Below are 72,089 nucleotides of genomic sequence, written 5' to 3' on the forward strand. Positions count from 1 at the left end.
GGTGGGTGGGGTAGGAAATGGCAGACCCTGTGGGATTTGGGAACCCAGGAGTTGAGGCGGGCAGCTGAGCTGAGGTCTCTGCTCTGCTCCCCGAGAACATTCCTTCTGGGATCCTGAGAACACGAGCGGTGCAGGCCCACTACCTTCACCTGTCCCCTGGACAATGGCTTAGCCTCCCCTCTGGCTTCTCTGCCCCCTCTCAGGCCCCACCACATCCATTCTCCCGTCTGCAACCAGAGTGACCATTCAATATGGTCAATCAAGCTGTGTCATGTCGTCCCTCTGCTTAAATCCTCCTAGGAGTTTCCCAGCCTACCAGTGATGAAGTCCAAATTCTATGTCCTGTTTACCCCACGATTCTGCAGGAGCCATGAGGCTTCCAAGTTCAGGGAGTGTAAGGACACCACATTTGCACAGGGGCTGTGCCACAGGCTGCACCTGCCAGTGACCGAACATGGTGGAGATACTGAGGCAGAATCACTTCTGAGAGCCATGGGGGTCCCCGAAAGCCCTGCTGAGTCTTCCTTAGACTGCACGCTTCTGTGTCTGGGACACTTTCACCCAACCTCCCCTCCCTCAAAGTTAGCCTTACCTAAACCCTCAGAAATTTTATCCAGGCTTCTCCGTAATTAAGGGAGGAGCTGGACTCGTTGCCTGCAATCCTAGGTAAGGGGCACAGAGGAAGCACCAGACACTTAAGTTACACTTTCTTGCACATGGGGTCCCCCACTGTCTCAGGGCAGGTTCCTAAGACTCCATGCAGATGTTTATGAAGGAAGCACCCTTAAGGGAAACCAGTTTGGGCAGGAGAGAAGCAGGACAAGGAAAGGGAAGGGTTAAAGAGGCATCCGTTTCAGCTGAGGTCTGCATGAGAACGGCTCCTCTGTGGTGCCCTGGAGATCTCACATGTATCCAAATAGGCCACGGAGGCAAAGGCTTGACCCACAGCCAATCTGAATGTGGTGGGTGAAATAATGCCCCGCACCCCTACATCTGTGTCTTAATCCATGGAATCTGTGAATATGTTACCTTACATGCAAAAAGGATGTGAGTAAATTAAAGATGTTGAGATGGGGAGATTTTCCTGGATTTCCCAGATGGGCCCAATGTAATCACAAGGGGCAGTGAGAGGGAGATGTGAGGACAGAAGCAGAGGTTGGAGGGATGCGCTTGCTGGGGCCACGAGCCAAGGAATGTAGGCGCCCTCTAGAAACTGGAAAAGGCAAGAAAAAGGATTCTCCCCTAGAGCCTTCAGAAGGAACCAGCCTTGCTGACACCTTGATTTTAGCCCAGGGAAGCCCATTTTGGACTTCTGACCTCCAGCACTGTAAGATAACTTTGTGTTAAGCCACTAATCTGTGATGGTTTGTTGGAGCAGCAACAGGAATTGAACACGCTGAGTGCTGGCGGAATGCTTCGTGGTCCTCCTGGATCAGAAGTGGGTGAGAGGCAGAGGCTGCAGAGTTCCAGGCCATCTCCCCATCGCCTCCCAGCCCCTGGAGAGCTGCCGTGGATCTGTTTGTCATCCCTTCTGGGTTCTGCTGGGTGATGAGGCTCCCTGTCCTGCCTCCACTCAGCCTCAGTCTAGAATTGGCATCTCAGCCAAGGGGCATCCCCCAGCTCACATGACAGTCACCCAGCTTCTCTTGTTTGGGTGCCCTCCTTTCTGATATGCCGAATGAGGACCCGGGGCACTGGTACCTTTGGCTTACTCTTCATCGTCTGTGTAAGTAATAAACAGTCTGAATCTGTTATAAAAGCCCCTGAATCAGGGCTTGGAGTTGCCCTGAATTATATGCACCTGAGCTTGACAAAGTCCCAGTGCCTAATCCTGCAGGGAGCCCTGGAGTGGGGATGACAGCAAAGGAGCTGGGCCTTTGTCCACATGACCACCAGTCGCGGCCATGGGCTGCCTGGGAGCCCCAGTGCCCAAGGGCAGGTCCCTGAAGGTCTCAGGGGTGAACCATTCACAGCAAAGCACACAGACCTTGGAAAAGGATCCCAGTGGACCTGGAAGTGGGAGAAGAGATGAGGGTGTACAGTTCATTACATTCACCAATAATTCATATAAGATGCTGCAGCATTCATTGCTGAGGCACTGGATTTTGACCCCACAGAGAGAAAATGAATATGGTAGCCAGCATACATAGCTGTAGGGACATTGCCTAGACCCCAGCTTCTAGGGCAGCCATCAAGGGTGCAATTTAACATTCCTGCCAATGTCCAGGCAGGCAGCAGTGGTTGTCCACAGACCAGGAAAAGGCAATTGTTTTCTTCATGAAAAAAGGCCCCAAGCCAGCACTTTTCATGCCAAACTACTGGTGGAAGCCAGCGGGCAGCCAGCCATGCCAGGGTTCTTGGAGCACAGAACCAACAAGGTGGCTCAGCCCCCACCTGGATGCCAGGATAGACTGGCTGGCGGAGGTCTCTAAGTACCACCATGGCCATTCAGTGACAGCACAAAAGGATGCCTTGGTCCTCTCCTCTGGGTGCCCCTTGACCTTTTCTTTGAGAACCCCGGCTCCCCACCCATCTGCCGCCCCCTACCTCTATCTCTGTCACAATGTCTTCATTCCTTGTATTTTCCTACTGGCTTTTCTCCTGCTCTTCTCCTGACTTAGGGATGCAGAAGGCCCACAGGCACTTGGAGCATTGCTCAGCCACACAGGCCCCTCAGGGACAAAGAGGAATTTCCCTCATGACCTGGAGGACAAGATGGAGGGAAGGAGGGAAATTTAATCACAAGGTGGCAAAACTTTTTCTATTAAGGACCTGAAAGAAAATATTTTAGACTTTACAGGCCATATGGTCTCTATTACAACAACCCAATTCCACCATCGTAGCATGAAAGCAGCCATAGACAATGCATAAATGAATGGGCCTTTGAATGGCAGTGTTCTAATAAAACTTTATTTACACAAACAGGCAGAGGGCCAGCTTTGACCTTTGGGTGTAGTTTGCAGACCCCTGGTTTACATGTTCCCAGAATCCAACAAGTTAGAATTAAAGGAACTTTAGAGATCATCCAGGCCAGGGAGGGCAGACAGGTTTCAAACCCATCTGCCAACTCTGAGTGCTCAGTGATGATTCCCTGATTTGCTGTGTTGAGGATTCTAAGGCCAACATCTAGCTTGGAGGGAAAGTGCCATAATAGTACCCTATGCCGTGGGCAGGGAGAGAGGAGTGGCAGCACCAGTGGCCCAGATTAGCTGCTTGATTAACCAAACACTTTCATTTCACATACAAACAGCCAGATCCCAGAGAGGTTAAGCGATTTGCCCAAGGCCACAGAACTGGCCAGGGAGTTGCTTGTCAACTGGCTTCTTCATGTTATTCTGCAGCAAAATGGAAAGTTGCATTTATTCCATTGCCTCATCACCACACATCTAAGCCAAATAATTTGCCATGGTCCCTGGAGAGCAAAGGGTCAGAAGCCAGGGCCCCAGCCCGTCCTTGATTTGTGAGAATTGATGTTTTGGGGGCTTTCACAACTATAAAAAAAAGTTGCATTTGTGATGTCTGAAAAATTAGGAGACTGGCTTCAGAGAGTACTGCCTGACAGATCCTGGTCATGGTCGGGCATGAAGTAGCCCCAGCATTAAGCTGTAGCTTCCCTTTTTCAGCAAGAAATGCTTTGCAAGCACCATGGTCACTATCTCATGAGCCCCATAAGGCTAATGCCAATCAAGCATCAAGCTCTGGTATTTCTCACCCATGTGTCTATTTCCTAAGATTCTCAACAGTCGTGATAATATCACAACTATCAGATAATAACTGCCATGGTCTTTATTAATCTTGATTAATAAGCAACTGTAGTAACAACTCTGAAAATAGGATGCAGGTTGAGGTTTTGGAAGAAACTTTTAAAACCCTGGACTCTGTAAACCAGGTCATTTTTAAAAATCAGACTTTCTACTGTTAGAGTACGTCTGGTAGCAGAGCTTTGAAATTGCTTGGGCGTCAGTTACTTGGCTCTTAAATGGAGTAATGCTTACCTCATGGGCTGTTGCAACGTTCAGTTAAATAACAGATGACAGTCAAAGCCCAAATGCCCAGGTCCACTCTGGAGGTCACTTACAGCTGCTGTTGGCAGTCCGGGCCATGCCAAGGGCTCTTTCCAGCACCTGCATCAATCTCTTCAGGTGTTCTCTATGCTCCTGCCCCAGTACCTCCCACCCCAGAGTGTTCAGCTCACTCAGCACAGGCTAGAGAAACCAAGGCAAGACTGCTCCCAGAGGCAGCCTCCAAGCAAGGAGGGCTGCTAGGAGGTGGTGAAAAGGACTCTTGTGTCCTTGCCTTTCTGTGTACAGTTTTGAGGGATAGTTTGGTTTGATAAAACTTTATACAGTGTCTTAGAAGGCCCACAGGGATACCTGAGCCCTATTTCCTTCTTTCACTAACGCACCCCTTTCTTGATTTTCTTTCCTTCCCTGCCTCACTTCTTCCCTCCCAGTGCATCCTGGGGTCATCTCTCAAATAAATGACCTAAGCTCAAGTCTTTGTGTCAGGGGCATCCTGAGATAAATTTAATTGTAATTTTTATTTTTTAGAGATGGGGCCTCACTATGTTGCCCTGTCTGGTCTTGAACTAGCATCCAGTCATCTTCTTGCATCAGCCTCTCAAGTTGCTGGGATCACAGGCATGTACCACTGCATCTAGGTCAGAGATACATTTAGATTTAGGAAAGGGAGTGGCTGGAAAGGAAGCAAGAACATGCGTGTGTCCCCCATCCCAACACCATGGAAGAGGATGAGAGGGTTAAAGCTGCCAGCAGCTATGGGGCATCCGACAATGCAATACAGGAACTATCCCTGTCAATGAACAGGAAGTTGACAGGGCTAATAGCAGCCAAGCAACTTTCTTTCCAGGCTGCTTTTCTATTCCTCTTCTGCTGGTTCCTCTGGGGAGCTCCCATTCATGACACAGTCCTGGTGGGTTTGAAAATCACAACACCCAACTCCACCACATCAAACACTCTGAGGTTGACATGGGAGAGACCATAAATGAAGCTTGTACACCTGGGTTATTCACTGGGAAGGTGGGGCTGCGAATGCCTGGCATTTTGTCTGCCACGTGAACAGAGCTTGCATGCAGAATGAAGGTAAATAGAGGTAAGATGAGATGAGAGAGAGAGCCCATATCATCCACTGAATCCAGCTATGACTTTGGAATCTGGTGGTTACTAGAGTCAACACAAACACATTCCCTTTATGTTTATTTGAGTTGCATTTCTGTCACTTGCAACCAAAAGGGTCCTGACCAAAAAAAGACATTTCAGTTGTGCCTACCTGGAATTATTTCTTTTCCTGAAAAAGCCACGCTGTTCGGCATAACTGCTTTCCTCCTGCACCAGCTCTCTAATGATGGGCAGGAAAGGAAAACAATGTCACTTAATTTCCAGGACTGCACAGAGCTAAGCAGCAGCTAGTAGAAGCAAAAATAGCTACAACTATTAATAAATTAGCCCAGACTTTATTAGTGACCTTTGAACAATTGCAGAAGAGCAGACAGAAGAGCTGAGAAGTCAACAATTAGTGTCAAGTGGCTTTCTAATGTGGAGTCAGAAGGTAAAAGAAGAGAATCTAGGAAAACCCAAAATAGATATTAGCCACAAGGGATAAGAATTTAATCAATTACTTAACATGGAGAGATTGAAGATTTACCCATCCAGGTTTCCATTCAGGGACCCATCCATCTGTTTCTTATTTAAAGGTCTTATCAAGCGTGTGTTTTAATTTGTGTTCCCTCAAAACAAACCCTGGTGCAAGGATTCAGTTATGAGAGTAGTGAGCTGCTCAGGCAGACTCTGCCTGGGACCTTCTCATCCATTCAGCCCGTAGAGCTGTTCCAGATGAAATTTACTTAACTACAAAGAACAGGACGCCCAAGTAACACTGGCTGAAAAAAAATGAAAACACAATTCTTTCATAAAATAAGAAGGCTGTGGGAGGAGATTTTGCAGTAGCAGCCCAATGACAAGGGAAAGGACCCTGGGTTTTTCCATCATTTCTCCACTGAAAACCTCAGTGTGTTGGTTTGTCAGCCTCTTGCTTATCACCTTCTGGTCACAAGATGGCTGCTGCAGCCCCCGACATCACAACCACATACAGTCAGGAAGCATAGTGGGGCAGGGGCATTATAGCAGACATTATTGGAGCTCATCCCCTATCCCTCCATTTTATTATTTCAGTAGGCTCCAGTCAATTCCAAACTGCCTTAACCTGAGGGCTTTTCCCTAAAACCTCAGAAAACTGCTCTGCCCATGGACATCAGGTCAGAAGTGCCCACCAAAATTCATATCCCTGCAGAGAAATTCCTAACCAATGATTGAGGGAGAGTAGCTATAAAAGTACCTTAGTTCAGTTCCCTCATTGCTCCAAGGGATAACCACAAGACATGTGACTTACGCCTTTTCCAAAAATGTCCCTGCATGATTAAGCTTAGTTCTCCACAGTAAAACCTGCTCTATAATGCACGCTTTGTTAAATATTTTTCCTTCCCTGTCTCACTTCCCTACTCCCTTGCTAGTGTTTTCCTGGGATTATGTTCCCAGAAAACTATTTACCCTATAATTCTTGTTTCAGGGAATGCTTTGGTGAGGGTTTAAGGGTGGGGACAAAGTAAGACAGCTCTTCTTTTTATCGAGGAGGGAAAATCTTGCCAGAAATTCCCCAGTAGACTTCCTCTTGACCATACCTGAGTTACTTGCCTCATCCCTGCCTCCAGCTGCCCTGGAGGAATTGAAACAGTGAGCATCTGCAAAGTGCAGCAGGGCAGTTACATCTTCGGAAGTTGAGCTCACTGCCCACTCCCCCACCCCCAAATCAGGGTTTAGTCAGCAAAGTGAGTGAAATGGGCAATGACTGTTGAGTGGGCAACTTATGGAATGCCAGGTGCTGTTCAATCATTTTAAATCAGTGACGAGATAATAAGGTAAAGGTCATTCTCGGCAAGTATGCAGTAGACAGGAAACCATGGAGAGTAGGAAGTGTGCTGAGCAACAGAATGAGGAGCCTCAATAAACTCTGCAGAGCAGTGGACTGAAGGATCCTGCTGCAGGCCAGTGGGAGTTAGTGTAACAGCCTGGAGCTAGGGCCCAAAAGGAAAACAAAAACAACAACACATGCATAAGATGGACAAGTGAAGGCTTATCAAGAACACACTGACGGGCTGGGCGCAGTGGCTAACGCCTGTAATCCCAGCACTTCGGGAAGCCAAGGCAGGCAGATTGCTTGAGGTCAAAAGTCTGAGACCAGCCTGGCCAACATGGTGAAACCCCGTCTCTACTGAAAATGCAAAAATTAGCCAAGCATGGTGGCAGGCACCTGTAATCCCAACTACTCATGAGCCAAGATGGTGCCACTGCACTCCAACTTGGGCGACAGAGCAAAACTCCTTCTCAAAACAAAACAACAACAACAAAAAACACTGACAAAGACATATGGGGTAGCTTCAAGTGTCAGCAATGTCGTGTGCCTGCTGACTTCCAGCAGCATCACAGGTGCTGTGTACTAAATATCTGTGTCCCTCCAAATTCATATGTTGATTCCTAATCCCCAATGCAATGATACTTGGAGGTAAGGCCTTTGGGAGGTCATTTGGGTTAGATTAAGTCATACCATTATAAAAAGAGGAAAAGACAAGAGATCTCTCTCTCCACCATGTGAGGACACAGCAAGAAGGTGAGGTCCCTCTGTAAACTAAGGGAGCCCTCAACCAAGTTGACTGGCAGCTTGGTCTTGGACTTCCCATCCTCCAGAACCACGAAAAATAAATGTCTGTGGTTTAAGCCACCTAGTCCATGGCACAGAGTCCCAAATGAACTAAGACAATAGGTTAATCCCATGAAGGCTAGTGTGAAGGTGGAGGAAGGTGAAAGTTCCCTTGTCCTTATCCTGAATTGATCACGGCTGGGGCCCATCCAACTGTGGATGCCACTTGAAACAAGCAGTAGCCAAACGAAGTGGGCTCAGAAGAAAGTAGCTGGGATGGAGGCAGACCTGGAAGCCACAAGATAAGAGAAGAGCATTTGATGCAGGGCTGAGGAAATGTGACGTGATAAAGATAAAACTGGAAGAGAACAGTGTAGCCATCCTCAAATATTTGCTGTTACCTGGAAGATACATAAATCTTTATACAACTCTAGAAATTCCCTAATAGTATGTCAGTCAGTGTCCAGTCATGGAAATAGGAACCTCTTAGATATCTCAAATAGAGGGAATTGAATGTAGGGAACTGGTTACAAAAGTATTGAGAGAGTTGGAAAGGTAAGGATACCCAAAGATTAATAACTTTGGGTAGGAAGTCACAGTCAACCTTGGGGCTAGAAGAGCAACAGGAAAAATAGAATACCCAGAGCCATCAGTCACTAGACTGCTGGAGCTGCCAGAGCACGACTCCAGGGACTTGTATTCATTGCTGCTTCTGCTGGAGGGTCAGTCTGAAACACAGAGAACAAGATTAGCTTCCCCTTCTTCTTCCTTCCAGTATCTCTCCAGTGCCTCCCATTGACTAAGCCTAAGCAGAAGCCAGCTGGCAATATAACCTGGGAAATGCAGGGTTCCAGCCCCTTTGGCAGAGAGCAGAGCACTGAGGACAGGAATGGAGCCAAAAGCCAATGAGTGAGTGGTTCATGGTACAGGGTGGCAGGTGTAGAGAGAGTATGTGGATGAATGTAAGGAAGGCCTATCAAACCACCAGACTGGACAAAGATGAGAAAGAGGAAACAGTTCCCCTCTTCTGAGCCATTTCAGCAGAAGTGTAACAGGGAAGTTCCAATGTATGATAGGTCACTAGACAAGATATTTTATAAGGTTCATTTAATGCCCGAGAGCCTTAGATGCCAATTATGTACTGTCCACATTCACATTTCTGCAACTGTCTTTCATTGCATGGTTTTATGCATTTCACAGGGGTGTTGATTATGTGGTCCCCATTAGACATGAATCTCCCTGGGAACTGGGCTCACAGCTAACTTCTCATCCTCTTGCCTCCCAACCACTTTGTGCGACTTCGTTAATGTTATCACCAGGCTGGTGGGCTTCTCTGTGTGGGAAATTATTTACAATTCCACTCTGCTCTTGAAATGTGCCCAGAGTTTTAAAGGAAAGGGCCCTTCCAGAAAATGGACAGACACAGAAAATAAACCCAGAAAAATAAAACCTCTTTCCCCAGCACAAAGGAAATTTAAGAGCTCATTAGCCTTAGGAATAAATGGTATTTTCTAATATGTGAAACCACCAGCAGGCAGAACATGAATATTCATAAGCATGCTCCTGGAATAAAGGTATTTGAAAACTTCCTTTAGGTACTGCCCATTTGGGGGAAAGGTATGTTAACTATTCGTAGTCTGATTGATTCAAAATGCTCTTAAAATGGGATTTCTGGCATTTTTGTTGGAACTTGTGTTCTGACACAAAATTGCTGGTGAAAGCAATGGGAAAAACTGGCCAAACTACCAACTACAGATCAAAAGCCTGGGATTAAGGAAACATCCAGGCAGTTTTATGAACTCTACCATCCCTACCCACATTTAATAACTCTTTTCACCTTGGCTTCCATATTGTTCTATTCCCCAACCACAGGAGCTACCTTGATGCAGAAAGTCCCATGGGACCAAACCAGCAAGGGGACAGGGTGGAGCAGAGCATACTGAATGTCTGATTAAGAACCTCCTGGGTCTCATGGACTAAGCCTTGGGTTCTTTCCCTTCCTGGGTCTGGGTCTGGGTCTTTTTTGCGGGGGGCAGGGGAGAGGGTGGTATTGGCGTAAGCCAATGGATCTAAACCTTGACTGCACAAAGGAATCACCTTTGGAGCTTTGAAATATCATAATAACCAGGCCACCCTCCAGATCATCAATCATCGCAGTCTCTGGGGATGCACCTGGCCTTTGTTTTATCACTCAGGTGAAATCACTCAGGGGATTTCAGTGTTCAGCCAAGATAGATGTGGTAGCCAGTCTCTAAGATGTTGCCATCAGTTCCCACCCTTCCCGACAGGCATGCTATTCCCCCATAAAGAAAGGGAGTGTGTTTTCTACCTTCTTGAATCTGGGCAGAAGTGACACGTGCCAGTTCTAGTCTAGCTTGTAAGAGAAGTGACGGTTTCTGCTCTCTTCCTTTTGAAAGATTTGCTCTTGGAACATTCCTGCTCAGACCCCAGCTGTTATGCAATGAGGCCAAAGCCATGTGCAGAGACCACATGAAGAGGGGTTGAGTGTATGGCTCAGCTACTCTCCCAGCATCAACTGCTGACCATGTTGGGAGGCCCTCCCTGGAGGTCCAGCCCAGTTGAGCCTTCAGATGACTGCAACCCCCATTGACAACCAACAGTAAATATATGAAAGACTCTAAGTGAAAACTGCCCTGCTGAGCCCAGTCAACCAGAAAGATGACAAATTATTGTTTTAAGCCAGTAGGCTTTGGGATTAGTGCCTTTTATACAGCATAGTTAACTGGAGCAGTTGGAAACCACTGGATCAAGGCTAACCATCCACAAGTAAACATTCTCCTAAGGTACTTACTGTCCATAAGGAATTAGGATACCATCTGCCTCAACAGGGCCAACTCCATCCACATACTTAGTCTTGCCCCACTCCTACCCTCCAGCTATGCTCTGTAAGAGCACAACAGCCTGCTTGGTGGGGACAGCAGTGGGTCAAAGGGCCCTTCTAGTCCAAACGGGTATTTATTATTAATTTTTTAATATCATGTTAAACTTCATAGAGTTGTTGGTCCTATTTGGTTATTTTGATAACACTGGAAGGAAAGATGATCAATAGTACATTTTGCAGAAAAGGAACCTGAAGCCTCAGAGAGATTATATGACTTTCCCTTGTTGATGTAGCCAGTAATAGAGAAATAGGAAAATACGTCCATGGGTCTTGAGTTTAATACAGGGTTCTTTCTGCTAAATTCTGTCCCCTCTGAGGGAACACACACACACACACACACACACACACACACACACACGCACTTAGAGGGTGTGGTAGAAACTACTGGTTGCCCCTTAATATTTATTTTCCCTTTGTGGCTTGAAAACAGAATGTTGACTTTACTCAGGGAAGCAATGTATCTAGCTAAAACCAAATTTCCCAATCTCTCTTGCAGCTAGTGTGGGCATGTGACTAGTGAGATGTAAGCCTTAGTGTTGTATGGGGTTTCCAGGAAGCCTGCTTTAGAGAAACCTGTCTCAATTGAGAAAAATACCCATTTTGCCTTACCTCCTTCTTCTAGCCTATATCTCATCGAATGGCTGGAGCTCCAGCAGCTATATTGGACCATGAGGTCAGTCTGAGGGTAGAAGCTACAAGCTGCAGACAATGGAGCAGAAAGACATAACAAGCTTGGGTCCTGCCCTGGATTGCCTATCTCCAAACTTCCTAACAAATTAGAGACAAATACTTGGGGATTTAAGCCACTATTTTTCAGGTCTCTATTTTAGCCAACTACAATTTTAAATTCATAAAGTGTACATAATTGATGATTCTGAAATTCCCATGGAAATTCTATTTGATGGTACAACTAACCCTTAGGACACCAGAAACCTATTTTCCATGACACAGCTTTAAACTTAGGCCTTGATTCCAGCTGCCATGCCTACCTCACAGGAGGAAATGGTCCATCTGGCATGTAGTGGATGTGCATCCACTATTTATTGGAGGGACAAAGACTTTTATTGTACCTAATTCTGATAACCACATCTCTGTTCCCTGGCATCCTTTTAAAGACTTCAGAAATACATCACAACTGTGACCTCAGTTGGCCTAGGGATAAGAGGAAGCCCAGAGAGATATTCCAGCCAGCAGCCCCAGCCCTCAGCCCCTAGTGACCTTATCTCCTCTTTCCTCTGGTGGCCTTGATTTACCTCTGCCCTGGATGTGATGTAAGATGAGATTTTAAAGATGCTTGTGTGATCTTCCCTCCTGTGATTTTCCACCAGATAGTTACTGCCCTTTGGCTTAGTTAGGCTCCAGAATGAGGTCATGTGGAACATCCTGAACCCAATCAGAAGTCTGGCCCAGACAAGCCCAGATAAGCCCATTCAAGATCAGCCAACGGCAGCCAGCCTTCAGTCTCATGGATGTGAAATAAAATCTTTGTTGATGTAAACACTGAGACTGTGGGCTTATTGGTTATGCAGCATTATCACAGAGGTAACTGACAGACCACCATTCATTGAGAAAACCACACTAGAAACTGGATGTCATCCTTTCCTCATCATGACTTTCCCTCATGGCTGACTTCCAACCCCCAAATCCTAAATATCCCTCAAAGCCGCTCCCCCTTCTCCAGCCCGAGTTCAGGCCTGCCTCGTCTCTCTGGATTAGAATGGCCTTCCTGCCTTTAGACTGGTACCCCCCAGTTCTACTTTCCCCACTGTAGCCAGGATGAGTTTTCTAAAGTATAAATCTGATCCTGAGCCTCCCTTACTTAAGACCATATTGTGGGTTTCAGTGAGGGGAACGTCCATGGGTCTTAAGAAGGGGCATGTCCACGGCTTCCATGGGCAGATGCCACTCTCCACCCTGAACATGACTTAGCTCCAGCATTCCCTGCACTGAGTTGATCACCTTTTCCCCCTTACATAACACAGAGCCAGGATGGGCTCTTGCTGGTGCTACCTGACCAAGTGCCCTGTTCTTACCCCTAGGCCGCCCCTTAGGGCACTATTTAAATAGCCTATGGTTCTGTTGGCGGGAATTAAATTAGGACAGTCATTACAGAGAACAGTATGAAGGTTGCTTAAAAAACCGAAAGATAGGCCGGGCGCGTTGACTTATGCCTGTAATCCCAGCACTTTGGGGGGCCGAGGCGGGCGGATGATGAGGTCAGCAGATCAAGACCATCCTGGCTAACACAGTGAAACCCCGTCTCTACTAAAAAATACAAAAAAAAAAAAAAAATTAGCCGGACGTGGTGGTGGGACGTGGTGGTAGTCCCAGCTACTCGGGAGGCTGAGGCAAGAGAATGGTGTGAACCCAGGAGGTGGAGCTTGCAGTGAGCCGAGTTGGTGCCACTGCACTCCAGCCTGGCCGAAAGAGCGTGACTCTGTCTCAAAAAAAAACAAAAACTGAAAGATAGAATTACCATATCCAGCAGTCCTACCACTGAGCATGTAGCCAAAGGAAATGAAGTCAGTGTGTCTGAGATGTCTGCACTCCCATGCTCATTGAGCACTATTCCCAATAGCCAATATATGGAACCAACCTGTGTCTATCGACAGAGGAAGAGATAAAGAAAAGGTGGTTATATGCACAATGGAGCACTATTAACCGTTTAAAAAGAATAAAATCCTGTCATTTGTGACAACATGGGTGAACCTGGAAGACAATGTGCTTGGTGAAATAAGCCAGGCACAGGGAGACAAACAGCATAAGATTTCACTCATCTGAGGATCTAAAAAGGTTGAATTTATAACAGTAGAGCATGGAATGGTGGTTACCAAGGGCTGGGGGCAAGCGGGGAGGGCGTTGACCAAATAATATGAATTTCTAGTTAGACTGAAGGAATAAGTTTTTTGTTGTTGTTGTTGTTTTTTTTTTTGAGACGGAGTCTTGCTCTGTCACCCAGACTGGAGTGCAGTGGCACCATCTCCGCTCACTGTAAGCTCCGCCTGCCGGGCTCACACCATTCTCCTGCCTCAGCCTCCCAAGTAGCTGGGACTACAGGTGCCCGCCACCATGCCGTCTAATTTTTTGTATTTTTAGTAGAGACGGGGTTCCACCGTGTTAGCCAGGATGGTCTCGATCTCCTGACCTCATGATCCACCCGCCTCAGCCTCCCAAAGTGCTGGAATTACAGGCGTGAGCTGCCGCGCCCGGCCAGGAATAAGTTTTTAAGAGCTATTGCACAGCATGATGACCACAGTTAATAATAAAGGATTGTGTATTTCAAAATTGCTAAAATAATAGATTTTAAATGTTTTCACTACAAAAAAAAGATAAATATGTGAGATGATAGATATGCTAATTAGCTTGATATAATCATTCCACAATGTATACACATATCAAAACATCACATCTTAACCCATAAATATATACAATTATTGTTTTTCGATTAAAGAAAAATTTTAAAAACAACACATGGCCAGGTGCAGTGGCTCACACCTATAATCCCAGCACTATGGGAGGCCAAAGCAGGGAGACTGCTCAAGGCCAGGAGTTCAAAACCTGCCTGGGCAACATAGCAAGACCCCATCTCAACAAAAAAAATTTAAAAATTAGCTGGGTGTGGTGAGGGGTGCCTGTTATCCCAGCTCCTTGAGAGACTGAAGCAGGAGGATCGCTTGAGCCCAGGAAGTTGAGGCCGCAGTGAGCTAAGATTGCCACTGCACTCCAGCCTGAGCGACAGAGCAAGACCCTGTCTCAAACAAACAAACAAATAGCACATATGTACACATAAAATTGCCTGTGGCTTGTCTGGCTCTCTCATAAACTGTGAGCTCTCTGAGGACAGGACCTGAACACATCTTCCCTGAATAAAGTGAGCACATTTCCAGCCCCAAAGCCTGAGCCGCTGTTCCACATCCCATTCAGGAAGAGGGGGTTGGCCTAGAAGTAGCAGATCTGACTCAAAAACTCAAGGCAGGAGGGGTAAGAATGCCAGAGAGAGAAGTAGCAGGGTAAGGAAGAGAAAGAAAGAAGAGGGGACGGAGCGAGGAGGAAAGGAATGAGAAATATAAAAATGGAGGAGTGAGGAAGGAATTCAGGAAAGACAAGGAATCGGCACAGGCAGAGACGCGGCTTTATCAGCTCTCTCCCTTCCAGCTCACTCCTCTCCACTCCCCCACAGAACTGCTCAGGCCATGTGTGCATTTGGCTCAGAACTCCAGTTCTGGTGCCAGAAGCATAAACCAGAGGGTGGGAGCTGCGTGGGGCCCAGACGAGGCGAGCCCTGTGGCCGGGCCCTCAGGACATGGGGCCAGGCTGCTCCTCCCAGCCGCCCCGGGGGGCAGGCCAAGAATTCTAGAAACCCTCTGCTGGGGAGAGCCCGAGGAGGCCCTGGCTGGGGTGACATCGGGAAAGCCCAGGGGGCCTGCTGCAGGCTGCAAGGAAGAAGGAGGCCGAGGTCATGGTGCAGAGGGCTGAGGAGGAAGTGAACCCCAGCTACAGGGTGCCCGGAAAGGGCTGGACCCACGGGGAATGTTGTGGCGGGGACCACATTTGGAGCAGCTCAGGACACAAGGGGTTTTGTCCCAAAGGAGACTCTGACAGAGCCGCGGGCCCGGTCCTGGGAAAGCCGCTTGAGGGCACACCTGGCTGCTGTGTCCCAGAGCTGCTGACGTCACAGTCACCTGGGGCGGGGAGGGGACTGGCGAGCTGTACTGTTTTTTTAAGTTTCCAGTGATTATAAAAAGCAGCAAATGTGGGAACCATTGAACTGGATCAAGGTCAGCAAAACTTTTCTGTAAAGAGCCAGATGGTAAATATTTCAGGCACTGCAGGCCAGGATGGTCGGTCCCTGTCTCGGCGACTTGATTCCGTCGTTGTACTGAGAAAGCAGCCACATATGTGCAAAGGAATGAGCATGGCTCTATCTCGAAGAAACTTTTCAAAATTGAATTTCATTAATTTTTGAAATTTGAATTTTTTAAATTTGAATTTCTTGGAATTTTCATGTCATGAAACATTGTTCTGATTTTTTCCCCCAACCATTTAAAACATAAAAACCATCCTTAGCTCACATCTAGTGGTAGGCAGGATTTGGCCCAAGGGCTGTAGTTTGGTGATCATGATCGGGCCAGTTCTGCCATAAAGAAATCAGTGTGGAAGCAGAGTGATTGCTTAGAAACTTTTAGAGCAATCTGACATTGCTCTGGCACCCAATCAAATGTCTGCTGGACTCAACATGACCCAGGTGGGGCAACAGTGAACCCACAAGGTCAGTGACACATAGCGTGCTGCTTCGTATGTGGTCAGTGATGGGTTGGAAATTTTAAAAAACAGGTCCTTTACCCCAGAAGGTTTGAAAAGTAGGGATCTCAAATCATTCCTTTGACCCCAGGGAGGGTTTGAATCTTCCCACCACGATCATACAATCACCCTAAAATATATAGTTATAACTACAGCAGGCAAACAAAAATATACATTTCTTGTGCATAGAAAAAAAGAATTGAAAAGGGCTATAGCAAACATTTAGTGAAGATTCTTTGAGTAGAATGTCAATGCATTTTTTTCTTTATATTCATCTGTGTTTTCCAAGTTTTCTTTAACGAATATGTGTGAATTTTATAATTAAGAGTTTTATGTGTTTTCTTAAAAATAAGTGGCTTTTAAGAAATTTTCTGGAGAATAATTTCTCCATTGGATCATCCTTCCCAGTGTCTCCCAAGCGTTCGGGAAGTGTTTTTTCATATTTAATCCACTTTTAGAGAAGCAGGGAAGAGAAAGAAGAAAATGGAAAACATATGTTGTCCTTCTGACTGCAGAGCCCCAGTTCTTGTCGTTCATTGTTATTTTTAACATAAGACTCATGGGCAGTAGTGGGGGTGGGGGATCAAGGCTGGAGATGTCATGAATGGTCATGAGTCCATCGTCACGGGATCGAAACGAGCAGAGCCTCCTACGCTGACCTCTCAACTCTGGTGTCCCAGCAACCAGAGCCAGTATATGTCCGGTTACTCAGGAACTGCGAGAAAAAGTGTGGGAGAAAGTTCACGGCAGCAGCACTTACTGCCAAGGAAAAAGCACAACTCTGAGTGCTGGGGATCACGGGCCTCAGTGGAACTGGGTTCGAATCCTGACTTGACCACTTTTTCACTGAGAAGCTCAGGCAGAGCACTGACATTTGCTGAGCCTCAGTTTCCTCCCCAAGATAAGGTTGGGGGGTGGGGGGTGGGTAAACTCACAACCCCCAAGCCGAGTGTCCCAGAGGCGAAGAAGACTGCTTGCATGAAAGCTCTTGACACTAGCAGACATTAAATCATGAGCTCTTCCTGGCTGCTCTGATGACCAGGGTCAAGGGCATCACCCCAGGCCAAGGGCAGGGCATAAACCTCTGCAACTTGGGCTCAATCCTAGAAAAGACTTCAGCTGGAGAAGAAACCATTGCTGCTTTCCTTCTGGACTCCAGCCGTGTGTGACACACACCAGGGGCACCCATGTAACTGTGCATATACCTACGTCCCAAACTCAGCCCCAACCAGAGGCAGCCCAAGTTCAGGGTGTCCTTTGCTCCTAAGCTGCACTGCCCACGTCAGTAGCCATATGTGGCTATGTGTAAAGATTTAAATTAATTTGATTGAAATGAAATTAAACGTTTAATTTATTGGTCACAGTACCCACATGTTGCGTGCTCAGCGACCACACGTGGCTGCTGTAGTGAACAGTGTAGATGTGCAAGAACGTTGCCATTGTTGCAGAAGGTTCTATCAGACGGCGCTGCTCAGTGGCTCAGTGCAGCTCCAGAAGACACCCCTAGAAAGTGCAGACTTCTGGTCATTTGCAAAAGTGTCCTCTCATTTCTGCAATAACAACTTCACTATATAGGGAAACAGAAACCTATAAAAATGTCATCTAGTGTCTGGAGTATTTGTGGGATGTGTCTATGAGAAAGCAGCTCCCTGGGTGGGTGAGGTCTGGGGGTCCCCCTGCAAGCCTCAGGCCCTGAAGCTGAAAGAAGCGTCTGCTCACTGGCTGACTGCTGTTAAAATACAGTCGATAAAGAGATGGTGCTTCTTGTTTCTTTAAACAAAAACTATTTTGAGGAATTCTTGTTTCAAAATGGCTTGGTGCTATTCACAGGAAGGAAAGAAAAAGGGCAGCCTTATGCAGTGAGGCTCTCTGGGAACCATAGCCAGGACAGCTCTGTGGGGGCCGAAACAAACTCAGGAGCCCCAGAACCTACAGAGTGGGGCTCCACATCCTCTACGCTCCAGCCCAGGCTCTTGGCGCCCAGAGGCCTGCTGTGGCTTGGCCGCGTGACAGGACAACCTGTCTCCACGGGGTGGATTTGCCTGGAATGTGGATGGGATGGGCTTGTGCTGAGTTATAATAAACCATCTCTCACTTCGCATCCAGCTCTGCTTGCCCAGCCTTCTCTAGAGAGCCTTTTGGAATCTTCTTTTCTGTTGCAGCCCTGGCTCCTGCCACATGCAACAGTTTGAACAATCTATTCCAGCCTTAGATAGGCTGTGTTCCTCCCCCAGGAGGTGTAGGGGCTGCTGGCAGTGCCTACCCGTGCCCTCAGGCCATGCCACTTCAGGGAGCATGAACTCACCTTGACTGCCAGCAACTGTGTCTCTTCTCCTGAGCTCACCTCACCCACATGCAGATGTGGCCGTCCAGGGGTGTCCAAATTGTGTGCAACAGTGGATGATATCACATGTTGCTACCCCCTCACCCCTTAGAGGAATAACTCAGGCATTGCCCCAGAGTCCGCAGCACTGGAGCCTTAGTTGCCCATGGTGGTCACATGATCAATCCCGGTCTTTATACCATTACTTCCTGGGATCACCTCCCAAATCAAATGTTTATCTTCAACATTCTTGTTGTAGGGCCTGCTTCTGGGAAAACCCCACCGACCACTAAAGCTCCAAGTAACCTTAGGTTTGGTTCTGGGAGAAGCTAAGACTGAAGTGCACAAGAAAGTTCTAGAATCAAGTGAGAAATGTGTGATTGAAATGGGAGGAGATGGCCTGTCTTTTGAAATCCACAGAGAAGAGGATCTGAGGGATTTCTCAGTGAAGGAGACCAGCTGCTTCTCTGTGGAGTTTGGAGCCGCTTATCCGGGGATCCCGAAGACTCAAGAGGATCCCCAAGTTTCAAATATGCTCTTCTAGACACTCAGACTGGTAACCATGTAGTGGAATCTGCCTATACTTCTTCCAAATAATAGTACTAGGGGGTTGAAAGGAACAAGAAAGGGGCACAAACTTCTCCCCTGTGAGGTCAGTTTCAAGCCCTCACCTAAGAGGGGCCTGGACTCCTAGCAGAGGCTCAGCCCACAGTGGTGCCAAGCCCAGGGGGGTGCCGAGCTGACAGGGGTGCCCAGCCGACAGGGGTGCCCAGCCCAGGGGAGTGCCCAGCCCTTGGGACCCAGGTCCAGTCATTGCTCCTCTGCCCCGTGTCAAGCAAGGGAGGCCCCTCAGGAGGCCTGGTGAGCACCCAGAACTCACTGGAAACCAGAAGTCTTGCGTGCAAACACAAGACACTGTGGTCCCAGGTGGGGATGGGGGAATGGGGATCACAGGGAGGGAACAGGCAGGCGCATCAAGTCTATCGCTAGTCCCTGTGCAGGAGGAGACAACAGGCTGCCATCACCCCATCTCTTCGCCACAGAGAGATGGTCCTCCTCTTTCTGCCTTCTTCCTCTTTTTGGCGAGGCTGACACCCTCCCTGGGCTCATTCAGAGCCCCCCCACCCCACATCCCTTCATCCCTACAGCATACCAGGAAGGCAACTCACAAAGAGGCCACAGCACCTGGGCACATCCACACCCCAGCCCCGTGCTCTCCTGAAACCAGGGAGCACAGCCGTCCTCTGGTGGAAAAGTGAGAACTTAAAAATGTCCTCATTGGCTGCATTTCAATGTCTCTGGAAAAGCATTCACAACCAACCCATGGTTGAGAGAAAGCTTTCATCCATAAATGCTAATAACAGCCTGAAGGCTGAATCCCAGGACGAAGGGTTTCCTCTCCTTGCAGAACCAAATTGTTATGTCTAATTCTCGGTTGACTTTTCCAGGCGGCTCCGTGGCTCCTTCAGTGTGGTGGCACTGGTGGCCCGTGGGAGGCAGCTGGCTGACAGCACGGACTGTCTTTGAGCTGGAAGAGTCAGGTGAGTTGCTTGGTGTCTGGGAAAGGGGCTAGGTCTGGTCAGAGAAGCAAGTCCTACCTGTGTTTACCTTCCTGGCCCCGGACCCTGCTCCCTCCTTTCCAGGGTCCACTGAGCACAGAGTAAATGGAGCCAGGTAGCTCGTTGCCCGGCTTATTGTGTTGTTTTGGCTTTTAACTTTTAATTTTAAATTAGTTTAATTTTAGATTTAGAGAAAAGCTGCAAAAAATAGTACAGAGAGTTCCCTTATATTCTTCAGCCTGCTTCCCCTAGCATCTGACATAACCGCAGCATAATTACAAGAAAATTATCACCAGTGAATTGAAGTTAATGTTAGTTAACTAAATAGCAGGCCTTACTTAAATTTTAACAATTTTTCTAAAAATGTCCTTTTTCTGTTGCAGAATTTTATTCATGATCCCATACTGCATTCGTTGTTATTTTTTCTTTGTCTCCCGTGGTCTGTGACAGTTCCTCAGTCTTTTCTTGTTTCTAATGACTTTGACACTTTTGAAGAGTACTGGTCAGTAATTTTGTAGAATATCCCTCAGTTTGGGTTTGTTCAATGTTTTCGCATGATTGGAGTGAGAGTATGCATTTTTGGCAAGAATACCATTAAAGTGATGTATGTCCTTATATCAAAGAGCTCACTATGTTAATATGTCTTGTTACTAATGATGTTAACCTGATCCTGTGGCTAACTTGGTATCTACCAGGTTTCTCCACTATAAATGGACTAATATAATATGTACTGTTTGGTGCCTTTTTTCTCAATAATAGTTTTTAGATTCATTCATCCATAATGTTGCGTGTGTTGTTTGTTCCTTTTTATTGCTGTAAAGTGTTCCATTGTGTGACTATACCAGCACCTCTCTCACCTCCAGGACAGGTGAGGAACATCAGCTATCTTTCTCTCCATTGCCTACAGCAGTATTTGCACTGGTACCACTGAGTACAATCATATGGTGCACAACTAGTGCAGCTAAACATGGCAAGCTGAAATCCAAGGACTGTCTGAATCACAATGCAAGTTCTCAGATTTCTTTACCCCCAGAAGATTGATTCTATTGCATGCCGTCATTTGGGAAACTCAGGGTAAAGTCCACACTCTAGCATGGCAGCATGGTAAAGTGGTTAATGAACATGAGCCCTGAAGTCTGGCTCTGGGTTCAAATCTTGCTCTTGCCACTCATGAGCTAGGTGACCTTGAGCAAGTTACTTCCTCTCTGTGACTGTTCCACCAGTAAAATAGGTTTAGTGATGATAGTACCTGTGCCATAGGCTACTCCAAGGATTTAATTTAATTTAATTTTAAAAAGCCTTGGCCAGGTGCAGTGGCTCATGTCTGTAATCCCAGCACTTTGGGAGGCTGAGGCAGGCGGATCACCCAAGGTCAAGAGTTTGAGACCAGCCTGGCCAACATGGTGAAACCCCATCTGTACTAAAAATACAAAAATAGCTGGACGTGGTGGCAGGCACCTGTAATCCTAGCTACTCAGGAGGCTGAGGCAGGAGAATCGCTTGAACCTGGGAGGTGGAGGTTGCAGTGAGCCGAGATTGCGCCATTGCACTCCAGCCTGGGCAACAGAGTGAGACTGCATCTCAAAAAAAAAAAAAAAAAAAAAAAAAAAAAAAAAAAAGAAAGCATTTAGCATGGTGTCTGGCATAGAATAAACACTCAACATGTTAATAGTGTTATTGTTAATAAACATCATTGTTGGCCAGGCACAGTGGCTCATGGCTATAATCCCAGCACTTTGGGAGGCCGAGGCAGGCGGATCACCTGAGGTCGGCAGTACGAGACCAACCTGACCAACATGGAGAAACCCCGTCTCTACTAAAAATACAAAATTAGCCAGGCGTGGTGGCGCATGCCTATAATCCCAGCTACTTGGGAGTCTGAGGCAGGAGAATCACTTGAACCTGGGAGGCGGAGGTTACAGTGAGCCGAGATTGCGCCATTGCACTCCAGCCTGGGCAACAAGAGTGAAACTCCATCTCAAAAATAAATAAATAAATAAATAAACATCATTGTTGATTTTTATGGATTATTTATTTCTTGTTATTAATATTATAATACTACTTATTAGCTTTGCAGCCTCCATCTCTGAGGGCATGGTTTGGATGAGCATGTATCCCTAAGAGCTGCCAGCAAACAGAAGAAGAGTTCCTGCACCTCTTGGTACCTGAATGGTCCAGGGTCACTAACAAATAATAATACTCACAGCATGGGGTGTTCGTCAGGATTCTACAGAGACATAGAACAATTTGTGTGTGTGTGTGTGTGTGTGTGTGTGTGTGTGTGTGTGCATGTGTGGAGAGAGGAGAGAGAGAGAGAGAGGGGCTTATTTTAAGGAATTGGCTCATGTGACTGTGGAGGCTGGCAGAACTCCCTCTTCCTGCAGGGAGTCAGTCTTTTTTCTTTGAAGGCCTTCAACTGATTGGATGAGGCCCACCCACATTATGGAGGGCAATCTGTTTTCATCAATGTCCATTGATATAACTGTTACTCTCACCTAAAAGAAATTACCTTCACAACATCTGGACTAGTGTTTGACCAAATATTTGGATGCCGTGGCCTAGCCAAGCTGACATATAACATTAACCATCACAGAGGGGTACAGTTTGTGGTCCCCCTTCACATACAGAGGTTGACAACTAGAAAGCCCTACAGCAGTCAGTGTAGATAAAAACGGGGGGGTGGGCTCACCAGGCGGACTTGCCTTGTGACGTAGGGGGACTTGGGCTGCCTGGCAGTCCCTGCATCGAGTCATGGTGGCCCATGCTTGGACCTAGGCCAAGACATATCAGGACTGCCAGACAGTATTATTTCAAATAATGTGAAAATCTGAATTTCTAGGTGAAAGTTTCTATGTCTTTAATACTGGCAACTAGTTACATGTTTTTAAATGTGTGCAGGACAAATGCATAAACCCAGAGGAAAGACGTGCCCTTGGGCAGCCCATTTGCAATCATGACCTACACGATCTTACTAAATCTGTCAGCTTCCTTGTTTTAGGTATTCACAGAGCTTCTAGTCATAAAAATTGTAGTTTTGTAGGGGCGTTAGTGAGTTCTTTGAAAGCAGGATTTCTCTGCAGATCCGGAGCAGTGCTTCCCACTCTTTAGCATGGTTCAGAATCCCGGGAGGGCTGTGAAACAGCCACCACACCTCACCCTCATTTCTGATTCAGTGGGTAGGGGGTGGGCAGAGAAAATCTGCTTTTCTAACAAGCTCCCAGGAGGTACTGATGTTGCTGGTCCAGGGACCAGGCTTTAAGAACTGCTGATCTAGAGGGGAAAAAAGAACATGGGTGGACAGCAAGGAGAAGACATGGTGACAAGACAGGGCAGATCCTGCAGGAGGAGGAGCCGGGAGTATTGCTTTGGATTCACCACTATCCTCGGTCCTGTCTGCCTCCTTTTCTGACATCCTGATCTTCACATCTCCACCAGGATAGTGAGCTCTGTGGTAGAGGCATCTTCTATAAGACTCTTTACCCATGAAGGACACTCTGAGGCCCGAGGGGCCTGAGAATGAGTCTTCTTATTTCATCTTTGTGAAAGATGATATGGATAATGGTGATGGTTGCACAACCATGTGAGTGTGCTTAATGCCACTGAATTCCACACTTAAAAATGGTTCAAGTGGGGCCAGGCACGGTGGCTCACACCTGTAATCCCACTTCGGGAAGCTGAGGCAGGTGGATTGCTTGAGCCCAGGAGTTTGAGACCAACTTGGGCAACATAACGAGACTCCATCTCTACAAAAAAAATACAAGAGTTAGCTGGGTGTGGTGGTGCACACCTGTGGTCCTGACTACTCAGGAGGCTGAGGTGTGTGGAGGCTGCAGTGAGCCATGATGGTGTCACTGCACTCCAGCCTGGGTGACAGAGAGAGACCCTGGCTCAAAACAAAACAAAAAGGTTAAAATGGTGAATTTTATGTTATGTGTATTTTACTACAATAAAATATATGTTCTATGCATAGAGATATGTATATTTGTAAGGCCTTGGAGTAGACCCAAATCAGCAGCATAGATGCTGAGGGACCGACAGGATTTGCGCTGGGAATGTGCCAGAAGGAAGAAACCCTTGAGCTCACCTAGCCATTCTGCAGATGAGCTGACTGAGGTCCAGGGCGGTCACCTTTGCTGTCAGGACTGGAACCTCAGGTGCATCCTCACTGAGCATCTGAGGACATTGCCAGGTACCTGTTCATAAGAACCCTCCAGAAAGGGCTGAATAGTGCTCCCTTCCCAAACACAAGGGATATGTTCATGTTCTAAAGCCCAGAACCTGTGAGTGTGACCTTATTTGCAAAACAAGGACTCTGCAGATATAATTCAGCGAAGGGTGCCAGGATGAGATCATCTTGGATTATCCAGGTGGGCCCTAAATCTAGCAATAAATGTCCTCATTAGAGATACGCAGAGGAGAGACTCATAAGTGAGACGGGAGAGGCCTTGGGAAGATGGAGGCAGAGAACAGACTGATGCAGCCACAAGCCAAGGAGCACCCAGGGCCACTGGAAGCCGGAAGAGAAAAGGGGAGATCCTTCCTGGAGCTTGTGGAGGGGCACAGCCTAGCTGACACCTTGACATTGGACTTCTGGCCCCCAGAGCCGTGAGAGGATGAATTTCTGTGTTGTTGGCCACACGGTTTGTGGTGGTTTGTCACAGCAGTACTGGAAAACAAATGACTTCCATAAATGGCTGAAAACTGAAGGGAGGAGAAGGGGACGGTGCTGATGGAGATGGCAAGTACTGTGGAAATAGATTCATCCTGTCTGGGCTTCTCAAACCAAAGCTGGCCTCTCCAACAATGGCAAGATAGTCACTGTATTCCCAGGGTGTCATCTTCACACTCCTCCAAACCCTCGCCCCCAAGTCACTTGACTCGACCTCCACATGGCTTGCTGGAAAGCCGGCTGGGAGCAGAACTCTTACCTCCAAGCAGCTGCCCCACATATACTACCCCAGGCCCCTAAGAGGCTGAAGCTGAAATCCCCAACCCCCCCTGGGCGGGTTCCGTGACACCCATAGGAAAAAGAGTGGAAAATCCTACAGAATTCCTGTACGATCACAGTGGGGTGAAGTCCTGCCTCCACTGGCCCACCCAACCCAAATGGAAGTCAAGTGATGGCAGTAAGGGACACCCTAGCTCCCCTGCAGGAAACAGGATTTGCCCTGCTGAAATGCGCGGCCCTGCCCTTCCCGGCTGGGGTCTAACAGAGGCTTCCCTCCAAGGCCGAGAGTCAGAAGTCCAGCGCTGCTCTCTGCCGCTCTTGGCTGCGGTGCCAGCAGGTCTCCCCAGCATCCTGCCAGTCTCTGCCCTCCTCCAGGCACGAACCAGGGTCTCCACAGCTAAGCCAAAGCGGGATTGGTCTTCTCCAGGCTAATCCAGCTGAACCGCCCCCTCTGAATTAGAAAGGGCCCCAGGCCCCACGTCTAATTGGACACTCACAATGACCAGAAAATCAGGAAGAATGAACCCCAAACTGCTCACAAATGCCCCATTCTCCACTCCCCAAGGAGGCCCTGTCCACAAACAAATGGGCAAGCAACAGGCCCTTTCCCCAACCTCCTGATGGGATGATGCCCTGGCGACGCCACACATTCCTTCTTGCCCAGACACGGTTACCTCATGCACCCAGCATTTCCTATGAAGAGGAAAAAGCTATCCCAAGCCCATCTCAGGAAACATGATCTCTGGCCAGAGAGGCAACAGTCTGAGAGGACCAGGCTCCCGCCATGTGGTCCCCAGAAGGCAAGGGAAACTCTGGGCTCTAAATCCACAGCCCCCACCTGAAAACAAAAATCAAAACCCTACTGATTTTGAAAATAATTTCCTATCCCCAGAGTTTCTGTCTCTCTTTGATTCTTTACACTTTAACCAAATATCTTTTGCATTTATTATTTGACTGGGAGACACATGCCTCCCAGGGAAGCACCCACCAATATCTGGCCCCCTGGCCTGTGCCCCAGCCAGTGACATCCACACCCTTTGCCAGCCAGCAAGGAGGCAACTAGATCCCCCAGGCGTGCACTTGAAGCTGCAGCCTGTGGTGTGAGATGTGGTTCTTGGATCAGAGAAAGCCACGGATGTGCCCAAGGCAGGTATCTCATCTCCACCTCCTGTCACTTGTCTCAGCCTGTCAGTGGCTCGTCATGAAGGAGGTCAGGAGGGGGCCCTGAAGGCATGCTCTCTCCCACTTGGATGGTCCCATGAGCAACTGGAGTCCCTAAATCCAGCATCCTAGCGGTCTCCAGGCTCTGCAGCCACTTGTCTTTGGTCCAAGTTAGAAATGAGTTTGAGATACTACAGCACTAGTAGCAGAACTCTTATTTTTTTTTTTTTTATTTTTTGTTTTGAGACAGGGTCTCACTCTGTAGTGGTGCAATCTTAGCTCACTGTAGCCTGGAACTCCTGGACTCAAGTGATCCTCCTGCTTCAGCCTCCCAAGTAGCTAGGACTACAGGTGTGCACCACCATACCTGGCTAATAGTGGACTTAAAAGCACTAGTATTTGCATCTCCTCTTAGCCCATCCACCCCACTATCTCTACTCTTCTCTGGTCATTAAGCTTGGAGGGATCCCGTGTGGTGGCCCTGGGCTCCGGCCCTGGCTCAGTCATGGCAGCTGTGCAGGCAGGCCTAGCTCATGGGTCCAAATGGCAGCCCATGTACCATATGTCTGAGTATTTAAACACTATAAATCAAGCAAACAAACTGTTCAGTAAAATATGTTCCATGCTCCTACTTTGACATATATGACCCATGAGGCTGGATTTGAGTTCAGGATTCTAGGGCTCTGCACAGTTCTACTCCAGAGTGTGGCAGTCTAAGAAGAGTTCACCCTGGCCATGGCCTGGCCTCTTGCCTGTCCCACAACAATTCTGTCTGGCATTGCAGGGGGTCTTGTGTGCATGCACACAGATACTCAGCCCGAAATCCAAGTCCCATACTCATGTCCATGAAGAGCTACCACTTGATAGCTCCTGCACCTACATGCTCTAGTGTCAGGTCACTTTTGGGGGGACACACCTAGAAACGAGACCAACATGGGTCCTGGGAGGAGGCTCCATACCATTTGGGCAGAAAATCCAGGGTCGGGCTGGGCATGGTGGCTCCTGACTATAATCCCAGAACTTTGTGAGGCCAAGGCAGGAGGACTACTTTAGCCCAGGAGTTCCAGACCAGCCTGGGCAACATAACGGGACATTATCTCTACAAAAATTTTTTCTTAAATTAGCTGGGCATGGCGACATGTGCCTGTGGTCCCAGCTACTCAGGAGGTTGAAGTGGGAGGATCACTTGAGCCCAGGAGGTCAAGGCTGAATTGAGCTATGATCACACCATTGCATTCCAGCGCAGGCAACACAACAAGACTGTATCTTTAAAAAAAAAAAAAAAAAAATCCAGGGCCCCAGATACATGAAATATGGCCCAGAAGGTCTCAGGCCCTGAGTAGACATGATCCCACAGCAACCAGACTCCTCAGTCTGCGGGGAGGGGCAAGGCCAGAGGAGGGCCAGAGAAGGGCCCTCTACAGTACTGGGTGCAGGGTAGGGCCCCCTACTCGTGAGGGTCTAGGGCTGTATTGGTATGACCTTGGGATGCTCTCAATGTGTGAGTCTGCTCAGGCTGCCATCACAAACATCAAGGACTGGGTGGCTTAAACAGAAATGTATTCTCATAGTTCTGGAGGCTGGAAGTTCAAGATCAAGGTGTCAGCAGGGCTGGTTTATCCTGCGCCCTCTGTCTTTGGCTTGCCTTCTTACTGTCTTCATGGCCTTTTCTCGGTGCATATGAACTTCTGCTCTTTTCCTCTTCTTCTAAGGACACTAATCATATCAGATTAGGGCCCCACCCTTATGATCTATGACTCATTTAACCTCAATTACTTCTTTAAAGACCCTACTTCTAAATATAGTCACATTTGGGGGTGAGGGCTCCAGCATACATATTCTGGGGGAGACACAATTCATTCCATAGCACTCAACCTCTCTAAGCCTCAGTTGCCTCATCGGTAAAAAGGAGATGATAATAAGGCTTGCTCCATGAAGATGGTGTGAAGATTAATTGGAATAAAGCAAGTAAAATGCCCAGCCCAGTGTCTGAAACATAGTAAGTTAAGTAAGCACTGCTGTGTAACAAATGACTCCAAGGCTTAGTGACCCAAGACAGCCCCCATTCTACTATCTCTCACAATTTTATGGATTGGGAATCTGGGCAGGGCTGGGTTGGGCAACTCTTCTGCTCCTCATGGCTCTAGGACAGTCCCTTTGTGTCTAGAAGGTAAGTCGGCTTGTTCGAAGGAGCTTCACTTACATGTCTGGTGCATTGGTGGGGACAGCTGGAAGGCTGATCTTAGCTGGGATATTGATCAGAGTACCCACACGTGGCCTCTTCAGGATGACCAGCCCAGGGCAGTCAAACTTCTTACAAAGGTCAAGGCTCCCAGAGCAGGAGTCCCAGCAGTGGAAGTGGAAGCTGCCAGACACAGACACCTAAGGCCTGGGCCCAGAAACTAGTATGGCAGCACTTCCACCATTTTCTACTGGCCAAGTGCCCACAGAGCCTCTCCAGATTCAGCAAGAAGGGACACGGACCCCACATCCCAACGAGAAGAGTAGCAAAGAATGCGTGGCCATCTTTAACCTACCACAGCCTCCAGGAAGTATTAACTATTATCATTTTTCAAACATGGAAGGTAAAAAACGGGAGGCCCCAAGAGTGGTGGGGTCCTTGGTGGTCTTTGACACCTGGAATAGAAAAGGGTTAGTTTTTGGTACTTTTAATGTTCAGAGCCTCTCCCCTCTCTCGTGACTCCACTACCTTACCCATCTCACGTCCAGTTTCAGGGACCCTTGAATCACACGAGTTAAACTTCAACTTACACTTCCTGTTCAGTGCGGTGCCTGTCAAGAGCTGTTGGTGGGAGACACATGGGCTTGCAGAGCTGCCCCACCCTCCCTCATGAAGCTCGCGTCCAGCCCAGGGAATAGGAAAATAAGCAGTGCTGTGCTGGTAGCCAGCTTTCTGGGGGATGGGAGGACCCCGACTTGTAATATTTGCTGATTTTCCTGGCATAAGTAAACCAGGACTGATTTCAAACTGCCAAAATGACTTCAACGAACCCAGAGTTGAGAAGAGATTCCCAAAACTGGCTCTTGCGAGCTGATGCATGCTTGTTCCAAAGATGGAAACAAGGCAGGGTCTGGTGAATGCCAAGCATAAACTGCAGGAAAGAGCGGGTCCAGTTGGGGATAGGATGACGGGGAGGAGGCATTCGGGATGAGGCTTGGAGAATGGGTAGAAATTACTGAAGGAGGACGTTCCAAGCAGGAGGAACAGCTTTAAAAAAGACCTAAAGGAGGCCGGGTGTGGTGGCTCACGCCTGTAATCCCAGCACTTTGGGAGGCCAACGCGGGCGGATCACGAGGTCAGGAGATTGAGACCATCCTGGCTAACAGGGTGAAATCTTGTCTCTACTAAAAATACAAAAAATTAGCCGGGCGTGGTGGCGGGTGCCTGTAGTCCCAGCTACTTGGGAGGCTGAGGCAGGAGAATCTCTTGAACCCGGGAGGCGGAGGTTGCAGTGAGCCGAGATCGCACCACTGCACTCCAGCCTGGGCAACAGAGCAACACTCCATCTCAAAAAAAAAAAAAAAAGAAGACCCAGAGGCAGGAAAACCCAAGGTATACCAAAGAATATCGAGAGGCAGGGTTTGTAGTGGACAGCACATGAAGGATGGTTAAAGATCTGGGTAGAAGGCCAGGTGCCGTGGCTCACACCTGTAATCCCAGTGCTGTGGGAGACCAAGGCGAGCAAATTCTTGAGGCCAGGAGTTCTAAACCAGCCTGGCCAACATGGCAAAACCCGGCTCTACTAAAAATACAAAAAATCAGCTGGGCATCGTGGCGGGCACCTGTAATCTCAGCTACTCAGGAGGCTGAGGCAGGAGAATCACTTGAACCAAGAGGCAGAGGTTGCAGTGAGCTGAGATCTTGCCACTGCACTCCAGCCTGGGTGACAGAGGCGGAAGAGAAAAAGATCTTGCTTGAAAAGGTGAGGTGGGCTCTAATGATGAAGGGACTTGAGAGCAAAGCTGGGGGGTTAACATGGTTAAAAGAAAAACTGTAGACACATTTAACAAAGTTTAATTGAGCAAGGAAGAATTCTTGAATTGGGCAGCCCCCAAACCAGAGTAGGTTCAGAAAGACTCCAGTGCTGCTACGTGGTCAGAGAGGATTTATGGACAGAAAAAAGAAAGCTGCAGCCAGAAGAAGGAAGTGTGGTACAGAAACAGCTGGACCGGTTAAAACTGGGAGTTTGCCTTATTTAACAGTTGGCCACTTGTGATTGGCTGAAGCTGAGTGATTGGCACAAGAGTAGGTTACAGTCTGTTTACACATCCAGCTAGGTTACAGTTCACTGTGTCTGGAGAAACCTTTAGGCCCAACTTACAAGATGCAGCTTTAGGCCAAACCTAACATACTTCATTTACTAGGGAGGGTGTCAGAAGGCTTTTGAGCAGGGATTGACGTGATCTGGAGGGTGCATTGGAAGTGGGGTGAACTTGGAAAGTGGGACCCCCTGAAAGGAGACAAGGAGATGGGACTGCCGATGGAGCAGAGGAGAGTGGGCCCAGCTGCATAGATTGGCTCTACCGTGGAGATGTCAAAGGTCTGGGCTGCGAGGCTGAAAGCCAGGATAGGGGATGATTTGCCCCGAGGAGCTGTTCTCCAGGGAAATCAGAAATCTTCATGGTCAAGTCTTGAAAAGTTTTGGTCTCCAGACAAAGGTTTCCAGTGGCAGCTCCTGGGGAGAATCTGGAAGCTGAGGACTTCCCCAAGGCCTTCTTTCCAGTAAGCAGCCCCCTGCAGCCACCGCACAGACCCCCTCAGGCCTCAGGTCCCTCTTGGGCCCGTCTCCACTGCGACAAGGGGAAGCCAGGACAGGGAAAGCTCAGGGTGAGTTTGAACTTGAGGTGCCTGGGGCTGGCAGATCAGTGCTTTGTTCCTCTGTCCTGTAGTATTCCACCACCCCCTGGCACTGTCCTGAATGACGTGTGTTCTTTACACATGTGCCATGCTCTACAGCCCATCTAGTGCATTGGGAGGCAGCATCCCATTTAATCCATGCACATCCTGTCTGAGAGTCGCTATTTTTAAGCCCATTTCATAGGTGAAGAAGCTGAGGCCCAAAGAGGTGAGGGACTTCAAAAGGCAGTATGTGGCAGAATGAGGGCTCACAGGGCCTAACGCTTGTGCCTTGGAAGGTTCAGCCTACCTGGGAACACAAAACTTGCACTCACAAAATAACTGGAAGGAAATAAAGAAGAACTCTTTCTGGGGTCTTTTCCAATTCAACAACCCGACGACCCTGGCTCCAGGAAAGCCCCTTGGAGAACCCTGCCAGGACAACCTGTTTCATCTATAAGTGTTTATTACACAAACATATCTCTTATCCTTGATCCAAATGAAATCACTGCCATTCATATGTAACCAGGATATAACTGGGCCATGCTGGGGCCCATCTAAACACAGTGGCCTTTGAATAAACACAGACCTCTCCCAAAGCCCTGAAAAACTTTTTTTTCTCAAGTCTCTTGAGCAGGCAAACATAGGAGGAGAGGAAAGAGTTGGGGGTGGGGAGCCATGTGCCAAACCCAACGCTGCCCACTGCAAACTTCTTACAGAGTCCTTCTGTCCGTCTCTGTCTCCAAAGCCCATGCCACAGGGCAGGGGCTCGCCCAGCCCTCCCTCTCCCCCTCAAACTCTCCGTTCTGCTAGCGTCCTGTCTCATTCCCCCTTCTCCTTCCTCCCCCTCCTACAAGCCCTCTTCCAGAGGTTTCCCTTCTGAGAGCAGCTCTAGAGGCTTTATTTTGAAAATCAAGGTAGCCCATTACCCCAGTTAGCACAACGAAGGGCTGGGTTAGGAAGTGGGTGCGGAGTCCTCCAGAGGCCAAGGGAGAGGGGAAGTGTTTGTGGAAGTCCCTTCTTTTACCAGGTGTGGTGAAAAAGATGCTGAGTGGCAGCTAAGGGTACCTGGACTTAGCTCAGTCATTAAGTGTGCGAACTTGAATAGGTGATTTCACCCTTGGACCTAAGAATAGAAACTGGGTATAGTGGCTCCTCCCTGAGGAGAGTACAGGGAAGAGAGACTCTGTGAACTTTGAACTCGCTAGGTTTGGGGATGAAGAGTGGTTCCTGCGAATGGCACAGCCTTAATCCGATCATAAGGAAACAGACAGACCTGAACTTGAGAGCATTTCCCGAAACCATGGGTCCTTTAAAATGCCAGGTCATGAAGGACAAAGAAAAAAGACCAAGAGACAAGACAGTGGAGGGCAAGGTGTAATCCAGGATCGAATCCTTGACTTGGGGAGGGAGTTTCTATAAGGGACTATACATCAGATAGTAGCTATGAGTCAGTGTTCTATCTCTTGAATTTGATCAATTGCACCGCGGGTATGTAAGAAGACGCCTTCGTGTTTAGGAGATAGATGCTGAAATATTTAATGATAAAGGGGCAGAAGGTCTCCAACTTTCTAAAGTGTTTCAGAAATTAATAACAGTTTGCGTATATATATGTGAATATGTGTATATATACACATATATGAGAGAGAGGCAAATGTTACAAGTTGGGAAATCTGGATGATTTTTCTGGTTTTTATAAGTTTTTTTCTAAGTGTGAAAGTATTTCAAAACAAAAGGTTAAAAAATAAGAATAGAAAAAAGCAGCGATACATAAGCGCTCTGAGTTTTATGAATTTTAATCAATTAAAGAAGTTTGTTGTTACTCCATTCATTCATTCAACAAATATTGGCTGAGCTCCTACTCTGTGTGGGACACTGTGCTAGGTGTCAGGATGCAGGGAACAAAAGGTCCGGCCTAGCAATCAGACCAAGGTTGGGTCTGCAGTGCATTCCAGGGGCCTCCCCATAACCCCTAATCCCTCCCGCTTTGAGACCCAGGCTCTCCTTGCCCTAGAGGCCAGGCTGTCACTGCTGCCAGGGGGCCCTTCCTGAGAACTGCCTTCACCTGAAGAGACCCACTTTGACCAAGCTTATGTCCCCTCCTGGTATCCAGTGTCTGGTCATTTGGGCCCCCTTGCCTGGACTGGAATAACTCCAAAGACTATCCCAGCTTCAGATCTCCCACAGGGCCAGCTCCAGCCCTCATGGTGACAACATCGCAGTTCAACTCCTCCCTCTGCCCAAGAGCACTGTCCGAAAACTTGCTGCACATAATCTCTGTCTCAGAGTTTGTGTCTGAGGAACATGGTCATTACAGAGTCCCAACAGGAAACAAATGTCACAATCAAATTAAGAGAATTCCAGATGACTTATTAAAAGGACTGTTTACAAAGGTATGGGCAGGGTGTAGTAAGACCACCAAGAATGATGCAGTGACCTGGGGCTAGGAACAATTAAGCCTTTACCAAAGGAGATAGCCGTGTTGAAAAGGTAACCATTGGCAGAGTAAGGTCCTTCAGCTGAGACTCAGCCAGCCCGAGATGACCCAGCAGAGACGGAGTCACAGGAGTAAACAAATGCCTTTCCTCACTCTCCTCGTCCCCTTCCCTCTACTCCTGCCCGGGCCCCCCATTGGCCACACCCAGCCAGAAGTCTGAAGAAGGATAAGGGTGGCTCTGGTGGTGGACGGAAGACCTCAGTACGGAGTCCCATACAGCACCCGAGCTTGACCCCTCTGGGAGTATCTGATGAAAGCTCTGGACTCTCCCCAGGAAATGGATCATAAATACACACACACAATTTTACACTTAATTTTAAGGAACTCATGGCTGCTATCCCAGGAAGCCCAGGCACCTGAGATTAAACACCGCAGTGCTATGAAGTAGTAGAAGCAGAGGCACAAAACATGGGTGATTGAAGGGAAGCAGAAAGAAGGGGAGGGGCGCTGATGTCCTCATCTTACAGAGCTGGGAATCAGCAACTGCTGTCAGAAGAGGAAATGCTCATGCAGGAGTCAAAAATAGTCATGAAAGTTCAGATATTGGGAGTAGTGAGCTAAATGCTCATCTTAGATATTGGGGAGTGAATAGCTGTTGTCTAAAGATGGTAACTGAGGGATGGAGGTATAAGTATGTGATTTGGAGTATGGAGAAAATCCATAAACAGCAACTGGCAAAAGATGTTGTCTTGGGGGAGTAGGACTGGGAGTGAACTGGGGCAAGTACAGCAGGAGAGACACGATTGCTTTTCATTGTAAGCCTTTCTGATGTAACTGAGTTGTTGCCACTATATAACACACACACACACACACACACACACGTGTCTGTGTGTGTATATATATAACTTCGATAAGTATAATTTTTGTAAAGAAACCTTTCCCTATTAGGATCTTCCAGCACGTCTAACCTCAAAAGGCCTCAGAGCCAGTTCAACCCACATACCCTTCCAGCAGACTGGCCTGTGCCCACCTGCAGAGCAGAAGTGGCCCTGCTTCAGCCACCTATTTCTGAGTCACAAAATACCCTGAAACTTGATGACTCAAAACAACAAAAATGTATCATTTCTCTCCATTCTGTGGGTTGACCAGGTGGTTCCTTTGCTTCGCCTAGTGTTAGCTGGGACCCTGGGATGGCTAGAAGGTTACAGAATGGCCTCACTCACGTGGCTCCACCAGGCTACTGGCTGGAGATCTGTGGAGCTGTTGATTGGCAGCCTTGGTTCCTCTCTGTGTGGGCCTCTCCACTTGGCTGCTTGGGCTTCCTCACAGAATGGCAGTGAGGGTCCAAGAAGGAGCCATTAAAGAAGTAAAGACAGAAGTTGAAATGACTGAAACCGTGATATTTACATAGCATCACTTGCACTGCATTCTACTCATCAAAAGAAGCCAAGGGTCACCTCAGGTCCAAAAGCAGGGAATTCGATTCAATCTCTGAATGACAGCAGTGGCAGAAACAGGAAGGCTTCATGGCAGAGGGAAAATACTCCACATGACCCTCCCATTGCTCCAACAATTCTCCCACAAGCCACACCTCCACGGACTGCCTGCTGGAGACTTCCCATCCAAACTTGTGATTCTGCACACATCCCAGCCCTCTCAGACGCATCCTCTCTCTCAGTCTTCTCTGTCCAGTGCAACCAATGGTTCTAGACTGACATGGTCACCTTGGCTTTCAGTGTTTTTATTGTTATCTTAGCCTTCATCAGATTTTATTATTTATTTATTTTTTTAAATTTATAATCATCTTCTTTGAGAATGATTCACCAGATTTTAAAATCCCAGATGATATAAACTAAGTCTTCTAAAATACTCTGTATATCCTAGTGAACATCATTTCCATCTCTCCCACTGAGAATTATAGTGAACAGATGCAATCAATGTTTAAATTATGTATTTACGAATATGTAATTTATATATCCATACTTACAAGGCTGCCACATTGCATAACTCCAGGGAGGCACTTTTATGTTATAGGCTATGCAAATGGTGTCCCCTGGAGGTATGCAGTATGCAGCTCATGCAACTGAACATGGCCTTCCTGGTTATGGATGTTTGGTAAGAGCATGTCTTTTATTCGACCTCTCTAATGCATACTCATTTTAGGGCGGTGGCTCTCAATCTGCACATTATAATCACCTGGGCAGGCCACACTGCCAAGCACTAAAATCTGAATCACCTCATGGTGGGACCCAGGCATCGGCAGATTTAAAGTTCCCTAGGTGATTTTAACATGTAGTCAAGGTTTAGAACCAGTACTCTCAGGGGATGCGTACAGAATCCTTGAAAAGGGTTTTGTCTTTGGTAAAAGTGTAAAAATAATTGGCATTCATGTATAGAAAAAAAATAGAAAGTTGCAGGAAACTCTAAAAAACAAAATAAGACAAAACCAGTTCCATGCACTGAAGAAAATCCCTGTTGGGGTTTTTCTTTCTTTTCTCCATGAATATCCTTTGCCCCCTGCAGTCACACAGTGCAGAAAGCTTTGCTGGGCTTCACCCTGCCTCTCACTTCGGGTGGGAAGTGGGGAGGGATCATGGGGCTGTTGTTGGTGAACTTTGCTTTTCCCTCTGGCCTTAGGCCAAAAACGTGAAACTTTTTTGTTTGCAGAGATTGTCCTGTTCCTCCCTTAAACAACCTTTCCTGGCCCAACGGACACCGTAGGACTTAGTTCGGTCAGTGTCATGGTCTATACCTTCTGTGGTCTAAGCTGGCTCCAGACACTGGAGAGAGAATTGTATTAGCCTTGCTGGGCCTCGGCCCTGCCCTCTCCATGGGACATCTCCAGTGCAGGACCCTGGCTGATGGCCAGGCCTCTGCACATTCATTCTGTCATTATCCAGAGCAACCGCCCACACCCCAGCCCCAGGTCTCCCATCTCATTTGGTTGGGTCCCTTGTTCCTGACCGGATGCCTGGTCTGGTTCTCCTCTTCCTCTCCTAGGAACTTGCTTGCTCCTTTGGGAACTCTGAGCCTCAGACCTGGCAGAGCAGGAGTGTTACCCACTGGCAACATCCAGCTGGCCCCATCGCTGACCACCTACCACCTTTGGGACATTTGGCTCCTTATCTTGACCCTGGGCTTGACCTGCTATTGCTGCACCATCAGAGAGAACCTTCCTCAGCAGCCAGCCCCAGAGTTCCTCTACTCCACCTCCACCCTGGCTCTGGCCCCACCTTCTGTGATGTGATGGATTCACAAGCACATTTGCTCTCTCCACAAATGTTTACTGAAAGCCAATTATGCACCAGGCACGGCACTTGGTGCCCACATTAGAAGAGGTTCCTCCCTCCTGGAGCAGATAGCAAATACACTGTCCCTGAGAGGGGTGTTACCAGGTGATAGGACCCTGCCTGGGATTTGGGGACCGCTTCTCAGAGGAAAAGGGGCTAGGAGCCAAGACATACATGATGATGAGAAGCTGATGGGGTAAGGGAGCAAAAGCCTTCCAGAGAGAGGGAATAGCACATCCGAGGGTCTATGCGGAGGCTGGAGGGAGGCCATCGTGGTGGGGTCTCTCCAAGCCAGAGAGTAGAACCGGGTGAGGCTGTGAGGTGGGCCGGGCCACAGCACCAGATCCTGCGGGCCAAGCAAGATCTTAGTTGGCCTTCCAAGATCCTTCCACGGTTTCTAGGCAAGAGAGTGACACAATCAGACACACCCACCGATCAAACTATCCAGCTACAGATGCAGGAGCCACCATTAAACACTCCCCTTGTGTCATCTGTGGAAGGAGACAGACACTGGGAATGTGATTTGCCTGCCAGGATGGGAACTGGGTCACCCACTGAGGGGCAAGAGAAGAAGAAAGACTCTAGTATGTGTATGTTTGTACACCTTCTTTGCCAGGCATGGTGGCTCACTCCTGTAATTCCACTGCTTTGGGAGGCTGAGATGGGAGGATTGCTTGAGGCCAGGAGTTCAAAACTAGCCTGGGCAATATAGTGAGACCCCACCTCTAAAAAAATGGAAAACAATTAACTGAGTGCATTGGCACACATCTGTAGTCCCAGGTACTCAGGAGGCTGAGGTAAGAGGATCACTTGAGCCCAGGAGTTCAAGACTGCAGTGAACTATGATTGAGCCACTGCACTCCAGCCTAGAGGACAGAGTGAGACCCATCTCTAAAAAGGACACACATGCACACAAATAGAATAAAAATTATGATTAATCCTGTCCCTTCAAAAAAGCTTAACTTTGCTATGGTTTGAAGGTTTGTCTCCTTTGAAATTCATCTTAAAACTTAATTCCTAATATGGCAGCATTGAGAGGTGGGGCCTTTAAAAGGGGACTGGATCATGAGGGCCATTTGTGTATTAATAGGTTCTTGGGTTATCATGGCAGTCGGTCATTAAAAAGCCAGCTTGACTCTTGCTCCTACCTCCGCCACAAGATCCCCTGCAGCACCTCAGGACTGCAGAAGAAGGCCACCAGCAAGAAGGCCCTCACCAGATGCAGCTCCTCAGCCTTGAACTTCCCAGCTCCAGAACTGTAAGAAATAAATTTCATTTCTTTACAAATTACCCAGTCTCAGATATTCAGTTATAGCAACAGAAAACAGACTAATACAAGCCCGAATCTCTTCCTGAAGAGCAATTAGTCAACTCCAAATTGAGGCACGGTCTGCCAAACAAATGACTGAATGCTTTGAAATATCAGGGTCATGAAAGACAAGACAGGCCCAAAGGTGGCTCCAGGTGAGAGGAGCTTGAGCGGAGGCACAATGGAGGGAGGCGGGTCTTGGCTGGATAAAAAGGGACATGGACATGACAAAGATAACTTGCAACATTTGGACATGGGCCACGTAAAGAGACCAGGCTTGTATCTACATTAAATTCATTGAGGGTGGTCATGGTTTCGTTCTTATGTGAGAAAATGCTCATTATCTTAGAAGAGACATGTGGAAATAACTGGATAAAATCTCAAGATATCTCTGCAACTATTCTCAAATATAGAAAGAAACAAAAAGGCCTGGTGCAGTGGCTCACACGTGTCGTCCCAGCGCTTTGGGAGGCCAAGACAGGGCGATTGCTTGAGGCCAGGAGTTTGAGACCAGCATAGGCAACATAGTGAGACCCCATCACTACAAAGAATAAAAAAATTAGCCAGCTGTGGTAGTGCACATCTGTAGTCCCGGCTACTCAGGAGGCTGAGGCAGGGGGATCGCTTGAGCCAGGAGTTCAAGGTTGCAGTGAGCTATGATCATGCCACCATATTCCAGCCTGTCTCTAAAAATATAAATAAATAAAAAGAGAGGGAAATGATAAAAAAGGAAAGAAAGAAGGTGGGGTAGGGAGAGAAAGAGAAAGAAGAAAGGAAATTAAAAAAAAAGAAAGAGAAGAAGAGTGATGGGGGAGATGAGAGAAGGGAAGGAAAGATACTGATTTTTTTTTTTGATGAATGAATATGTTTATATAGAGAGAGATATAGCAAATGTGGCAAAATATTAACTGCTGGTAAATTTCATAGTTATTATTCTTGCAAGTTTTCTATGGCTTAAAATTTTTCAAGATGAAAAGTCTGGGAAAATTAAGATGAACATAAAATAAAAACACTTTTTAAACAATTGCTTATGATTGGAAAAAACGAATTTGACTGTTGACAGATTCCAGGACCACTGCAACTCTTCATATTTTAAGAATAAACAAATCTCTCCCATTCAGCCTGGTGGCTGGGTGATCTATCCCCACCCCTACGGATGACAGGATGTAAAAATCACTTACTCTGGACTCCACGAAATGGGTGAAACACCCCACTGTGAAGAGGCTGGGGGAGCTACATATTCAGAGGACTTTCGGTTCTTTTCAAGCACATAGACATTTCCAACAGTGTAATGTCCTGACCTTTCTCACATGCCAAGCTAAAGTCATTTTTCTTGAATAAGCTGAGATTTAGAAAAAGAAAACAATGAGCCAGGTGGCCTTTAAAGAGTGAATGTTATAAAGAGCATTTCCCGCACTGGGGCTGGGGGCTAGGGTGAGGGCTGCTCGTCTGGGTCACATGGGTTCCAATGATGCTGCTCCCATCACGTGCAGCAGCAGTCGGCCTCACCCTGGAATCAGAGCCTGGACTGGCCACTGTGTTGCCTTTACTCTTAGAACTGGAGATAATGAAAACTAGAACTCATTACATCTGTAGGTGCCCAACATCGAGTGTGCCATGTGGGCATGGGTCTCGGGAGAGGAGCATTTTGACGGTGCTCCTAAGAACCCAAAGGAAGACAGTGGTCCAGGGAGTGGCAACCTGGTTGGCTGGTAGGAACTGCAGTGGATGTGCATGCAGCCATGGCTTCCAGGGGAGCCCTGAGATGCAATAAGAATGGGGGACACTGATGATGATGCTCTTGATCCCACCCTCTCAGGCCACCCAACTGCTCTTAGTGCTGCCGGAGCATCTGAGACACGTGCAGGTTCTGCTTTCTGATGACAGCATCCCAAGGAGCCAAGAGCTCAGGCTCTGGAATTGAGAGCTGGTTCAAATTCTACACTTGTTACTTGCAGACTGGGACTTGGGAAAGCTGAACCTCTCCAAGTCTGTCTTCCTCATCCCTGAGATGGGGTAGAAGGAAGAGTACGCTGATGATTAAACAAGATGAAGCCTCTTACTCTCATACACGGTGCAGATCAGAGCCCCCAGCGGGTGCCCCACAGGTGGTAGCCCAGCCAGGAAGCTGACCAGGGCAGCAACCTGGAAATATGACAAGATGGAGCAAATCACACTCCCCAGAGATTGGAAGGAGCACTTCGTCCAACTGTGGGGATGAAGGTGGGGAGGAGTAGTACCGAGCATCACTAGGCTGCCTTCTGGGGAGAGAAGGACTCTGTAACTGGAGGGCCTTTCCTTTTCTGAGTAGAGTTTCCAAGTTTGGATTCTGAACTGAACCATCTGAGAAGATAATGCTGAGGCAAAGGCACATGCAGCCATTCCCCTCCTCTCTGCCTCCCTTCTAAATACCATCAGGTGCTGCATACACTATGGTGGTCCCATAAGATGACCATGGAGCTGAAAAATTCCTGCCAAGGAAGTAGAGGCTGAAGTCAGCCATGTTTGCATCCCTGCACTCCAGCCTGAGCAACAGGGCGAGATCCTGTCTCAAAAAAAAAAAAAAAAAAAAAAAATTCCTGTTGCCTGGTGACGTCATAGCTGTCATCATGTTGTACAATGCATTACTTGTGTGTTTGTGGGGATGCTGGTGTAAACAATCCTACTGCACTGCCAGTCATATAAAAGTCTAGCACATATAAACACTGTATGTGCAGTGCATGATACTTGATAATGATTAATAAACTACTGTGTTACTGGTTTATCTATTTGCTATAATTTTAATCATTATTTTAGAGCATATACCTTCTACTAATTAAAAAAAAAAAAAGTGAATTGTAAAACAGCCTCAGGCAGGTCCTTTGGGAGGTGTTCCAGAAGAAGGAAGGGATTGTTATCCTAGGAGATGACAGCTCCATGCATGTTACTGCGCCGGAAGCCCTTCCAGTGGGACAAGATGTGGAGGTGGAAGACAGTGATACTGACAACCCTGACCCTAGACCTAGCTAGGCTAATGTGTGCGTTTTTGTCTTTGTTTTTAACAAAAAATTTCAAACAGTTAAAAAAATTAAAAACAGAAAAACTCATAGAATAAGGATGTAAAGAAAGTACTTTTGTACAGCTGTAGGAATCTGCTTGTGTTTTAAGGTAAGGGTTATTACTAAAGAGTCAAAAAGTTAAAACAAATGAAAAAGTTTATAAAATGAAAAAGTTACAGTAAGCTAAAGTTAACTTGTTATTGACAAAAGAAAAACATATTTTCTAAATTAGCCTCAGTGTACAGTGTTTCTGAAGTCTACAGTAGTGTACAGTAATGTCCGAGGCCTTCACATTCACTCACCACTCACTCACTGACTCACCCAGAGCAACTTCCAGTCCTGTAAGCTCCATTCATGGTAAGTGCTCCATAGACGTGGACACTTTTTATCTTTTATACCATATTCTCACCGTACCTATAAAAACACTTACATTGTATTACAACTGCTTGCAGTATTCAGGACAAAGACATACTGGGCAAGTTTGTAACCTGGGAGCAACAGACTACACCACAGCCTAGGTGTGTAGCAGGCTGTACAATCTAGGTTTGTGTAAGTCACTCTGTGATGTTCACACAACAAGGAAATTGCCTAATAATGCATTTCCCAGAACATATCCCCCCATTAAAGGGACACATGACTGTACCTGCCAAGGAAACATTTAAGGAGCATCCACTTCAAAATTTATATCAGTGTAGAAAAGAATGATTATTCAAAAGATCCCAATTCAGCGAGGTGCAGTGGCTCACACCTGTAATCCCAGCACTTTAGGAGGCTGAGGCAGGCGAATCTCTTGAGGCCAAGAATTCAAGACCAGCCTGACCAACATGGTGAAATCCCATCTTTACTAAAAATACAAAAATTAGCCGGATGTGGTGGCGCATGCCTGTAATCTCAGCTACTTGGGAGGGTGAGGCAGGAGAATCGCTTGAACCCGGGAGGTGGAGGTCACAGTGAGCTGAGATTGCACCACTGCACTCCAGCCTGGGCAACAGAGTGAGACTCCGTCTCAAAACCAACAAACAAACAAATAAAAGATCCCAATTGAATGGGACAACCAAGTGGTCGTCTGGGAAAAATTAAAGCTGAATCCCTACCTTACTCCTCACACCAAAATAAATTCCAGATGGATCAGAAATTTAATCCCTAAAACTAAAACCATAAAAGCATTAAAAATAGAATACTTTTAAAAAAATAACCTCAGAGTGAGAAAGATCTTTCTTAACATAACACAAAATCTGGAACACATTTTAAAAAATAATACTAAATTTGATTATATAAAAAAATGTAATTCAAATGTCAAATAAAAGTCGAAACACAACCAACAAAGCAAAAAAAGTGTTTACAACACATGCAGTTGGCAAAGGCTAGTTTCCTTAATATATAAAGCACTTTTAGAATCAATAAGAAAAATAACAACAACAACCCAATAGGAAAGAAATGGCAAAGGATAGAGCAAAGCTCATAGAAATGGACCCACAACTGACTTTTTTTTTCTTTTTTTTGAGACCAAGTCTCACTCTGTTGCCCAGGCTGGAGTGCAATGGCACAATCTTGGCTCACTGCAACCTCCACCTCCTGGGCTCAAGCAATTCTCCTGCCTCAGCCTCCAGAGTAGCTGGGATTAGAGGTGCATGCCACCACACCCAGCTAATTTTTGTATTTTAGTAGAGACGGGTTTCGTCATGTTGGCCAGGCGGGTCTCGAACTCTTGACCTCAGGTGATCCGCCCACCTGGGCCTCTCAAAGTGCTGGGATTACAGGAGTGAGCCACCTTGCCCAGCCCCACAACTGACTTTGAAACGTAGGAGAAGATGCTTGACCACACTAGTATTAAAAGCAAAAATTATAATTATGATTGTATACCAATTGCTTTTAGCTAACAGACTGGCAAAAAGTTTCATAGCACCGTGTGTTGATGAGAGTATAGAGAGACAGACATTCTCAAATATTATTACCGGGAGTAAAAAATCAGTACTATTACTCTAGAGGGCATTTTGACAATATTTATAAAAATTTAAAATGAGCATATCTTTTGGCTAAGCAATCCCACTTCTGGGATTTATCCTACAGACACATGGGCGCACATGCCAAACAATCTAGTGACAAAGCTTTCTGAGATAGCAACATTGGAAGCAACCCAAGTGCTTGGCAATAGGAAATTGGTTAAATAAATGTACCATCCTGCAAGGGAATACTAGCAACCATTTTTTTAAATGAAGCAGTACTTTATGTGCTGATATGAAATTATCTTCAAAATATATTAACATATATATATGCTCTTGCTTGCATAAAATATCTCTAGAAAATGCACAGGGCACTGGTTGCCTCTGCAGGGGGGAAATGGAGGCAGGGAAAGAGGCCACTTATGTTCATGTTTGATTGCATTAACATGCACATGTATTACCTATTTTTAAAAATAACATTTCTATAGTTATTACACTTGGGTAGGTCGGCCGTGGCTTCCCTAAGGATAAGGTTAGTCCCTCAATTCAGGAGCCAAATGCCAAAAGGACTCCAACAGTGATTCAGGTTTGGAAACAGCCTGCGGGAATCTGTGCTGACCCATCGGAGGACCCAGTGGAACATGGCAGCTCCAAGGCAGAGCCAGCCTGAAACGCTGTGAAGGTGCTTTAGGCCAACCAGATGGTCAGAGCGAGCTGGGGTGGGGGTGGGGGACACCCTGAGCCAAGGAGCCAGTGACTTCCAGGAGAAGAGTGAGGAGAAAATTCAAGGCTTTCCTCATGAAAGGAGGCAGAGCCAGGACAACATTCAAGGAGGCCAGGGGGATGCTGAGGGGGCCTGGCTGGGGGACCTGGCAGGAGCATGGAGAGCCCCTTCCCAGACAAAGACCTGGGCCCAGTCCCTGAGAAGCACTGAGGCACCCACCAGGCTGGAAGCAGAGCCCTTCCCGCCCCCACCCCGGCCACATCCACAGTTTGCTGGCATTTGCTGGCCTCCACCTCAGGCCCAGCTGAGTCAAGGAATTCCAAGGAACAGCCACCTCTTCCCACGCCCACCAAGCCGATCTTCCATGGTTTCATGGGACGTTTGGTTACACTGAGCTCAGAAATCTGCGCTCTGTAAATTCACCGGTTTCTCCATGACTGGGGTTTCCCTCTGTGCCTCAGTGTTCCTTTGGGAAATGTTCAACCTTTTTTTGGCCTAGTTAAGGAGAAAGGAATTTTTCCAGACTCAGTCAAAGATGTTGGCTCAGCTTGATTGGGAGGGAAGGGTGATTTTAATAAGGCTGGGGGTGGTGGTGGGGACAATGTGTGACCCCCCCCCAGGAAGTGGGACCGCACACGGCACTGGGGTGGGCAGTTCTGGCTCCTCCTGACCTGGCCGTCTCTCCCCAGTGCCATGAGTTTTGAGCCTGGTTGCCTTGGTGACCCGTTTTCAGTCCTTGTTCACCTCCTAACCATCTCATGTTCTCTCGAGCCTCCTTCCATCCCCAGCACAGTCCATACGCAATGTAAGTGCTCAAAAGTCAGCCTGTAGCACTGAGTTGAGGGGCCGTCAGCCCGGGTGAGCCCTGGTGTCTCATCACGGTTTCCCCATGGCTGTCTCCACCCCTCTTCCAGAAAAGCTATTGAGAAATAAAACTCTTTGACATCACCTCTAGCTAAAGTTGCTGAAAACAGCTCAGAGGAGTGAATTCCACAGAGCCCTATGCCCCGCCTAGATTCCTGGGGCTTCTTGTCTCATGGAGGCTGCAGAGCCGGCGTCCAGACCCCTCATCCTGGACCGCTACCCGGCATCGGCCTCCTCCACGTAGTCTTCTTGCTCCCACTGCACTCTGACTTTCTGCCAAACCATTTCCCTCCTGGCTTCAAACTTTTGTCGGGAAAGAGATGAAATCAGCATTTGGAGAGCTGGAAAGGGAAAAACAGCTGCTTTTCACAAAATAGGCTAGGGCGGGGGAAGGGGAGCAGCACAGCTGGATCTTGGTGGGAAAGCCAGAGTCTGGTGGGAACGTACAGCTCACAGCAGGAGAGACAAACACACACACCTAGAGGGGCCCAGCGGCAGCAGCTCAGGGGTTTGCTTGCCAATGGCACCTTGTGCCGTATTCTTCAGATACAGCCACATCTCATATCCACATTAACTATCCTAGGGCTGTAGAGATTTTCTCCATTTTAGAGAGGTAGACACAAAAAATAAAAAAAGATTTCTCTTTCCCCTTAGTTCTCCTATAAGAATAATTATAGTGCATGTGCTTGGGACACAATAGAGAGTGGTGGGGCCTGTGGCATCAAGGCCACCAGGTAAAATTGTTCAGGTTGGGCGGACTCTGTGGCATCTTGCAACTGTAGCCGTGTGGCTGTGTGGGCCCCTGTTAACAACTATGATTTTTCAAGAGGAGCCAGGGATCTGGATTTTTATGTAAAAATTACCTGAGATTTAAACATTGGCAGCTAATTCAGAAGCTTTACGGTATTGAGCAGTCAGTAGTACATCGTGGGCCAAGCAAAACATGTCTGTGGGTAGAGTTGGGGCTGAGGGCTGGAGTTTGAGTCCTCCTTTATGGGTGAGAACTGACACATGTACCCCAGCCAGGAGCAGGCAGCAGGCATTGTTGGCACTGTACCCATCCCCCAAATCCCTTCCTCCCTTTTTTGTTTCCGTGACCCCTCCAGCTCCAAAGGGCTTTCGCTTCCTGCAGTATGCACCTGACTTACCTCATGGTATAACCTGTTTCTCACCATTCCACTTTTCACCTGCCTTCCTCAATGATAACTCTAACATAACAGTTGTTTTTTGTTTGGTTGGTTTTTTTGTTTGTTTGTTTGTTTTTTTTGAGACAGTCTCACTGACACCCAGGCTGGAGTGCAGTGGTATGATCTCAGCTTGCTGCAACCTCCACCTCCCCGGTTCAAGCAATTCTCCTGCCTCAGCCTCCCGAGTAACTGGGACTAAGGCGCCCACCACTACACCCAGCTAATTTTTTGTATTTTTAGTGGAAATGGGGTTTTGCCATGTTGGCCGGGCTAGTCTTGAACTCCTGACCTCAAGTGATTCGCCCGCCTTGGCCTCCCAAAGTGCTGAGATTACAGGTGTGAGCCACTGTGCCCAGCCTAACATAACAATATTTTAAAATATCAGTGGCTTATCAGGTATGATGCTAGGTGCTTGACATAAATATGTGTTTAAAATCAACACATCTAAAGGAGATCACATTAATGCTTCATTTACTAAATGTCTAATGGTTTTTGAGTTGTAAGGCAAGGTTTCAAAAGCCTAATAAATTTATATATACATATAAAGTTAACATATCCACATCCTTATGATGCAGGTAATGGGATTATTCACTTTTTTTTTTTTTTTTTTCAGACAGAGTCTGGCACTGTCACCCAGGCTGGAGGGCAATGGCGCAATCTCGGCTCACTGCAATCTCCGCCTCCCAGGTTCAAGCGATTCTCCTGCCTCAGCCTCCTGAATAGCTGGGATTATAGGTGCCCGTCACCATACCCGGCTAATTTTTTGTATTTTCAGTAGAGACTGGGTTTCACTATGTTGACCATGCTGGTCTTGAACTCCTGATCTCGTGATCCACCTGCCTCAGCCTCCCAAAGTGCTGGGATTACAGGTGTGAGCCACCGCGCCCGGCCTATTCACATTTTATGTATAAGGAAAGTGAGGCCCAAAGATATCTGACCACAGCTTATAAGCAGCATTTCCTGGGGGTCTTCTTCAGAGGGCTCCCTTCACCTTGCTTGGAGGGACAGAGAGCCCAAGGTGCCTAGAAATTTGCATTCTCCTCCCACACCTGCAATCCTTGTCCAATGACTAATGGGCACAAGAATTTGAAAGTCCAGCTCCCTTTCCTTGGGTTAAGATAACTGAAGTGTCCCCTGCATTCAGAGCTGCCCCTCAGGATCAGGCTGAAAAGCCGTCATCTGTAGGACGTCGCCTGTGGTCACCCCTGGCTTGGCTTCCTCTCTACCCCAACCTGCTTCCTTCAGCCCCTTCCCAGTTTGCCCTGGGAGCACTTCCTTAATAAATCACAGGCACACAAGTCCTTGTCCCAGATCTGTTCTGGAAGAATACACACTTAGGCACAGCCAAGGCTAGTGGGCAACTCCTCTTACAGGAGAGAAAGAATCGCCCTGCCAGGGGCTGGTACAATTGTTTGAGAGCCTCGGAGGACATAAGCTATAAAAGGACATTGCTTTCTCTGAGAACCAAGTAGCATGCTGGGGCCCCTCCTGCAGCCTCTCTGCCCTCCCATCCCACCCCTTCCTCCACACATCACCCCTCCATATAAATGTCTGGTTGCTGCCAAGCATCCGTCCACCCCTCCCGCTGCCCTGGCAACCACGAAGATGGTGTGTGTCTGACCCTGCCTCAGCTCCAGAGTCCTGACTGGAGTAAGTCCTAGCTACCTTGTCATAGTGGTTGGTACAAATAACCCAGACTGAAATCACTTCGCATATGAGATTCCCATGGAACACCACAGGGAGTGGCCCAGAGGCTGGGAACACAAATTCAATCTCGAGGGTGTACAGGCTTGGAACATGGGGAAAGCCAGCAGAAAATCAAGTGGATCTACAGAAATGGGCAGACAAGAAAAGTGAAAGGAAAGGACACCAGAGCCTAAACCTTGCTTCTGTTGCTTGCCAACAAAAGCATTGTGACAATTCCCAGGACTCCCAGAGACTTGTTGTGTGTTTTGGAAATTCACAGAGTACCTAAGACTGAGCAGAAATACAGAGGAGGTAGACACTGGTCCGGTGTGGCTGGTAGATGCTGACGGTGGGAAGCACAGCATCTGCCCAGGGTGTTGGGTGCTTCTGCAGAAGGGCCAGCCCTGCCACGAACATGAAAACCCCTTTCCTGATCCCTGCAGCTCCAGCCAGTCACTAAATGACAGCCATGTGACTACTTTGCGTGATGGGCTCACCAAGTGCATCTGATACAGCTTGTGAATTCAAGGACCTTGCAATCTAGTTAGAGGGACCACATTGGCTTCATAGGGTGGGGGTAAGGGCATGGTTTGGGGATCAGATGGACTTGGGTCTGGGTAGCACCAAATCTCTGCGGGCCTCAAGTTCCTTATACATAAATGAGAGATAATACCATTATCTACACCATAAGGATGTGTTGACTTTTGAAAAATATACTTTTATAATTAATCAGGCTTTGAAACCTTGACTCGCATATAATTCAAAATCATTAGACATTTTGTAAATGAAGCATTCATTTGATCTTCCTTAGATGTGCTGACTTTTAAACAATATTTATGTCAAGTACCCAGCATCATGCCTGATGAGCAATTAATATTTTAAAATATTGACTATTATATTAGAGTTATCATTAATGAAGGCAGGTGAAAAGTGAAATGGTATGAAATAGCTTATGGTATGCCCTAAGTGAGAGACACAGACAAGGGGGGAGGTCTTTCTAGGAAAGCTTAGGAAGAGACAGGCTTGTGCCTCCTTTAAAAGAGGGGGTGAGGGGGAACTAATGCTGTTACAAGGGTCTCCACCTCTGATCAGAGAAGTGCTGGAGCCACATGAGGAAAGAGGGTTTGCATGGGCAGGATTCCATTACCAATTTGAGCTTCAATCCCAACATGGCTTTCATTCCAAGGTCTTTATCCAGAAGTCTGATTTGAGGGATAAGAATCAGGGAAATGTCTTGGCTCCCACGTTAGTGTATGTGATGAAAAGAGACAGCAACTGGCATTTACTGGACCTCTGCAATGTACCAGGCCCTGTGTAGGTGTTTTTATAAATAGTGTATCTGTCAGCTATTCCCACAATAAAGCCGTGTAACAAAATTCACAGCATACAACATCTTCAGGTTACATGGAATTTGGCTGGCCTAAGCGGGGCTCAGCTGGGCCTGACTCCTGGCCATGGGGTGGGTTCAATTCTGCTTAGTATGTTTCTTATACTTCTGGAACCAGCAGCTACCTAAAAAATTATTTTCTACAATGATGGTAAAAAAGTGCAGGAGCCAGCTTAACAGCACAAGCCCACTCAAGCCTTCACTTACATCATGTCTGTCAACATCCTTGACCATAGCAAGTCATATGGCTAAGACCAAAGCTAAGGGACATTAAGTATACTCTGCCACCCGAGGCCATAGCAAGGGTGTGGACATCTAATATTAATGCTACTACAGGGAAGTGAAAATAGGAAATTATTATTGTACCTTCTACAGAAGCTGTTTTATTCTATCCTCTTCAACAACCCCAACAGGCAGCCATTATTAACCCAAATGTAGAGATTTAAAAAACTCAGGCTCGGAAAATGCCACAGTAATTTAGAATGTCTAAGCCACCAAACTAAGATTTGTGCCTTGTCTGCCTGGCTCCAAAAACTAGGGTCTTCTGTCATTCTGGGCAGCCTGTTAAATGGAGAATTTGCATTTTAAACCATCCATCTGTGGGCAACAGTGACCTATCATAAACCACAGTCAAAATCAGAGAGAAGGATTTGAATACAAGTAGGTGATTTGGGAGGTGATCTCAGGAAGCACCATAGAGAAATGTGGAAGAGAAACAGGGAAGACAAGCCAAGAAAGGGAGCTTTCTGGAGCCAGTTACTGCTGTGGGAGGATGGGCTACTGAGGACAGGGGTGACCAATAGAAGAGGGTCACATACTTCAGAGTTGTTACATCCAACAGGCGGGGAGCTGGGGTCCTTGTCCATCAACTTCCAGGAGCCATTGAGAAGCGCCACTCTGGTTCACTGGGTCTCGATCTAAAACCACCTGGGAGTTTGTTGTTGTTGTTGTTGTTGTTGTTGAGACAGTGTCTCACTCTGTCGCCCAGGCTGGAGTGCAGTGGTGTGATCTCTGCTCACTACAACCTACCTCCGCCTCCTAGTTTCAAGCAATTCTCCTACCTCTGCCTCCAGAGTAGCTGGGATTACAGGCATGTGCCACCACGCTCGGTTAAATTTTGTACTCTTAGTAGAGATGGGGGGTTCACCATGTTGGCCAGGCTGATCTCGAACTCCTGACCTCAAGTGATCCACTCGCCTCGGCCTCCCAAAGTTCTGGGATTATGAGTCACCGCGCCTGGCCAAGTTTATTTATTTATTTTTTCCATGGTGCCTGGGTCTCACCTCCAGTGATTTTGAGCTGATGAGCCTGTGTCAGCCTGAGCATGGGACTGGTGAAAACTCCCCCGGTGACCTGTTCGACATGGTAGTTTGGGAAGCTCTGGTCTAGCCAGTTCCTCAGATCCCTCTGAGCCTACAAGTTCGAGGCCTCTTTGAACAAGCTCAGCTGAGGATGGAAACCCTGAGAAAGTGGCCCGTGCAGCTGGAGATAAATCATTCATTGGCCGGGGCTGCAGCTGGTGGTGGCTTGAGAAATGAGCCTTTTGGCCTTAGCTCCACTGTTTGTGCTCCCATGACCATAAGGGAACTCAACGCACAGACTTTCTTTTCAGAAAGAAAAAAAAAATGTCAAGCATATTTTCCAAGGTTTAATTTCCCTCCAATGTCCTGAAGAAACCTTTCGAAAAGCTTAGACTGCCTCAACCCCAGTCTCTAGTAATAACATCAAAGACTTTGAAATGGAGACCCAGTGTGACTTTGCTTAAGTAAATAAAACCCAGGGAAGGAGAGAAATTAAAAAGAACATGGGTTTAAGAGAAGTCAAATTTCCACCAAAAAGGTGGAAGAGGGAAGCTGGTTGGTGGAGTAGGATGGGAGGCAGATGCCGAATCCCAGGAGTTTAAAATTCAGGAAAAGAAGAGAAATGCACTGTCTTTGCCAGATTTAGCAAATAAAAATATGGGATGCCTAGTTCAATTTGAATTTCAGATAAACAATGAATTTTTTTTTAGTGTGTGTCCTGTGCAATATTTGGGACATACTTATACTAAAAATATTATTCATTGCCCATCTGAAATTCAAATTGAACTGGGCATCCTGGATTTTATCTGGCAACCCTAAAACATACAAAAATTGGTCTCAACTGGTCAGGACACCCTTAACCAGGTGTCTCTGAGTTAAATTGGGTGCCTCTGTGCTAAATGAGATGTCTCTGGTCTTAACTGGGCATCCCTGGCCTTCTCCCGTTTGTAACTGGAGTGGAAATACCCATAAAGGAAGATAAGGAGATAAATGGATGGAAAGGAGAGGAGACAGAGAAAAAGGGAGTCTTCATGGGAAGGGCAGGGGCACCAGCATCCCTCTGCCTGCTTTCTCCCACCCCTCAGCTCTCAGCACAGCCGAGGGACCTGAGGTCAGAGTCCCTGTCCAGAGTGAGAATTCGCCTTTCCCTCTGTGAGCTGAGGATTTGGAGGAAGGTCTGCAGAAATCGGGAGGGCTGTCTGCCCCAGCCCTGGAGAAATGAGATGGGGTGCTGGAGGTTTAACCCCCACTCATGTACTTGGGGCCACCCCTTCCCCATGGCCTGCCCTCCTTTGCCCAATCCTTTCCTCCCTGTGCTGCCTCCATCCACCCTCTTCTCTTCTCCTCCCTCCTCATCTCTTACCCTCCAAATAAGGAAGCCAGAGGCAGTGGCGTGGTGAGGGAGGATGCCTGCAGGTCTGGTCCCCGCCCCCTGGCAGAATCCAGTTGCCAACGAGGCAGCTGGGGAGGGTTTGGAGGAGGGGCTGTGGGTGCTGGGTGGTGCTAGGGATCCTGGCTTGCTGACCGCACAGGGCCCCACTGCTGGCTCCAGAAGACTCAGTGTAGCTGTCTCAGGCCTGCCAAGGCGCCTGCATTGGAGCCACATCAAGGTGAGAAGAGGGCCTGGCCTGCAAGGCAACAAAGAACAGCTTCACTCCTTCACTGCCAGCAGCTCTGGGAGGTGGAAGATGACGTGGCCCAGTCATTCCACTCCCAGGAACTGACCCAAAGAAAATAATCCAGCCCAAGAAAGAGAGCTGTGCTCAGAAATATTCACAGCAACATAAGGGAAGTGGTTTCACAAACCTTGGCATGTCAGCACCGTGGAATGTTCCTTTATTTCACCCGACATTTAAGTGACCACTTGGTGACAGGCATCTTGCCAGCTACTGGGTACACAAAGGAGGGTATAAGCCGATCCCTTTTCTCTGGGGTTCACAAGCAAAATGAGGGAGGTTGAGAACGCAGCCTCCAGAGCCAGGTAGCAAAGGGTCTGTACACCTGTCTCTCCCCTCATCTGTAAAGTGGTGACACCCCATAGGAAGTGGTGAGGGCAAGTGGGGTGACACGCATCACACACACAGCACAGTGCCTGACATGCAGTGAGTGCTCAGCAGTTACCAGCTACCCTCATGGCTCCTCCTCCTCCTGCAGGGATGTGACAGGCATGGTGACGGAAGGATGTGTGAGCCGTTAAGAGTTGACAGAAGAGGATGTGTAGGCACCACCACTGAAGTATGCGCAAATGCTGAGAGCACAAGGAATGATGGGGTTTAATTCTACTGGAGATGTCACCAAAGGTCACCATAGGCCTTAACTCAGCTGGGTCTTGAAGGATGTATAGAAGTTTGCTGGATGGCCAAGAAATGAAAAGACATGCTAGGTAGAAGCAAACCTGTGGGCCCAGTGTGGGCAAATTCAACTCGACCAGGCTCAGCTCTCCATCATGGTCCCCAGCCTTTTGGTGATGATCTCAATCTACTCAAGATGTTTTCAGGCCAACATTGAAAGGGAAGGTTCTGGGTCTCTACCCTTTTCTTCCCATGATTCTTAGCCCCTGTGCAAATGTTCCCACCTTTCCCAGCAGTCTTTGCACTCTTCATATCAAGAGATATTAAAAAGACCAGGACTGAGCCATTTCAATGTCCACTCACGCACAACCGGGTGAAAAGATCCCACGTTCTTGAAGGAAGGGTCTATGGTAATAATATTGATTAGTAACAGTCAACAAACACGACACCTTACTTTTTTTCTTTTCCTTTTTTTCTTTTTTGAGAACAGGGTCTCACTCTCTTGCCCAGGCTGGAGTGCAATTGCTCAATCACAGCTCACTGCAGCCTCCAACTTCTAGGCACAGCCATCTTCCCACCTCAGTCTTGGAAGTGGCTGGGATTACTGGGCTCTGCAGTAGGGCAGCCCTGGGTTTGAACCTAGATTCACTATTACTAGCTGGGTGACTTTGAGCAGGTCAAGCATGCACCACCACACCTGGCTAATTTTTTCTTTTCTTTCTTTTCTCTCTTTTTTTCTTTCTTTCTTTCTTTTTCTTTCTTTCCTTTCTTTCTCTTTCTTTCTTTTCTTTCTTTCTTTCTTTTTCTTTCTTTCTTTTCTTTCCTTCCTTCCTTCCTTCCTTTCTTCCTTCTCTCTCTCTCTTTCTCTCTTTCTTTCCTTCTTTCCTTCTTTCCTTCCTTCCTTCCTTCTTTCTTTCTTTCTTCCTTCCTTCCTTCCTTTCTTTCGAGATAGGATCTTGCTATGCTGCCCAGGCTGGTCTCTAACTCCTGTGCTCAAGCAGTCTTCCCACTTCATTCTCCCAAAGTGTTAGGATTACAGGCATGAGCCCTCACACCTGACTGTTTACTCTCTATTGAGTACTTTACAAACACCATCTCTGTGAATTAGGTATTCTCATCCCCTGAGCTTAGATAATGCAGCTGAGTTGACGCAGCCTGCTGAAGGTCACCCAGCTACTCATAGTGAATTTAGGTTCAAACCCAGGGCTGCCAGAGCCCATTCCCTTACACTGGGTCACGTTACTAAATATGCCAAAAGAGCCCAGGTGCAGTGGCTCACGCATGTAATCCCAGCACTTTGGGAGGCCAAGCCGGCTGGATTACGAGGTCATGAGATCAAAACCATCCTGGCCCACATGATGAAACCCCATCTGTACTAAAAATACAAAAAATTAGCCGGGCGTGGTGGCGGGCGCCTGTAGTCCCAGCTACTCAGGAGGCTGAGGCAGGAGAATGGCGTGAACCTGGGAGGCAGAGCTTGCAGTGAGCCAAGATCGTGCCACTGCACTCCAGCCTGGGTGACAGAGCGAGACTCCGTCTCAAAAACAAACAAACAAACAAACACAATACAAAAATTAGCTGGGTGTGGTGGCATGGGCCTGTAGTCCCAGCTACTTGGGAGGCTGAGGCAGAAGAATTGCTTGAATCCAGGAGGTGGAGATTGTAGTGAGCCAAAATCGCACCATTGCACTCCAGCCTGATGACACAGCAAGACTCCATCTCAAAAAAAAAAAAAAAAAAAAGCCGAAGAGCTACGTCAGGGCTTTGATCAAGAGAGGGGAGAAGGCAGGGTTGAGCTCTTCGCTTGAGAGAAGGGGTTAGCTGGTGATGTTGTCATAAGCCCACGAGGGGCCACAGCTCTAGACCTGAGTGCTACACATTGACCCTCCTCTTGGAACCAGACACTGCCCTGCTTGTCATTTCTGTATGGATCAGGGTCCCAGCACAAAACCAAAACCATGCTAGATCTTCCAACCCAGGGAGTTTAATAGAGGGAACTTGTTTTGCAGCTTTGAATTGATGAACAGCCATATGAGGATGTCGAGGTCACCCAGAGGTTAGTAACAACAGGAAGCCACTGCTACCATCACTAGGGCTGGGACAGGAAAGGACAAAGGGACAAGGTGGGGTCATCAGAGTTGATGGTTCTGGGGCCTCTGGCAGGAGCTGGAGCCGCAGCAGACAGGCAGCCACTGCCTGACACACCCCCAAAAGCAGAGCGGGGAGACACACCCTGACCTCTCCCCACCTCTGCCCTCCAGGCTTGTACTCATTTGTCCAAGCCTATCTGAAGCCAGAGGGCAGGGGCCCTGGAAGGGACCCACTCCACACTGTAGAACAGAAAGCAGAAAGGAGAGAAAAGCGTCTGAGAGAAAACAGGAGGAGGCCAGGCACAATGTCTACCCCAACAACTGCCCTTCAAGGTCATTGTTTTTACCCCGTTGTAGAGATGAGGAAACTGAGGAAACACTCACATATCCACACGTGCACCTACACATGTACACATCACATACACATATGTACACACACAACCATTATGCACATCATACACACAGGCTCACTGCTTCACTTTGAAGAGGTTAAATGACTGAACCAACCAAGATGAGGCAACTTTTAGGTTGGTGGAGACCTAATTTAAACCCGGGTCACTGTATCGGTTTTCACAGCTCAGGCCAAACTGGTCACCTCCAGGACTTTGTGAATCATGAAGAATCCAACAACAAAACAACAGCAACAACATAACGATGTAAGAGACCTTGACGTTCCAAGGTCTTAGCCCATGTGGGGCCAGGGGTCAAGGGCCCTCGGATGACGATGGTGCTCATGTTTCCCTCTCCTCCTCGGCTCCCTAAGTCCCAACTGAAGAAGAACATTCTATTAAGCCACAGCCAGCACTCTGGTTTTGGGGACTAAAGGCAATTTTTATTTCCTTCTTTGTGCTCTTCTCTATTTTCCAGAAGGTTTTGTTGTTGTCGTTTCAGGGGGGGGTTTTGTTTGCTTGTTTTGAGACAGGGTCTGGCTCTGTCACCCAGGACGGAGTGCAGTGATGAGATCTTGGCTCACTGTAACCTCCACTTCCAGGGCTCAAACCATCCTCCCACTTCAGCCTCCTGAGTAGCTGGGACTACAGGTGCATGCCATCCCACTAGCTAATTTTGTATTTTTGTTTTGCCACGTTGCCCAGGCTGGTCTCGAACTCCCGGACTCAAGCAATCCTCCTGCCTTGGCCTCCCAAAGTGCTGGGATTACAGGTGTGAGCCACTGCACCTGGCCTATTTTCCAGTTTTTACAAGGAGCATGCACTGCTTTGTTACTGGGAAGGACAGATAATCTTTAGGCAATATTACATGGTAGCAGGCCCCAGATGAAGGCTTAACAGAAAGAAAGTTGGGGCAAAAGAATGGTGGCAGGAAAGAGGACTGGCCAATACAGATGGCATGTCACTGTCCTGCTCCCTCCTTCGCTGGAAGGGGACAAAACCAGGCACCATTCACCTGCCATGTTCTGGGCTATGCTTAACATACACTCACACATATGCACACAAACCTCAGGTGCACAGACACATGCACTGACACATATGACACATATAAATACACACACAAACACACACACACGCACTCACAAGAACACCTGCCCATTATGCACATGCATACACACACACATATTTGCTCACACATGTACACACATATAAACACACCTCTCATGCACATACACACTCACATATCCACATGTGCACCTACACATGTACACATCACATACATGTATGTACACACACAACTATTATGCACATCATACACACAGGCTCACTGCTTCACTTTGAAAATCAGATTTCCAAAACTTTCCAGGCACAACCGTCTCACAAGGGTGTCTCTGGCCTCCTCCTCTAAGCAGCTCCCAATAATGCCCTCCAGGAGCAGGGGTGCCTTCTGTCTGGGCCCCAGAACACGCATTGCAGGTGTCGTCTCAGGGTGGGCTCCAGAGAGCATTTCCCTCTGTAACCACAGGCTGGGAGGCCCTTGAGCACTGGGCAACCCGTCAGCACCCAGGAGCTCAGCACTCAGGAAGGCTTCTAGAAGCTCTCTTCAGAACCTCAGAAGCAGCTCCATACCCTAAGGAGAGGCAGCAGTTGGCAGAGTTCACATTTCTCTGGAGGAAGCCTATGAAGCCAGACCCACCTGGGCCCTCAGAAAGGACCCTGGAGTCAGAATGCTTGGATCCAGTCCCTGCTCCTCTCTGAGCCTTGGTTTTCTTATCAGTAATGGAACAGACCTTTGAGCTCTCATCAAGGGCTTGTAGCTAATACTATAGACCGAGCCTCTCAACCTTCAAGGCAGCTGGAGAAGAGTTTAATTCCATGGATAACATGCACCCAAAGTCCTTAGCCATCAGTATTTATTGCTGGGGGTTCCACAGTCCCTACTGGTATAAATATATATGTAACTTGCTCCCCTCAGAGAGCCCAGATGGCTGGGAGGAGGAGGGGAACTGCACACACCTGTGCAGTCACCCCCACCACCCCCACAGGTTAGCCACAGCCCAGTGGTTTGGCAAAAACATCTGCCCCATGCTTCCTGGATAACACACTGAGCAGCAGGGGCCCAGGATGGGAGGGGCAGCTGGGAGCTGAGGGCCTCCAGGATGGTCTCGAACAGGAAGGGATGGCAGGTGCTATGCCTGCAGGTGCAGGGACACGGTCACATGAATCAGGTAGGCAAGTCATGGGCCTGTGACTTTTGAGGACCAAGGAGGGGGACATGCTCAGGATGGGCTGAAATGTCCCTCTGTCACCTTCCAAAGGGGGTGCCTAGCAGAGATCCAACTTAGGGTTTTTGCTTCTTTAGAGAAAGACATTGTCAGCTACATCACAGAATGGTGGGAATAGGAAGTCGACTTGGAAAGACATGAATTGTCATTCCTTGGAAAAGGGGAATGAGCTTCCAATGGTCCAAGGAATCAGGAATGAGTCCACTGGGAAGCAGGGTAACTCTGGTGTCCCCAGACAGCCAGGTCTGCAGTGACGCCAGGAAGCCCTGCAATCGTGCTGGGCTTTGACCTGCTGGGTGAGGCCCCTGCCCCGGGCTTCAGGCCCTGCCGAGCTCCGTGCTGGCTCTTCTGGGCCACAGTCCTCCCCAGAGTAAGGAGTTGATGAGGCCAAGGGGACATGCCCAGCTAGATGATCACACACACCCCCTTCTAGAAGGTACCCCTCGTCCTGAGGGTGGCCAAGGGGCTGCTGTCTGCAAGAGAATGATGGAGTGTGGTTGGCCAGATGTGTGTGCCCAGGGCACCTCAGCATGAAGGGGACTGGGAGGTGGGAAGGGAAGGAGAGGGAAAAGGGAGGCCTCCTACCCAGGCTAAAATCCCTACCCAGTGATTTCTGCTTAGACTGGCCACCCTTGTGATAAAGGAGCCCAGGAAAGGTGACTGTGCTATGCTTAATAATACAGGCTCTGTAACTGGCAAGATCAGGAAAGGTGACCGTGCTATGCTTAATAATACAGGCTCTGTAACTGGTAAGATCAGGAAAGGTGACTGTGCTATGCTTAATAATACAGGCTCTGTAACTGGTAAGATCAGGAAAGGTGATTGAGGGCAGGCAGCTGGCAGCCTTTCTGTGCTTCACTTTTCTACTAAATGCAGCAGAGGGGAGAGGGTAGCCCCACCCCAGAGAGTCCCTACCACAGAGCAGAACCCCTTAGCACCCAGGATCACTCCAGGAACTGAGGACTATATCCAGCACCCATACCTTAAGCTTGACCAGATGCAATTACTCAACCATCCACTCACATTTTCCTCAGCTGGCCACTGAGGTCAGAGCCAGCTAGACCGGACTTCCTGCTGCTGCCCTGGAGATCCCTGTTGGCACTGGAGACTCCTGGACACAGAACGTGTTATGAGTCAGAAGCAAATGTGGAATTCTCTACTTCCTGCCGTCACCCACACATGGGGCGTATTCGCTACTGCTGTATAACAAATCATCCCAAGAATGTAGTAGTTAAAGATAACAATGGTTTACTTTTACTCACAAGTCTGTGGATGGTCTGAATGGTTCTTTGGATCTGGATTGGGCTCAGCTGGCCTCAAATGGGCCTCACCCCTGCATCTGGAGCGAGCTGCTGGCTCATCTGGGCACTAGCTGGTCCCGATGGTGTCAGCGGGAACGGCTCCTTCTGCTTTGCATTCTCACCTCCTCTGGGAGGCTGGCCCAGGCATGTTCACAGCACAGGTTGGACGGGTTTCCAAGGGAGCAATGGAAGTGTGCTGGGCCTCTTGAGGCCTGGACTTGGTTGCACCACATTCTATTGGCCAAGTCACAAGACCAGCGTGGATTCAAGGGGTGGAGAAATAGACTCCATCTGTTGATGGGAGGAGCAGCAAAGGCACATCGTGAAGGGATATGATAGGGGAGGGAATAACTATGGCTATTTTTGCTTACAAACAACAGCCTACTACAGGAAGTGCGGCCATTGCCCTCCAGCACAGAGTCAGAATGCAAGCTGCCCTGGAAAAATTCCTATGAAAATTCTTTTGCAAACTTATGGCCATTTGGAGGTTACGTGGTGAGAACATTCAGATAGACGTAGATATCTGACCATGGTCGCTGCAGCACTCAGGGCCCCACTAGAAAAACAGAGCCCCAGCCAAATAGTTCAATAGTGAATTAATACTAGAAACTACAGCTTGACCTTTGAACAATGAGGAAGTTAGGGTCATCAACTCCTCGCGTAATTGAAAATCCACATATAACTTTTGACTCCCCAAAAAATTTAGTAATAGCCTACTGTTGACCGGAAGCCTTATTGATAACACAAACAGTTGATTAATGCATATTTTATATGCTATAAATATTATTACTGTATTCTTACAATAAAGTAAGCTAGAGAAAAGAAAATGTTATTAAGAAAATCATATGAAGGAAAAAATAAATTTAATACTCATTAAGTGGAAGTGGATCATCATAAAGGTCTTCATCCTCATTGTCTCCACGCTGAGTGGGCTGAGGAGGAGGAGGAAGGGGAGGGACTGGTTCTGCTGTCTCAGCGTGGCAGAGGTGGAAGAGGATGAGAAAGTGGAAGGGCCGGCGGGAGAGGCAGGCACACTCGGTGTAACTTACGGAAATATATCATCATTTCTGTCTGACTTTTTTCCTTTTTCATTTCTCTGAAAATGTTTCTGTACAGTACCAATTCTTCTTCCACCATTTGCTTTAATTTCAGTGCCCAAACCATAGAAGGGTCCATGTGGTAAAAGAAGTCAAAACTGACTTTTTTTTTTTTTGAGATGGAGTCCTGCTATCACCCAGGCTGGAGTGTAGTGGCACGACCTTGGCTCACTGCAACCTCCGCCTCCCAAGTTCAAGCAATTCTCCTGTCTCAGCCTCACAAGTAGGTAGGACTACAGGCACACATCATCTCGCCTGGCTAATTTTTGTACTTTTAGTAGAGATGGGGTTTCACCACACTGGTCAGGCTGGTCTTGAACTCCTGACCTCAGGTGATCCACCCGCCTCAGCCTCCCGAAGTGCTAGGATTACAGGTGTGAGCCACTGCGCCTGGTCAACAGTCTTAAGTCATTGGAACTCTTCTGCCAGACTGTCTAATGTCAGTCTCTTTTCTCACACTGCCTCTTCTATGTTCTTTTTTTTCTAAGCCAGTCAAATTTAGCAGTGGGGGTTGTATACCAACTTCAGTGACACTAACATTAATAAGTTCTGATAATCCACTACCGTGTCTTGTTTCTCATTGTCCGGCTCTGGTTCAGAAGCATTTATCTCTATCGAGTTGTCTTCTATTAATTCCTTTGTGTGGTGTCTGTTAGCTCTTGAATTTCTCCAAAATCCATATCTTGAAACCCTTCACTCCCCGACCTTGTTGCCATATTCACAATCTCTTTTCTTGATTGGCTCTGTCATAAATCCTGCGAAGTCATGCACATCTAGACACAGTTTTCTCTAGGAGGAATTTCATGTTTCAGACTTGAAGGTTTTCACAGTTTTTTCTATAACAACAACGGCATCTTTGATGGTGTAATCCCACCAGACTTTCATGATATTTTCTCTATTGGAGTTCTCTCTCATAGCACTGACAATCCTTTCCATGGAATACTGTGTGTATTGAACCTTAAACGTCCTTATGATCATGATCTAGAGGCTGAATTGGAGACATTGTGTTTGGGGGAAAGGAGACAACTTTGACACCTTCGCTGTTGAACTCATGGGGTTCTGGGTGGCGATGGGCATGGTCCAGGGTCAAGAGAATTTTAACAAGCAGTCCCTACCTCACAAGGTACTTTTTGACTTCAGGAACAAAACATTGAAGGAACCCGTATAGAAAAAGAGCTCTCCTTATCCAGGCCTTCTTGCACAACCAAAAGACTGGCAACTGGTGCTTATCTTTTCCCTTCAAGGATCAGAGTTTAGCAGCTTTATAGATAAGAGCAGTCCCAATCACAAACCTACTGCATTTGCACAAAACAATAGAGTTAGCCCATCCCTTCTTGCCTTAAATCCTGGTGCTCACTTCTCTTCCTTACTAATAGATGTTCTTTGTCCATTTTTTTTTCCAGAATAGAGTACCTTCATCTGCATTTAAAAGCCTGTTCAGGTAGACATCCTTTCTCCTCAATGATTTTCTTAAATCATTTCTTTTTTTTTTTTTTTTTTTTTTTTGAGATGGAGCCTCGCTCTGTCGCCTAGGCTAAAGTGCAATGGTGCGATCTCAGCTCACTGCAAGCTCCGCCTTCCGGGTTCAGCCATTCTCCTGCCTCAGCCTCCCAAGTAACTGGGACTACAGGCGCCTGCCACCGCGCCTGGCTAATTTTTTGTATTTTTAGTAGAGATGGGGTTTCACCGCGGTCTCGATCTCCTGACCTCGTGATCCGCCTGCCTCGGCCTCCCAAAGTGCTGGGATTACAGGCATGAGCCACCGCGCCCGGCCCTTAAATCATTTATTAATGGCATCTGGGAACTCGTCTGCTGCCTCTCGGTCAGCAGGAGCTGCTTCTCCTGTTATCTTGACATTTTTAAAGCCAAACCTCTTTCTAAAATTATCAAACCATCCTTTGCTATCATTAAATGCTCCAGCTTTAGATCCTCCAACACCCTTTTGCTTTAAGTTGTCATAAAATGACTTTGCTTTTTCGTGAATCATATTAGAGTCTCTAGGTATGCAATCCTGCACCCACATGAAAGCTGCGTTTTCAATATGAAAGGAATTTTGCAAAAACAGGGCAAAGTTTTTGTGCCTGCTGGCCCAGCAATGGCTTCACGAATTTCCTTTTGTTTTTTATGACGGTTGTTAGGCTGGTTCATTTGTTTTTGAAATAGCAGGCAACCTCAGCTGCAGACCTCAATCTATGGTAAACATCAAGCAATTCAACTTTCTTGTAATGTCATGGCTTTCCTCTGCTTCTTGGGAGCACCTCCAGCACCACTAGTGGCACTTCATGTGGGTCCCATGGTGCGATTCAAGGTTTATGGTATTGCACTGAACACAAAGAAAAATACACAAGAACCAGAAGAGATCACTTTTCACTGCAATATGCAGTGTATCATTAGAGACAAACTGCTCACAGGGAGATTGATCAGCATCATATGGTGTTTAAGTGGATACTTGCAACAGGAGCTTGCCACAATAGCAACAAGAGGTGGCTATGAAATTATGACAGTAGTATGGTATCAGTACAGTTAATTCGATGCAGTTATGATTTAATACTGTATCTTCATTTGTTTCCATTTGTCTTGACTGAAAGTCACCATGTATGGTCTGTGTTCGTATGTGTAAGTTTTGATAAATTTTAACTTTTTAGAATAGATTTGTGTATATTTTATGGTAGTAAATGATAAAATAGACTCATATCTACATATATTTTATGCATTCATGACATACCTAACTTTTCCTGAATTTTCTTGATATTTCTAGACCATGCTGCAAGCTTTTTTAAATTATCACAAATCTCCAAAAAATGTTTATTGAAAAAAATCCACATAGAAGTGAACCTGTGCAGTTCACAACCATGTTGTTCAAGGGTCACCTGTAGTTGCAAAGGTGATGGAAGAGCTGAAAACCTAAACAGGGGAGGGTAAAGTAACCCAGAAAGTAGAAACTGCTACTTCCCCAGGGCTAGAGGGACAAGGGAAGAGAGGGTATTATTAGGAGCCGAAGTTACGGAGGAGACTTGGCCACTGCTGGAGGCATCACCTGAAACAGAAAGGGCTGGAGAGAGAATTATCCTGGCTTCTCTCTTCCTACCAAGCTCAATCTCCTGCCACTGCTTCCCATTGACTGAACTTGTCAGGAAGTCAGGGTGCAGGGGAGCCTGGGAAATGTAGTCCACAGAGGTCAGGGCCATGCAACACAGCACAGCAGAGAAGGATGAGGGATGGATCTGAGGACAAACAGGAAAGTGACAGTCTCCACTGCCTGAGCTGTGTGATGGGGATGAGAAGGGCCCTGTGCCTACCTGAAGGCAGGAGATTACCTCAGCTGACAGCTTTGCATCTTTTCTGATTCTTACAGAAATGGAGCGCATGTGTGGCAAGGGAGAAGTCTTTGTCACCCTGCCCCCAACAGGAGGGGATTGTGGGAGAATGATCTTAGGTGGGGAGATGACCTGTGGTCTGGGGAACCAGGATGGCTGGGTTCTTGAGTGGCCCTGCCAGCCAGAGCTGGAGATCAATCCCCGCATTAGCAGGAGGAAACATCCAGCACTGTGGGGAAGTCACTACAGTAGCTGCCGTAGATGAAGCATCCACTGGTCCAGGAACTAACCTTCATGCTTTAGGTGGATTATTTCATGTAATCCTTTTTTATTTTATTTATTTATTTATTTATTTATGTATTTGAGACGGAGTCTCGCTGTTTCTCCCACACTGGAGTGCAGTGGCACCATCTCGGCTCACTGCAAGCTCCTCCTCCCATGTTCATGCCATTCTCCTGCCTCAGCCTCCCGAGCAGCTGGGACTACAGGCGCCCGCCACCATGCCCAGCTAACTTTTTGTATTTTTAGTAGAGACGGGGTTTCACCATGTTAGCCAGGATGGTCTCGATCTCCTGACCTCGTGATCCACCCGCCTCGGCCTCCCAAAGTGCTGGGATTACAGGCGTGAGCCACCGTGCCTGGCCTCATGTAATTCTTTTAATAACCCTTTGAGATAAGCACCAAGGTGTTCCATAAAACCTAGAAAAAATTATAGCCAAAAAAAAAAAGATTGTTCCAGTACACATATAACTGAACAAAAAAGTCCTGAAACTGAAAAGTGAAAAATCCCAGAAGGTCTGAGTGTAGTGTGGCTGCTTGAGGCCAAATTAGACCTTCTGGTCAACATGATTTCCTGTAGGTGAATAGATAAAAATAAGCTTCTGTATATGTTCTATGTATTGAATCACACAGTATCACTATACATGTTTTTTCATTCAATATTTCTTACAATCCAGCGTTGTAAAAGTTTCACATGACATGACACTTTAGAGGAAGAAATGGAAGATCAGGCTGGATGTGGTGGCTCACGCTTGTAATCCCAGCACTTTGGGAGGCCAAGGCGAGAGGATCTCTTGAGCCCAGGAGTTCAAGACCAGCCTGGGCAACATGGCGAACCCCCATTTCTATAAGTAATAAAAAATTATCCAAGCATGGTGGCGCATGCCCGTAGTCCCAGCTAATCCGGAGGCTGAGGTGGGAGGGTCTCTTGAGCCCAAGAAGTTGAGGATGTAATGAGCCGAGATCATGCCACTGCACTCCAGCTTGGGTGACAGAGTGAGACCCTGTTGAAAGAAAGAAAGAGAGAAAGAGAGAAAAGAAAGAAAGAAATGAAAAAGAAAGAGAGAGAGAGAGAAAGAAAGAAAGAAAAAGAAAGAGAGAGAGAGATGGAGGGAGGGAGGGAGGGAGTGAGGGAGGGAGGGAGGGACAGAAAGAAATGGAAGATCAGAGAAGTGGAGTAACCTGCCTAGGATCACACAGCTTCTGAATGAGAGGCACTGAGTTGCTCAGTGATGGAGTGTCTAATGTTGGATGTGTATGTACTGACTGTGTCCCAAGGCCAATTATAACTTGGGGAAGGCACTACTACCTCCCTGTCATACAATGGGTACATTGTCTGTCAATGGCACGTGGTTGTACACACCTCCAGGGGTAAACAGTCAAAAGTCAGGAGCCTCTCCAGCTCTCCCTCATAAAAATACCGTATCCTCTAGGGAGTGGGGTTCTCTAGTCCAGCCCCATGTGATACGCAGTCCCAGTGGGGCCAGGAGATTTGCCCAAGGTCACACAGCTGGTTAGAGGGGAACCACACACCACCACCGCGTGCAGCTGCAAATCTGTTTCATGGTCTGCTTCCTCTCTTCTTCCCTAGAATGCCTTTTTTTTCTACCACAGAGTTTCTACAGTTCAAACCTGGAGGGCAGGTTGGGTTTTGTTTGGTTTTTCACACACTCCTTCACAGATTACAGGCGAGATTTTACTCTTGAACTGAAAGTAGAAAATTATCGTTAGCTTTAACACATGGCTCTTTCTCTCTTCCCCAACCCAGATACATTAGGATCCTCTTGTCGTATCAAAAAAAAAATAGTAATAATAATAATAATAATTCTATGGGGCAGAAAAGATAAGAATTTGTGAGTTTCCCATTCCTGGCTGGACATTTCCCACAAATTGCAGTTAAGTCTTCATTGACTAATAGGAAAAGAGCAGCTCCAGCCCCATGACTTCACGGTACAGGCAAAGTCAAAGGCGAGGAGAGCTCACCTTAACTCTGGTGTACAGACACAGACTCCATGCCTCTTGTCCAACTCTTCCATCAGGGAGCCAGAACGTCCACATCTTCCGGGTTCCCATAGGCTGTGTTTAGGGAGAGATGTAAGACTCTACTGGAACTTATGTGCTGGGAGGGCCAACAGTGCTGACACTTGGTCTTCTTGCTCTTGGCTGATGGATAGCAGGGAACATGAAGCTATCTATATCTCATTCAGATAGAGATAGACATTCCAGTCAAAAGCTAAGCTACTTCTGAATGCAAAGATGGTGTATCAGCTTTTGCTGCATAACAAACCACTCCAAAATGTAGTGGTTAAAATAACTATTGTTTATTTAGCTCATGAGTCCTCATATTAGCCATTTGGGTTGTGCCCAGCTGCACTTATTCCTGTGTCTTTGGCCAGCTGCTGGGTTTGCTAGGCCTATCTGATCTGGGATGGCTCAGCTGGGACGGTATGCCTCTGCTCCACGTGGTCTCTCATCCTCAGCAGCATAGCCTGAGCTTTATGCACAGTAGCCTGGGCTTTATCCATGGTAACCAACAGGCTCCCAAGACAAGAGCAGCAGTACTCAGGGCCTCTTGAGGCCCAGGCTTGGAACTGTCATAATGTGACTCCCAACATATTCCCATGGCTAAGTCAAGTCAAAAGGCCATCCCTGATTCAAGGACTGGAAATCAGCCCCAGAAGCTACAAAGTCTCATTGGAAAGGGGCATAGATTTAGGGAGGGAGAAGGATTGTCACCATGTTTGCAAATGATCTTCCCCTATATCCATTCAAAATTCTTCTAGTAACAAAGTAGGGGTTTCAGGAGAAAAAAGCGTTGAATCAAATAATACACCCAAGTAAGAGTTTGTGGCACCAGCCTGTTGTACACCTACTAAGTGCAAGCCTTAAGCCTCTGCAGTGGGCAGACCCCAAGTAGTAGCAAGCTGGAGCCTGCTAGCACTGACTCATGAAAGCCAACTGTTAAATGCTCAGGAATTTTGTGAGCCAGTTGTTAAACCATCACAGCTTGAAACTGACCATGGTGGGAGCGTTTACACCATGGGAATTGGCTAGCACTACAAATCAGGGTGCTTTTTCTCCTGGAGAGCTGGTTTACCCACACACTATCCCCGTTAAGCTGAAGGAAATACTGTCTCTTCCAACCTGAGGAGTAAGACAGATACACAATGAAAGATGATCACATGCCAATCAGGCATGATGACTTCAATACAAGAAATAAACTGAGAGACTGGAGACAGCGGGGAAAGGAACTCATCATTTCTGGCGTACAGAAATTACGTAAGGCATCATGTAGGAGGTGGTCTTTTCAGCTGGGCCTTGAAGGAAATACAGAGATAGCCACAGCCAGAGGGAAGACTGCAGCCTGCGGAACAGCCAGGCACAGGCAGAGGTGCCTTCAGAGAGCAGGCAGCCAGCCTAGTGGAAGGGGCTTAGACCACAGGTGTTTTATTTAGTACCACTTTTGCTTTAAGTGACAGAAAATCCCAAACAACAATGACTTAAGCAAGTTGGTTTAATTCTCTCCCTATAAGCGATTTTGGGAAACGAACGTGAATGATCGGTGCTCTGCAGGCACAGCGGCTCTGCCTCCAACCAGCCCTCACATCTCCTCCTGTCCCAGAATCTCCCAGAACAGGTGCATGGTCTTCTTGTCCTTCTCTCTCCTTCTTGGGTGCTGCAGGCCATCCGGCAGCCTGGGATCTGACATCCAGCTTCCCCACTCGCAGCTGTGTGAGCTCAGAAAGGTTGCCTAACGTTTCTGAATCCTGGTTTCCAATTCGGTAAAATGGAGCAACGTAACTCACAGAGGGTTACAACAACGTGGGGTATAGTGTCTGCAGAACTTAGCATGGTGGCCGACCCAGGGTGGGCACTCAGGGGAAGTAGGGTGTGTGTGTGTGCGTGCGTGTGTGTGTGTGTGTATGTGTGTGATGAAAGAGAGAGAGAGAGCTTCTCCAGGCCCTGGCCAGAGACCCCTTGGCCTCCTCCTGCCTGCTGGGAGAGGCAAGGTCTCTCTTTTTCCCAGGCTTGGGTGATGGAGCTGTTGGGGAGGGAGCCCTGGCAGCCTGGTCCTTGTGGAGTTTGGTTCTGTATGGGCAGCTGTGTGAACCTTGACCACTTCAGACCATCTTCACTGAGGTAGCCACTTCAAAGGGCCCGTGAGGATGCCTGCCCCAGTCCCCAGCCCATCCACCCTCACCCACAGCTCATGCCCCATGAGAGGGGACTGTGCCTGGAAAGGGCCTCTCTGGGAAATGATGTCTACCCCTCCAGGATCAAGGGGTAGGGCAGTCAGGTTGCAGCTGGGGAGGAGGTGAAGGCAGGAAGTATGCTAGGTCAGTGACCCAGGCAAATATTTGGCAGATCAATGCTCAAGGTTGACCTCAAGTGTTTACCACTGGGTCACCAGGAAGTGGCTTCTTGCCACTGTCACCCACGCCTCCCCTCATGGCAGCCTTCAGGGATGGGGGCTTTTCTGGCTGTGGTCAGAGGCTCACCCGTCCACCTAGCCCCCTGGCCTAGAGCACCTTGCCTTGCCCACATAACTGGAGGTGGTCTTGGGACACATCATTTTTTCCTCAGGGTGAGTGGTTGTCAGAGACCAGATCCCACCAGGCGAGCCTCCTGCCCTGTGCTGGGTCCTCTCCTAGGGAAAGGCCAGCCCACTCGCTCTCCCCCAAACAACTGGGGGCACACATACCTCCCCTCTCTCCAACAGATGAGGACGTCCCTCTCCCAGGCCCCTGAGGGAGGGCCTAGGAGGGAGGTGGGAGCCAGACCCACAACCCCTCTGCGGCTGGAGGGGGACCTTGCACCGGCTCAGAAAGGTGCAGAGCGTTGCCTGCAGCTGAGAGGGAAACAGCGCCTCTCTGAGCACTTTGTTCCACTTGCTGGAGGGCTAAAAATACACTGGCACAGCCAAAGGCAGTCCTTGAGAGCCCAGGGGAGTTGGCAGTGGGGAATAGCTATCCTAGCACCTGGCACTATTAAAGGAGCATGGCAGGATTAGCCAACCCCCTGGGCCCTGCCTGCACCCGTTGTCCCCACTCTGCACTCGGTTCACTCTTCCTGCAGCCGAGTCTGGGCTTCCCTGCACCCCTGCTCCACCCCTGCCCACTCTTTCCCCAGGCTGGACCATCTGCATCCCTGGTGGGAGCCTGGGGCTGCCTACGTGACTGCGCTTTTGCAGATGTCAAAACAGCAGCTCTCCTGCAAAACACCGAGAATGCTTCCAATTCCTCCAGGGAAGCTACAATTCGCCGTAAAGCTGAAAATGAAAATCCTTTTAGTGGGCCACAACCCAGTTTGTGAATTTCTTAAATTCAAGAAATGTGCATTGACACCCTGCTTCTATGGGCCTTAATCTTTCCAGGACCTCAAGCCTCTGTGAGAGTCTGAAAAAAGACAGGGACTCAGAAAACAAAAAAAAAATGCTCCTAAGCAGCAATTGCCAAGCAATTTTAGGGAACTGGATTTTAGGGAAATGGATACCATGAACCCCATCCACACATGCGCACACTCTGAGTTCACAACGCTTGATTTGCTGGAAGCCAGGCACTGAGCTAGACCTTGAGATGGAGAGATGAGGAAGGGGGAGACTGCTGGGCACTCAAATGCCACCAATGCCATGGGCATGTTTAAAGAGAGGTGAGAACCAGGCCCTCAGGGCTGCGGGGGCGGGGTGGGGGGGAAGATGGACGAGGGTGTAACTAGAATATGGAGAAAAGGGTGCATTTGAATGGGGCTTTGAAGGACAAGCGCGATCTTACCAGGGAGAAAATGTAGGGTTAGAGAATTTGTATACATAGAATATGTGCTCCTAGCAGGGCATGAAAAAGAAAAAACTTGTTTGGAAGCAGGGCAGTCCTGAGGGTTTGCAGGGCATACGAAGGCTGAGTGGATTCATTCTCTGTTGCTGTGTAACAGTCTACCACAAACTGAGAGGCTAGGCACAACACACACTTATTATCTCAGCTTCCGCGGGCCAGGGGTCCACCCAGCTAGGGTAGGTGCTCTGCTCGGGGGCTCTCCAGGCTGCACCAGGGGTCACAGGGACCTGGACAGGAAGGAATCTGCACCTGAGATCATTCAGGATTTTAGCAGGATTCATCTCCTGTGACTCTAGAACTGAGAGCCCCACCTTCCTACCAGCTGGCGACTGGAAGCTGCCCTCAGCTCCTAGAAGCCACCACAGTTCCCTGCTACGGGCCCTCTACATGGGCAGCTCCCAACACAGCTGCTGCCTTTTCAAGGCCAGCAGAATCTCTATAAAGTCTGCTAAGACCGAACCTTTTATCATATAAAGAGTGATAGCCCATATTCTCGCTTCTTGCTAGGAGCAAGTCACAGGTTTTACCTGCACTCAGGAGGTGGGGATTCTATGGGGCATAACAGCAAAGAGTGGAGCTCACAGGGCCATTTCAAGTTCTGTCGGCTGAGGGAAGACTTCGCTGGAAAAGAGGCTTGGAGAGAGTTATGAACGCCCTTGCATGCCAGTTTGAAATGTACGGGAGACAGGGATCCACAGAAAGGGGATGAGGAGGGAAGGATGGGATTAGAGGCCAAAAGTTCAAGGGGAAGGTAATTTCTTTTCTTCTTTTTCTTTTTCTTTTTCCTTTTTTTTTTTTTTTTTTTTTGATGGAGTCTTGTTCTGTTGCCCAGGCTGGAGTGTAGTGATGCGATCTCGGCTCACTGCAACCTCTGCCTCCTGGGTTCAAGCGATTCTCCCACCTCAGCTTCCTGAGTAGCTGTGATTACTGGTGCGCGCCGCCATGCCCAACTAATTTTTGTATTTTTAGCAGAGACAGGGTTTTGCCATGTTGGTCAGGCTGGTCTCAAACTCCTGACTTCAGGTGATCTGCCTGCCTTGGCCTCCCAAAGTGCTGGGATTAAAGGCGTGAGCCACAGCGCCCAGCCTGAAGGTACTTTTTGTGGTTGGGAGGGGAAAGGATGAGGGGCCATGGCCATGGGATGGTGAAGAAAGACCCAGTGTCTGCCTCGCTGACTTGCATTTCCTCTTGGTCTCTATGCAAGTGTCACCTGATCAGTAAGGCTGTCCCTGTCCACCTGACGTAAAACACCCACCCACCTCCTCTCTCGAGCCCTCACCCAGCCTTACTGTCTCACAGCTTACCGGCACGTGTCATACCACGTGTTTGCTTCTTTATCTGTTTATTGTCTTTCTCTCCCTTGTAGAATGGAAGGAGTTTGTTTGGCTGACTGCTATATCTCCAGCCACTAGAACAGTGCCTGGGGTATTGTACCTACTCAATCAATATTTGCTAACTAAACAAACGAATGAATGTATGTATTCAAAAGATCTTCTGGCAGTAGACTTGCTAGAATTTCCCCTAATTAAAAGGCGGTAGAGGAAGAAGTAAGCCATTAGTGATGCTCTAAGCTTTCTGCCTTGACAGATTGGAAGGTGATGCTCGGTGACATGGGAAGAAATAGGTCACAGTGGGAAGCAGATCTGGATTGAACTTTGGTCTAGTGGACCTGAGACATAGAGGTAGCAGCCAGGTCAGGAGAGCAAGGGGGGTGTTAGAAATGTGAGATCCAGAGCTCATGGGGTAAGTGGGAGAGAAGGGAGTAGATTATGTAGTCAGTGCTAACAGGGAACAGATGTAGTCGTGGGGTTCAATGAGAGAGAGGAGAACCAAGGACACACACTGGGAAAGAAGGAGGCAGTCTGTGAGGTAGGAGGAGACTCTGGGGTCCCCAAGAAAGAGTTCCAAGAAGGGAGGCAGGTCCTGTTCAAACTAGAGAGAAGGCAAGCAAACAAGGTGAGATGTGAAAGGATTTGGTGATTAGAGGGTGACTGGTGACCACAGGGAGAGAATCTCAGAGAAGTGGAGGTTTCCAGGTCAATGAAAGGCTGAGAAAGAAGGAACATGAGGCAGTGGCAAGAACAGATTTTCTGGTGAGGAAGGGAGGAAGGAAGGAGGGAGGGAAGAGGATGGATCCAGGAATGGGAGAAGGAGATTCTGGGTTGGACAGAAGTTGCTAGCCTAACTAAGCAGCTCAGCAAACTCACCCTGAGGAGTATCCCCTCCCCTGCTGTGCCCCGCCCTTCTGTCAGTGGGATGTGGGACAAACGGAAGAGAGACTTGAGCACACACTCAAGAACATCTGGGTCCATTGAACCTGCCCCAACCTTGGGCTTGTCCTAGCTACCAAGAAAAGCTTACAAGGAGGTACTCAGTGGGAACTTAGGGGAGCCCTGGGGGCTACTCGTTTGCACATGGCAGATCCTGGTTCTCACTGTTGTCCAGGACTGGAACCCCCTTACAGCCTGTGGCAGATGGCATTTTCTAAAAACAGCCACCATGGTATCTCCCATCCCACTTGCTCTTATACAAGTGACCTTGGCACACCCCTATTGAGGGGTAAAGTCAGTGTCCCTTCATCTCGAACCTGGGCAGGCCTCTGTGACCTCCTTGGCTGGTAGAGTCCACCATAAACCATGTCAGATAACCTCATCCTCACGGTTGGACAAGGCCACACAGCTTCTGCAGGTTTCTCTCTCTTGGCACATGTGCCTTCGAAGCCGTGAGTCATCATGTAACAAGTTATCCCAAAGCCACCACACAGAGAGGCCCATGTGGAGAGAAACTGAGGCCGCCAGCCCCAGCCCCTAGCGCCACCTGAGCTCCTAGCAAATCACATCCAGGCCACAGCATTCACGATGGCCACAATCTGCCTTGCTCTCTAGGGTTCCCCAAGGCCCCACTCCCCATCCCTGCTGTGCGCTCCCTGGGAAGGCTAGCTTCACCGCCCCCCCATACACCTGCCTGGGCCCAGCAGGGATCAACAAACAGCGCCTCCTGAGCAGGCCTTAACAGTGTCTGCACAGGTCACCTGCCCAGCTCCCAGCTCCCCACCCACCCCACTCCAGAAAAATGGAAAATCCAGGGACCATCCCAGGCCCAGCTGCACTCCGGGAAGAAACTGGGCATGCTGCCAAGAATTACACAAAATGGACTTTGGGCCATTTTGTGGCCCAAAAGCTGGACTAATGCCCCCACCTTCTTAGGAAGGGCACTCTTTCCGGAACCAAGGCCATAGCCTGGAACAAAAGCCAGATGTCAGTAGAGCAGGACATGCC

General features: G+C 47.8%; 1 long non-coding RNA gene across 1 annotated transcript; it reads right to left on the reverse strand.

The window, feature by feature from the left end:
- Positions 1–32,532: 32,532 nt before the first annotated feature.
- On the reverse strand, positions 32,533–58,474 carry LOC134738892 (uncharacterized). Its single transcript, XR_010125123.1, has 7 exons — positions 58,249–58,474; positions 58,010–58,097; positions 43,930–44,001; positions 41,161–41,253; positions 38,983–39,143; positions 37,641–37,748; positions 32,533–36,889 (listed from the first exon to the last, which is right to left on the reverse strand). It is a non-coding gene; the product is annotated as an uncharacterized LOC134738892 (long non-coding RNA).
- Between the last annotated feature and the right edge of the window lie 13,615 nt (positions 58,475–72,089).

This window comes from Pongo pygmaeus, chromosome 21 (assembly GCF_028885625.2).
Source record: "Pongo pygmaeus isolate AG05252 chromosome 21, NHGRI_mPonPyg2-v2.0_pri, whole genome shotgun sequence".
In the NCBI taxonomy this organism is placed as follows: Eukaryota; Metazoa; Chordata; class Mammalia; order Primates; family Hominidae; genus Pongo; species Pongo pygmaeus.